Source organism: Rutidosis leptorrhynchoides, chromosome 11 (assembly GCF_046630445.1).
Source record: "Rutidosis leptorrhynchoides isolate AG116_Rl617_1_P2 chromosome 11, CSIRO_AGI_Rlap_v1, whole genome shotgun sequence".
NCBI lineage: Eukaryota > Viridiplantae > Streptophyta > Magnoliopsida > Asterales > Asteraceae > Rutidosis > Rutidosis leptorrhynchoides.
Window position 1 is genome coordinate 403,475,070 of NC_092343.1, and position 72,089 is coordinate 403,547,158.

At 35.5% G+C, this 72,089-nt stretch overlaps 2 protein-coding genes across 2 annotated transcripts; one reads left to right on the plus strand and one right to left on the minus strand.

Moving 5' to 3' along the window:
* Window positions 1–32,240: 32,240 nt before the first annotated feature.
* LOC139876142 (uncharacterized) lies at window positions 32,241–47,592 on the plus strand. Its single transcript, XM_071863445.1, has 10 exons — window positions 32,241–33,758; window positions 35,162–35,221; window positions 41,910–42,890; window positions 43,303–44,193; window positions 44,375–44,527; window positions 44,751–44,857; window positions 45,255–45,621; window positions 45,859–45,933; window positions 46,026–46,141; window positions 47,077–47,592. The coding sequence occupies exons 1-10, from the start codon at window positions 32,241–32,243 to the stop codon at window positions 47,480–47,482; spliced, it is 4,674 nt and encodes a 1,557-aa protein (XP_071719546.1). The 3' UTR covers window positions 47,483–47,592.
* Window positions 47,593–58,351: 10,759 nt separating this feature from the next.
* On the minus strand, window positions 58,352–59,047 carry LOC139876143 (secreted RxLR effector protein 161-like). Its single transcript, XM_071863446.1, has one exon. It carries the CDS (start codon window positions 59,045–59,047, stop codon window positions 58,352–58,354), a length of 696 nt encoding a protein of 231 aa, XP_071719547.1.
* Window positions 59,048–72,089: the final 13,042 nt, after the last annotated feature.

A 72,089-nucleotide genomic window follows, 5' to 3' on the forward strand; every position in this document is an offset into this window, starting at 1 on the left:
CGATATTAACATCTCATATAACTACATATTAACATTATATAGATAGATATATATTTTTATCATGTATAAACCCTAAAATAAATTGTTATATTAGCTATATAAAATATATAAACTAAATATATTAAAAACTATATTACATATGAGATAACCAGTACATTATTAATAATAATATATATAAACTTGTTCAAATACGATTATATAAACTTGAGATTGATATTTACATGATTAAATGTTTCCAACATGTTAAGCAATCAAACTTGTTAAGACTTGATTAATTGAAATATGTTTCATATAGACAATTGACCACTCAAGTTGACCGGCGATTCACGAACGTTAAAACTTGTAAAAACGACATGACGATATATATATGGATATACATATGGTTAACATGAGATTATGATAAGTAAGTATCTCCATAAGTATATTAACAATGAGTTATATACATATAAACAAGACTACTAACTTAAGGATTTCGAAACGAGACATATATGTAACGATTATCATTGTAACGACATTTAAATGTATATATATCATATTAAGATATATTAATATATAATAATATCATGATAATATAATAATTTAACACCTCATTAGATATAATAAACAATGGGTTAACAACATTAATTGATATCGTTAACTTAAAGGTTTCAAAACAACACTTACATGTAACGACTAACGATGACTTAACGACTCAGTTAAAATGTATATACATGTAGTGTATTTAGATGTATTAAAATACTTTTGGAAGACTTCAAGACATATATCAAAACACTCATACTTAACGAAAATGGTTACAGTTACTTTCCCATTCTTTTCTTTCATCAAGAATTCTAGTCGTATTCTTACCCGTATTATACACAGCTTCAAAACGTACTTACTATGGGTATATACCAATAGGAACTAGCATGGGATTCCACTCTTGATTATGTCATGTATGACTAATCAATTTTAACTTCTACCATGAGCTAGTCAACTAACTAGGACTCCTTTTAACCCCACTCACCACTCACCAATTACCACTCATCATTCACTCCATTTCACTTCCAATTCTCTTTCTAATTCTCTCTCAACACACACACACACTATTATGAACGTATTTTTCCAGTATTTAATCATCATCTTCATCAAAAATCACTTCAAGAATCAAGCTATAATCATCATAGGAAGAACACTTCAAGAACACTTCAAAAATCCCTTCAAGTTTACTAATTTACTTCCAAGCTTTCTAATCAATTCCAAGTAATCATCTAAGATCAAGAAACCTTTGTTATATGCAGTAGGTTATCTTTCTTATTCAAGGTAATATTCATATTCAAACTTTGATTCAATTTCTATAACTATAAACTATCTTAATTCGAGTAAAAATCTTACTTGAACTTGTTTTTGTGTCATGATCCTACTTCAAGAACTTTCAAGCCATCCAAGATCCTTTGAAGCTAGATCATTTCTTGTCACTTCCAGTAGGTTTACCTACTAAACTTGAGGTAGTAATGATGTTCATAACATCATTCGATTCATACATATAAAACTATCTTATTCGAAGGTTTAAACTCGTAATCACTAGAACATAGTTTAGTTAATTCTAAACTTGTTCGCAAACAAAAGTTAATCCTTCTAACTTGACTTTTAAAATTAACTAAACACATGTTCTATATCTATATGATATGCTAACTTAATGATTTAAAACCTGGAAACACGAAAAACACCGTAAAACCAGATTTACGCCGTCGTAGTAACACCGCGGGCTGTTTTGGGTTAGTTAATTAAAAACTATGATAAACTTTGATTTAAAAGTTGTTATTATGAGAAAATGATTTTTATTATGAACATGAAACTATATCCAAAAATTATGGTTAAACTCAAAGTGGAAGTATGTTTTCTAAAATGGTCATCTAGACGTCGTTCTTTCGACTGAAATGACTACCTTTACAAAAATGACTTGTAACTCTTTTTTCCGACTATAAACCTATACTTTTTCTGTTTAGATTCATAAAATAGAGTTCAATATGAAACCATAGCAATTTGATTCACTCAAAACGGATTTAAAATGAAGAAGTTATGGGTAAAACAAGATTGGATAATTTTTCTCATTTTAGCTACGTGAAAATTGGTAACAAATCTATTCCAACCATAACTTAATCAACTTGTATTGTATATTATGTAATCTTGAGATACCATAGACACGTATACAACGTTTCGACCTATCATGTCGACACATCTATATATATTTCGGAACAACCATAGACACTCTATACGTGAATGTTGGAGTTAGCTATATAGGGTTGAGGTTGATTCCAAAATATATATAGTTTGAGTTGTGATCAATACTGAGATACGTATACACTGGGTCGTGGATTGATTCAAGATAATATTTATCGATTTATTTCTGTACATCTAACTGTGGACAACTAGTTGTAGGTTACTAACGAGGACAGCTGACTTAATAAACTTAAAACATCAAAATATATTAAAAGTGTTGTAAATATATTTTGAACATACTTTGATATATATGTATATATTGTTATAGGTTCGTGAATCAACCAGTGGCCAAGTCTTACTTCCCGACGAAGTAAAAATCTGTGAAAGTGAGTTATAGTCCCACTTTTAAAATCTAATATTTTTGGGATGAGAATACATGCAGGTTTTATAAATGATTTACAAAATAGATACAAGTACGTGTAACTACATTCTATGGTTGAATTATCGAAATCGAATATGCCCCTTTTTATTAAGTCTGGTAATCTAAGAATTAGGGAACAGACACCCTAATTGACGCGAATCCTAAAGATAGATCTATTGGGCCTAACAAACCCCATCCAAAGTACCGGATGCTTTAGTACTTCGAAATTTATATCATATTCGAAGGGTGTCCCGGAATGATGGGGATATTCTTATATATGCATCTTGTTAATGTCGGTTACCAGGTGTTCACCATATGAATGATTTTTATCTCTATGTATGGGATGTGTATTGAAATATGAAATCTTGTGGTCTATTGTTACTATTTGATATATATAGCTTAAACCTATAACTCACCAACATTTTTGTTGACGTTTAAAGCATGTTTATTCTCAGGTGAATATTAAGAGCTTCCGCTGTTGCATACTAAAATAAGGACAAGATTTGGAGTCCATGTTTGTATGATATTGTGTAAAAACTGCATTCAAGAAAATGATTTCGATGTAACATATTTGTATTGTAAACCATTATGTAATGGTCGTGTGTAAACAGGATATTTTAGGTTATCATTATTTGATAATCTACGTAAAGCTTTTTAAACCTTTATTTATGAAATAAAGGTTATGGTTTGTTTTAAAAATGAATGCAGTCTTTGAAAAACGTCTCATATAGAGGTCAAAACCTCGCAAAGAAATCAATTAATATGGAACGTTTTTAATCAATAAGAACGGGACATTTCAGTTGGTATCCGAGCGTTGGTCTTAGAGAACCAGAATTTTGCATTAGTATGTCTTATCGAGTTTGTTAGGATGCATTCGTGAGTCTGGACTTCGACCGTGTTTACTTGAAAAATGATTGCTTAACAAATTTTGTTGGAAACTATATATTTTTAACATGTGAATATTATGTGATATATTAATCTCTTAACGCGTTTGATATTATGTGATAGATGTCTACCTCTAGAACAAGTCCCATTGACTCACCTAATAATAATGAAGAGTTAAATGTAAATTGGAATGATTCGTGGACTGATTCACAAGTTCCCGAAGAGGAACCGGAAGAAGAGTCGGAACCAGAAGAAGAATCGAAACCGGAAGAAGAATCGGAACCGGATGAAGAAATAGAACCGGTGGGGGAAATAATAAAACGGTTAAGTAAAAGAAAATCCTCAACCAACCGACCAAGGTTAATTATGGTCAATGGTGTTTCCGCTAAGGAAGCAAAATAATGGGAGGATTACCAATTCTCCGATGAATCGGATTCTGACTAGAATTCCGATGATGTTATAGAAATTACCCCAACTGAATTTAAAAAGGCAAAAGAAAATAATAAGGGAAAGGGCATAAAAATAGAGAAATCTAATTCTAACCCCGATAAACTTTATATGTATCGTCAACCCCCGAAGTCCTTAAGTTGTAACAATGACCCGGGAACCTCTAAACCACCAGGTTTTTCTAAACCAATGTGGAAAACGACGTCTCGTATTAGGGGAACATCATATATCCCTAGAAACTTGGCAAAACGAACCAAAACCGAAGAAGAAGAAACAAGCGAGTCGGAATAAGATAGTTGTATTCGTGTGGTGTAATATATGTAATATAGTGTGCTTATGCTTTATGATATATGTAAAAATTGCTTGTATTAATAAGTATTTTTTTATGAATCTAACTCTTGTCTATTTTACAGTATAAAAACACAAAATGGATAGACAACCCAATATTTTAAGAGACCTACCCGGAGACATGATTGATGAAATCTTGTCTAGAGTCGGTCAGAATTCTTCGGCACAACTATTTAAGGCGAGATCAGTTTGTAAGACATTCGAAGAACGTTCCAAGAATGCCTTGGTTTATAAAAGGCTTTCGTTCGAAAGATGGGGGATATCACATTGGGAAATCCATAAGTTACGATGTGTTTACTTTGACGCATATATTGCGGGGAACCCAAATGCTATTTTACGCAATGGGTTAAGAAATTATTTTGACTCAATATATCCGAATATTGGACTTCGTGATTTAGAAAAAGCGGCTAACATGCAACATAAAGAAGCATGTTATGCTTACGGATTAGTAATGTTCGCTTCTCACCAAAGTGAGAACAAGAACATCGGCCTACAACTATTAAACAAAACGTTCCCACAAGTGACGGAGTCGGTAATTGGGGTAAGAAATGAGGTTTTTAGATTGTTACGGGACTGTTGGACATTACGTAACCCTCGTCCCTTTGACGACGTTACAACACGCTGTCTTATCAACGGCCATAACGGTTATGTTCCACAAGACCAAGGATGGGAAGTAGTCCTAGTAAAACCAGAATGCATGACTTGTTTCTGGACGTATGAATTACGTGTCTTTATTACCTTTGCTGAACGACTTGTGTACTAGCTAGAATTATCTTCACAACTATCTTGTATCAAAGTTATTGTGTGCTATATTTCATGCTTTATGTAAAATAAGCGGTATTGTAAGTTTGTAAAATATTGTATAAAAGTTTGAACGCGAAATATTATTATAATCAGTTTTTCATATAGAATTGTAGTAGTTGAATTGTATATTAGCTACTAAGTATGAACTTAACGGGTAGGTACTACCCGAATTTAAACTTATAAAATGCTAATATGAAGAAAAAGCTTTTATAAATGAGTTCATATTATGCTACGAAATACTATTAACTACTCTTAATATTCTGTATGATTAACTTGTTCCATTTGACTATTTTGAAGGAAATGGCACCGACTACTCGACACACCGTGAATATGAATGAAGAGGAATTCCGTACTTTTCTAGCTTCAAACATAGCCGCAGTACAGGCTGCGCTACATACCAAGAATAACCTTGGATCTAGCAGTACAGGAAATCGTGTAGGATGCACCTACAAAGAATTCACTGCCTGCAAACCTTTGGAATTTGATGGAACCGAAGGACCGATCGGATTGAAACGGTGGACCGAGAAGGTCGAATCGGTGTTTGCCATAAGTAAGTGTACTGAAGAGGACAAAGAGAAGTACGCTACGCATACCTTCACAGGTTCTGTGTTAACATGGTGGAATACCTATCTAGAGCAAGTGGGACAAGACGATGCGTACGCACTACCGTGGTCAGCATTCAAGCACTTGATGAACGAGAAGTACCGTCCCAGAACCGAGGTCAATAAGCTCAAGACAGAACTTAGAGGGTTACGAACCCAAGGATTTGATATTACCACGTACGAAAGACGATTCACAGAATTGTGCCTATTGTGTCCGGGAGCATTCGAAGATGAGGAAGAGAAGATCGACGCGTTTGTGAAAGGATTACCGGAAAGAATCCAAGAAGATATAAGTTCACATGAGCCCGCCTCCATACAACAGGCATGTAGAATGGCTCACAAACTAGTGAACCAGATTGAAGAAAGAATTAAAGAACAGACTGCTGAAGAGGCCAATGTGAAGCAAGTCAAAAGAAAGTGGGAGGAAAACGGTGATAAGAATCACCAATACAACAACAACAGCAATTACAACAATAATCGCAACAATTATCCCAGCAATCGCAACATCAATCGCAACTACAACAAACGGCCCAACAACAACAACAACAACAACAACAACAACAGCAACTACAACAATCATCCCAACAACAATAATAACCGCAACAACAACAACAATCAGAAGCAGCTATGCCAAAGGTGTGAAAAGTATCACTCGGGGTTCTGCACCAAATTTTGCAACAAGTGTAAAAGAAATGGTCGTAGCGCGACGAAGTGTGAGGTCTACGGACCAGGGGTTAATAGAACGAAAGGAACAAATGGTGTCGGAACGAGTAATGGCGGAGCAAGTAGTGTCGGAGCAAGTTATGCCAATGTAGTTTGTTATAAATGTGGAAAACCGGACCACATTATTAGAAATTGCCCGAACCAGGAGAACACGAATGGACAAGGCCGCGGAAGAGTTTTCAATATTAATGCGGCAGAGGCACAGGAAGACCCGGAGCTTGTTACGGGTACGTTTCTTATTGACAATAAATCTGCTTACGTTTTATTTGATTCAGGTGCGGATAGAAGCTATATGAGTAGAGATTTTTGTGCTAAATTAAGTTGTCCATTGACGCCTTTGGATAGTAAATTTTTACTCGAATTAGCAAATGGTAAATTAATTTTAGCAGATAATATATGTCGGAATCGAGAAATTAAACTGGTTAGCGAAACATTTAAGATTGACTTGATACCAGTAGAGTTAGGGAGTTTTGATGTGATAATCGGTATGGACTGGTTGAAAGGAGTGAAAGCAGAGATCGTTTGTTACAAAAATGCAATTCGCGTTATACGAGAAAAAGGAAAACCCTTAATGGTGTACGGAGAAAAGGGCAACACGAAGCTACATCTTGTTAGTAATTTGAAGGCACAAAAACTAATAAGAAAAGGTTGCTATGCTGTTCTAGCACACGTCGAGAAAGTACAAACTGAAGAAAAGAGCATCAATGATGTTCCCATTGCAAAAGAATTTCCCGATGTATTTCTGAAAGAATTACCGGGATTACCCCCACATCGATCCATTGAATTTCAAATAGATCTTGTACCAGGAGCTGCACCAATAGCTCGTGCTCCTTACAGACTCGCACCCAGCGAGATGAAAGAACTGCAAAAGCCAATTACAAGAACTTTTAGAGCATGGTTTCATTCAACCAAGCACATCACCGTGGGGAGCTCCTGTTTTGTTTGTCAAGAAGAAATATGGTACATTCAGGTTGTGTATCGACTACCGAGAGTTGAACAAACTTACCATCAAGAACCGCTACCCACTACCGAGAATCGATGACTTATTTGATCAACTACAAGGCTCGTCTGTTTATTCAAAGATTGACTTACGTTCCGGGTATCATCAAATGCGGGTGAAAGAAGATGATATTCCAAAGACTGCTTTCAGAACACGTTACGGTCATTACGAGTTTATGGTCATGCCGTTTGGTTTAACTAATGCACCAGCTGTGTTCATGGACCTCATGAACCGAGTGTGTGGACCATACCTTGACAAGTTTGTCATTGTTTTCATTGATGACATACTTATTTACTCAAAGAATGACCAAGAACACGGTGAACATTTGAGAAAGGTGTTAGAAGTATTTTGGAAGGAAGAATTGTACGCTAAGTTTTCAAAGTGTGCATTTTGGTTGGAAGAAGTTCAATTCCTCGGTCACATAGTGAACAAAGAAGGTATTAAGGTGGATCCGGCAAAGATAGAAACTGCTGAAAAGTGGGAAACCCCGAAAACTCCGAAACACATACGCCAGTTTTTAGGACTAGCTGGTTACTACAGAAGGTTCATCCAAGACTTTTCCAGAATAGCAAAACCATTGACTGCATTAACGCATAAAGGGAAGAAATTTGAATGGAATGATGAACAAGAGAAAGCGTTTCAGTTATTGAAGAAAAAGCTAACTACGGCACCTATATTGTCATTGCCTGAAGGGAATGATGATTTTGTGATTTATTGTGATGCATCAAAGCAAGGTCTCGGTTGTGTATTAATGCAACGAACGAAGGTGATTGCTTATGCATCTAGACAATTGAAGATTCACGAACAAAATTATACGACGCATGATTTGGAATTAGGCGCGGTTGTTTTTGAATTAAAGACTTGGAGGCACTACTTATATGGGGTCAAAAGTATTATATATACCGACCACAAAAGTCTTCAACACATATTTAATCAGAAACAACTGAATATGAGGCAGCGTAGGTGGATTGAATTATTGAATGATTACGACTTTGAGATTCGTTACCACCCGGGGAAGGCAAATGTGGTAGCCGATGCCTTGAGCAGGAAGGACAGAGAACCCATTCGAGTAAAATCTATGAATATAATGATTCATAATAACCTTACTACTCAAATAAAGGAGGCGCAACAAGGAGTTTTAAAAGAAGGAAATTTAAAGGATGAAATACCCAAAGGATCGGAGCAGCATCTTAATATTCGGGAAGACGGAACCCGGTATAGGGCTGAAAGGATTTGGGTACCAAAATTTGGAGATATGAGAGAAATGGTACTTAGAGAAGCTCATAAAACCAGATACTCAATACATCCTGGAACGGGGAAGATGTACAAGGATCTCAAGAAACTTTTTTGGTGGCCGGGTATGAAAGCCGATGTTGCTAAATACGTAGGAGAATGTTTGACGTGTTCTAAGGTCAAAGCTGAGCATCAGAAACCATCAGGTCTACTTCAACAACCCGAAATCCCAGAATGGAAATGGGAAAACATTACCATGGATTTCATCACTAAATTGCCAAGGACTGCAAGTGGTTTTGATACTATTTGGGTAATAGTTGATCGTCTCACCAAATCAGCACACTTCCTGCCAATAAGAGAAGATGACAAGATGGAGAAGTTAGCACGACTGTATTTGAAGGAAGTCGTCTCCAGACATGGAATACCAATCTCTATTATCTCTGATAGGGATGGAAGATTTATTTCAAGATTCTGGCAGACATTACAGCAAGCATTAGGAACTCGTCTAGACATGAGTACTGCCTATCATCCACAAACTGATGGGCAGAGCGAAAGGATGATACAAACGCTTGAAGACATGCTATGAGCATGCGTTATTGATTTCGGAAACAGTTGGGATCGACATCTACCGTTAGCAGAATTTTCCTACAACAACAGCTACCATTCAAGCATTGAGATGGCGCCGTTTGAAGCACTTTATGGTAGAAAGTGCAGGTCTCCGATTTGTTGGAGTGAAGTGGGGGATAGACAGATTACGGGTCCGGAGATTATACAAGAAACTACCGAGAAGATCATCCAAATTCAACAACGGTTGAAAACCGCCCAAAGTCGATAAAAGAGCTACACTGACATTAAAAGAAAAGATATAGAATTTGAAATTGGAGAGATGGTCATGCTTAAAGTTGCACCTTGGAAAGGCGTTGTTCGATTTGGTAAACGAGGGAAATTAAATCCAAGGTATATTGGACCATTCAAGATTATTGATCGTATCGGACCAGTAGCTTACCGACTTGAGTTACCTCCACAACTCGCGGCTGTACATAACACTTTCCACGTCTCGAATTTGAAGAAATGTTTTGCTAAAGAAGATCTCACTATTCCGTTAGATGAAATCCAAATCAACGAAAAACTCCAATTCATCGAAGAACCCGTCGAAATAATGGATCGTGAGGTTAAAAGACTTAAGCAAAACAAGATACCAATTGTTAAGGTTTGATGGAATGCTCGTAGAGGACCTGAGTTCACCTGGGAGCGTGAAGATCATATGAAGAAGAAATACCCGCATCTATTTCCAGAAGATTCGTCAACACCTTCAACAGCTTAAAATTTCGGGACGAAATTTATTTAACGGGTAGGTACTGTAGTGACCCGAACTTTTCCATGTTTATATATATTAATTGAGATTGATATTTACATGATTAAATGTTTCCAACATGTTAAGCAATCAAACTTGTTAAGACTTGATTAATTGAAATATGTTTCATATAGACAATTGACCACCCAAGTTGACCGGCGATTCACGAACGTTAAAACTTGTAAAAATGACATGACGATATATATATGGATATACATATGGTTAACATGAGATTATGATAAGTAAGTATCTCCATAAGTATATTAACAATGAGTTATATACATATAAACAAGACTACTAACTTAAGGATTTCGAAACGAGACATATATGTAACGATTATCGTTGTAACGACATTTAAATGTGTATATATCATATTAAGATATATTAATATATCATAATATCATGATAATATAATAATTTAACACCTCATTAGATATAATAAACAATGGGTTAACAACATTAATTGAGATCGTTAACTTAAAGGTTTCAAAACAACACTTACATGTAACGACTAACGATGACTTAACGACTCAGTTAAAATGTATATACATGTAGTGTATTTAGATGTATTAAAATACTTTTGGAAGACTTCAAGACATATATCAAAACACTCATACTTAACGAAAATGGTTACAGTTACTTTCCCATTCTTTTCTTTCATCAAGAATTCTAGTCGTATTCTTATCCGTATTATACACAGCTTTAAAACGTACTTACTATGGGTATATACCAATAGGAACTAGCATGGGATTCCACTCTTGATTATGTCATGTATGACTAATCAATTTTAACTTCTACCATGAGCTAGTCAACTAACTAGGACTCCTTTTAACCCCACTCACCACTCACCAATTACCACTCATCATTCACTCCATTTCACTTCCAATTCTCTTTCTAATTCTCTCTCAACACACACACACACTATTATGAACGTATTTTTCCAGTATTTAATCATCATCTTCATCAAAAATCACTTCAAGAATCAAGCTATAATCATCATAGGAAGAACACTTCAAGAACACTTCAAAAATCCCTTCAAGTTTACTAATTTACTTCCAAGCTTTCTAATCAATTCCAAGTAATCATCTAAGATCAAGAAACCTTTGTTATATACAGTAGGTTATCTTTCTTATTCAAGGTAATATTCATATTCAAACTTTGATTCAATTTCTATAACTATAAACTATCTTAATTCGAGTAAAAATCTTACTTGAACTTGTTTTTGTGTCATGATCCTACTTCAAGAACTTTCAAGCCATCCAAGATCCTTTGAAGCTAGATCATTTCTTGTCACTTCCAGTAGGTTTACCTACTAAACTTGAGGTAGTAATGATGTTCATAACATCATTCGATTCATACATATAAAACTATCTTATTCGAAGGTTTAAACTCGTAATCACTAGAACATAGTTTAGTTAATTCTAAACTTGTTCGCAAACAAAAGTTAATCCTTCTAACTTGACTTTTAAAATTAACTAAACACATGTTATATATCTATATGATATGCTAACTTAATGATTTAAAACCTGGAAACACGAAAAACACCGTAAAACCAGATTTACGCCGTCGTAGTAACACCGCGGGCTGTTTTGGGTTAGTTAATTAAAAACTATGATAAACTTTGATTTAAAAGTTGTTATTATGAGAAAATTATTTTTATTATGAACATGAAACTATATCCAAAAATTATGGCTAAACTCAAAGTGGAAGTATGTTTTCTAAAATGGTCATCTAGACGTCGTTCTTTCGACTGAAATGACTACCTTTACAAAAATGACTTGTAACTCTTTTTTCCGACTATAAACCTATACTTTTTCTGTTTATATTCATAAAATAGAGTTCAATATGAAACCATAGCAATTTGATTCACTCAAAATGGATTTAAAATGAAGAAGTTATGGGTAAAACAAGATTGGATAATTTTTCTCATTTTAGCTACGTGAAAATTGGTAACAAATCTATTCCAACCATAACTTAATCAACTTGTATTGTATATTATGTAATCTTGAGATACCATAGACACGTATACAATGTTTCGACCTATCATGTCGACACATCTATATATATTTCGGAACAACCATAGACACTCTATATGTGAATGTTGGAGTTAGCTATACAGGGTTGAGGTTGATTCCAAAATATATATAGTTTGAGTTGTGATCAATACTGAGATACGTATACACTGGGTCGTGGATTGATTCAAGATAATATTTATCGATTTATTTCTGTACATCTAACTGTGGACAACTAGTTGTAGGTTACTAACGAGGACAGCTGACTTAATAAACTTAAAACATCAAAATATATTAAAAGTGTTGTAAATATATTTTGAACATACTTTGATATATATGTATATATTGTTATAGGTTCGTGAATCAACCAGTGGCCAAGTCTTACTTCCCGACGAAGTAAAAATCTGTGAAAGTGAGTTATAGTCCCACTTTTAAAATCTAATATTTTTGGGATGAGAATACATGCAGGTTTTATAAATGATTTACAAAATAGACACAAGTACGTGTAACTACATTCTATGGTTGAATTATCGAAATCGAATATGCCCCTTTTTATTAAGTCTGGTAATCTAAGAATTAGGGAACAGACACCCTAATTAACGCGAATCCTAAAGATAGATCTATTGGGCCTAACAAACCCCATCCAAAGTACCGGATGCTTTAGTACTTCGAAATTTATATCATATCCGAAGGGTGTCCCGGAATGATGGGGATATTCTTATATATGCATCTTGTTAATGTCGGTTACCAGGTGTTCACCATATGAATGATTTTTATCTCTATGTATGGGATGTGCATTGAAATATGAAATCTTGTGGTCTATTGTTACTATTTGATATATATAGCTTAAACCTATAACTCACCAACATTTTTGTTGACGTTTAAAGCATGTTTATTCTCAGGTAAATATTAAGAGCTTCCGCTGTTGCATACTAAAATAAGGACAAGATTTGGAGTCCATGTTTGTATGATATTGTGTAAAAACTGCATTCAAGAAACTGATTTCGATGTAACATATTTGTATTGTAAACCATTATGTAATGGTCGTGTGTAAACAGGATATTTTAGGTTATCATTATTTGATAATCTACGTAAAGCTTTTTAAACCTTTATTTATGAAATAAAGGTTATGGTTTGTTTTAAAAATGAATGCAGTCTTTGAAAAACGTCTCATATAGAGGTCAAAACCTCGCAACGAAATCAATTAATATGGAACGTTTTTAATCAATAAGAACGGGACATTTCAGGGTATGGCCCTAATTCACGCGAATCCTAAAGGTAGCTACCGGGTTTAACACCCCCACCCAGAATGTTCACTAGACGGAAGGGCTAGTGGGCGTGGTGTTTAGTACTTCGAAGTTTATATGATTATTATACAGACGAGATGTTCTGTTTTGGGGATATTATTATGCGCATTATATGTTAAGGTCAGTTACCAAGCCAAGCTATGAAAGCAATGAAAAGTGAATGTTATGTATCGAGAGAATGATTTTATACACAGGTTATGTGTATGTTAATTTTTGTGCACGAGATATGTGTACGATTACTAAGATTTATGAAAGATGATTTTGTACACGAAAAAAGTGTACTGTATTTAAAAGATATCGCATGTACATTACAGGTGGGTATACGATTCGGGTCCATTTGTACCATGCAGCATTTAAATCTTGTGGTCTATCAAAATTACAGAATTTTATTGTTTTATGATAAACTTATGAACTCACCAACCTTTTGGTTGACACTTTAAAGCATGTTTATTCTCAGGTATGAAAGAAACCTTCCGCTGTGCATTTGCTCATATTACATGGAGTCATTCAGGGCATATAGAGGTCAGAACCTCGCAATGGAACCAGCTGTTGAAGACTTCGTCCAGATGGATTAGGACGGGTCACTACAAAGATGACCCGTAGAATAAGGCTACAACATGCATGACTAACTATGCTTCATTTAACTTGCATCCTCCCAACCTTCTCTCTTTATATAACAACCCTCCTAGCTTTGTAATTCCGTTTCCATTTGTTACCAACCAAACACCATGTCATACAATACTTACAACTTAACATATTTATTGACATACGATTAAATTGATTTTGCATGTGATAGAAAATCATATATAACAAATGCAAAAGTAACTGTATTACCTGGATGTAAGGTTTTGGTTTTGTCGACACATATTTTGTGACTTTCACCAAATACCTCTTTCGTTTGTGACTTAGTAATTAACTAACTACAAGATTAAGATTTAATTGGTTACGCGTTCGCTCCACACAATTCACCCCTGTTTTGTTTAATCCTTGTTACCCGGTTCACCCCCTTGGTCCAGTAAGCACCCAATTAGTTAAGACAAATCAATTGAAAACTAGTGTACTAAATTGAAACAGGGTTTCTTTTGTTCAAACAAGATCACTAATCAACCTAGTAACAATAATCAACACCCACAAGAATGGTTCTTAATCAAAACTCATAATTATCATGCATTAATCAATAAAACATTAAAGTAACATCCATACAAATACGAATATTCAATCTAGACAAACATTAAAAGCTTAGCCAATCATGGCTAGAACAAAAATCACAAATAAACAATTAAGAGTATTCATAATGATGATAAGAATTAAACCTAATGAAAATTGTGTTCTTGAATGGTAGACGGATCGAGACTTGTTTCTGGAATGATTGATGTGTTAGAATGACCTTGAGAAACCCCAAAAATCACCTAGGTTCGTCAAAAATCTGCTGGAAATCGTCTGGATGCGAAAGTCGTTCATTAGGGTAAATTTCGGGCTTTAAATAGGAAACAAATCTGACCCCGGCTGAAAATGGCGCGGCGCGCCATATACTCGCGCGGCGCGCCAAAATTCACAATGTTTCATTAAGAGAGTCAAGAATTCACAATGACATATAACTCCAGAATGTACAGCGGAATAATCGTATACTAAAAATTAAGATAGTTTCCAAGTCTCAGATTTTGAACTAATTTCCAAATGCTGCACCCAATGATTACCCCAGATCTTTATCAAACCCAATGATACAACTATTACTCCCTGATTCAAGATTTTGAACCAAGAACAAAACAAGGACTACTATCACCAGTCCTCAAAATCCCAAATTCGGGGTTTATACCATAGAAACCCTAAATTAAGTCAATTGAGCCTATTCAGACTAAACAAATATCATCAGTTCCATAATTCGCAACCTGGGTCAGAACCGTAAATTGACGAAACGGTAACAAACCCTAACAGCTAAGAGATTTGGGAACACAGAGAAAATTAAAGGATTTGAAGGCATTTGGGAATTTTGAAAAGGAGGGAACAATAAGCGCCAGTTTTTTCATCCATTCCTACTTTATACAGTATGTAATCAAATACGGAGTAATATGAATCTTATAAATATTAGGAGGACTTATAGACTAAAGATTAGATTATATGAATGAATTAATTAAAATATACGGAGTAGTAAATATACTTATTATGTCATACTTTTATGTACTAGGTTTGCCTTTTTAATTATATACAAAATTTATTTATTATTATTACGGAGTACTAATTATCTATGTATAAATAATTTTAAAATTTTAACCACTTATAATAAACATGGTATTAAATAGGAAGTAATTAACTAATATAGAAATAAATTAATGGCACGTTCTCACCGACTCGGGGTAAGTAGTTGGGGCTTTAAGTTCCTTCAAGGTGGTCTTGAGTACATATGTTGGGGTAGCAAAGGAAGAGTTTGAAACGGTTCTCAACAATCATAGATGTTTAGGATTTACATTTTAAGGTTTAGATTCTACGTAGTACCAAATGGATGTGTTAAACTATATGATTTGGCATATTCTTCAATTAATAACCAAATTCACCTTCGTCATTTTAACGAACATCTTCTGTGCATAAAAGAGACACCATTCGATCAAATAATCAAATTTCATGTTAATCAAATAAAGCACAAAGAGGACCAGGACAGAAAATAAAAAGTTCATATGCATTAAACAACTTATGTCCATTTGTCTAGTTGGAGTTAAAAACCATTGGTGCATATGCATCAAATATTGAAACATATACCTTCATACATTGAACCCTAAATTCACTTAGTCTAAATTGGAACAATTTCAAGTCTACCAAATAACAACAGTTGCACTATGCAGGTGACAAGATCCAGCTTATTGGTGCACTCTTTCCTTGTTAAACGTAAAATCCACTGTAGTATGGGAGAGGTGAGATGTAGACAATCAGTCCTCTACCCTATAATAGGAAAGAAGTGGTTTCTCAGCCCACGAGTTGAGAAAAAAATTCTCCACCCGCAAGAAGAGAAAGTCATCCCCTCTTTGCTCCGGGGTAGAGAGATTGCTTTCGAGAAGACCTCTAGCAAAAAAAAGACGACATGAATATGATAGAATCAAATTTTCATGTGTTTTAAAGTCTGCCTGAATATCAATTTAGGCTCTAAGCTAGCGGCAGTTAAGTCGCCAACATATCGACGATTATTGTTGCCTTAATAGAGCCGCAAGGCATTGAAAATGGAACTGCAGAGGCATGTCTGGTGGAAGTTGTTGTGCAAGCAAAGAGCCAACCACCCGTAAAAACCAAACATCACTCATGCATCTTTACGGTAGACATCCCAAAAACCACACAACCAAAAGAAAACCAACAGAGCTCAAAAGAGCAAAGATGGTCGTCCTCAGCTATAATGACTCTAAGATGTACCGAACGATGCGAGGATGCCCACTATTATAATCTTTAGAATAAAACAATAATAATAATAATAATAATAATAATAATAATAATAATTATTATTATTATTATTATTATTATTATTATTATTATTATTATTATTATTATTATTATTATTATTATTATAATTACTAGTTTAAAACCCGCGAATTCGCGGGACTATAAAAATGAAATTTATGTTATACAACTTAATTATAAAAAGTTTTTTGAGAAAAAGGTTCTGCACCAACATCGGGAGTCAAGATAACATTATCAATCTGTTGAAGAGAAAATGGCCTTCTCGCTCTTATTCACAACTTGCATCTCAATATTAGTCTAAACTTTTATACCAAAAGGGATCAGTGAATTAGAAGTGAAGGCACAATCTCATATCTGTATATAGGTTGTCTCATGATATATGTTTTTGAATGATGGTTGGTCACATATAATGTATATTGAAAGTGTGCTAGTTTAATTTGTGTTGCAGATAATGTATGTATATATAAATATAATAACTACCTGTACATACTTTTGCAATCAAACACATTAACAAAAACAGTAGCAAACAAAAGCACTGTCAATGGGAAGGGGAACACATATACTAATCAGGAACCAATAAGAACGTTTACAAATAATAACCTATGACTATATATCGAATCGACCGAGTTAAAAGAAGTCCTCAGTTTTCTTTTCATCATTTTCATCCATAGATTTTGTTGGTCCAACGAAAATAAATAGCTGTAAATAAATCTTGATCGTGAGTGTCAGACGTGGAGTTGCATGCCTCAAATTTCATATAAATCCTACAATAGTTTTAAGACAAGTTCACAATCCAGTTGAATTACATTAAGAATACAAATCACTATTATCCCACAACTCTAAGACATTCATAAGTCACGATAGACTTACCTGATTGTGGAGCAATAAGCCTTTGATATCCAACTTGGAAATAGGCATGGAGTAAATTTTAGGTTCCATCATAGCACGTGTCTATGCCTTTTGTAGTATCAACAACAAAGACTACATCATTAACGGTCATGCTTGTCTCGGCCATGTATAATTCTAAACACAAACAATGTCGGATTAAGCTTGAATTAACATACACAGTTCTAACAGCGTTAGCACTCTATTAAAACAACAAAGGATAAAAATGAGACGTTAGAAGGAAAACATTTCAAATTTTGGTCTCAGACGGTTAAAAAGTTGGCTTTCTCATATTTAGTTAAGCTTTTAGTTGGTTTTCTATCTAAAGTTCAGTTTCGAGCGCTTCCTATCTCATATATTTACAGGCTGTATCTAGAATGTTCAAATGTAAATAAGAACATAGAGATTGATGATATATCTTTTATCAGCTTAAGAACACACCTAGATTTAATAATTTTGCATTGCCATGTAAATGTGCTCCACCCTAATAAATTTAGACACCACCTCAAACATATAAAAGAAAAAGTTTGAATAAAATAGATATCACATGGAGGGGTATAATGAGAAAAAAAATACAGATACATGTATATACATAAAGATACAAAATAGATACAGGAATATACATGTATATTCCATCAATAGCTGAAGTAAATAGAAAATTCATACCAGAACATGAAGTTCACTTGAAGAATAAAATGCTGTTTGATAAAAATTTGTTCAACTTGCATTTTATTGATGTCAACAAAACGTGCAAATTAGAACACACCAAACACATGATCAAATTTGATATGGGTACCATAGTTTGAACATTTGAAATGCCATGAACAACTTTCGTCGTTAAACAAAGCAAGACACGAGATTTAAGCAATCGTTGAACATTATATCACCATCATATCATACAAATAATAATATGCAAACCAACCAAACTGAAATAATATATATTACATCGAGATAAGAACCTTGGAGCCTTGACCGACATTTAAATGAACACCTAGTCTACATCCAAGACAGGCGCAAATTCACTATTCCTGATTGTCACAAAACACTAAAAATTTCAAACAACTAACTGATACTCTTTATTTCTTTCCGTTAACTAATATAAGAAACGTGAAATCAAATGATTCAAACTCAATAGCTCAAAAAACTAATAACAATGAAATTGAATAGTGAAACTCACTTTTTTTAGCATCAGTTTTGGTGACCATTAACTTTGCTTTGCCTTAGTTTTCACTTCATCTGAATCTGAGTTGCTAGCATTGTAACCTATTAAAATATTAATAAAACCATATTAAGTGATCATAACAGCAGTCACTAAATGGCATATCAATCTATTCAACTTAACTTAATTATTCAACAATAATAGACACGTACACGTGCAATATACCAGTTAAAAACGTAAAATGGAAAAAAGAAACAGCAGCCCTAAAACGATAGTTTTGAAAAATGAAACAGGAACCCTAAAGGTCCTATAAAAAACAACTGAAAATTAAATAACACTGAGTAGTTACTCAGAAAAGTACCTGCAATTGGATGATGAAAAAAGGCTATCAATCCATGATTCGCCGATTCCGTCTTTGATATAAAAAGTACCTGCCGTAATTCAGATTATTAAACGTATCAAAATTGTTGTTCAAAATTGTACCTGCCGTAATCAGATTAGTAAACGTATCAAAATTGTTGTTCAAAATCGTCGATTCCTTCTTTGATATTAAAAGATGAAATCAACGTATCAGAAATCGCTTGAGATACAGCCCTAATGCGTGTGTTTAAACTGAGGATCCAAATAGAAGGATTTTAGGTCCGCGTTCTTTTTTTAAAGGGGTATTAAGGGTATAATCTTAATTAAGAAAGACTTATTGAGTTATAATCAGATCAATGGTTTAGAGGTAAGGGTAGTGATTGTCATTTGTGTGATCTAATGGTTTAGATTAAAAGTTCTTTAAAATGATATCTCAATTAAGCTTTTCTTATAATGTATAGTGTAGAAGTGTATATTTGACCAAAGAAAAGTCAATCATAACCCGATGAAGTTTAACATAAGACTAAGAAAATCATGATGTGTGGCTATCTGTTGTCAATCTACAAAACTCACTTCCACCAAAAGGGTGCTTGTCCCACAATAATTCATTATATTTGATTTGATGCGAAGACCTAAGCTTAAAGTGATTTCTCTACAGTTTGATCAACAAATTTGGTACAGAAATATTTAATTATAACAAATCCCCAAATACAACTAATATGTAATGATTCAAACCAAGCGATTAACCAAGTACTTATATATCAAAAATAAAAACATTTAGTTACCTGAAAGCTTATTTTGAGGCACTAAGGCACCGATTCCACTGCCATGTAGGTTTTGCCATGTATAGCGTGACGATTTTCGTATAGCGTGACGATCTCGATACTGAATTCACAAACACATAAGGAAATTTGCACTTAGAATGAGGTATTGGCATATTTTGTATTGGTTAAGGATCTAACTCTTCATACATACCATCTTCCAATACCAAATTAATAAGAAATTAGGATTTAGTTTCCAAAGTTGACTTTAAATGATTACTTTTTGAAGATGAAAACCTTAACCCTGAAAATAGTGAACACCTTTTGCAACAACATCTTTTTAATGAATGTGTGCTCCATTTGAAATTCAGCTGCATATATTTCAGTGGCATACATCAAAATAATAGCCTAATAAGATTTCACCTTTGCACATTACTATGCAAAACACTTTTCTAAGATCAAAATACAACTTTTATAACTACACAATTCATAATTGAATCCAAATAAGCAATAGGCATCAAGAAATTGTGATAGCAATGTACCTATGGTGTGGTGTCGAAGAATAACTTGGGTTAGAGACTATTGTGTAACTAAATTTTTGACAAAATATAAACCGAATTATAATTCATGCTAAAAAATTACATAAACAGCCTAGAGAAAGATGCTCTTCCATGAAGATGAGTTGAACTAACCCTGAAGTTTCAAATTTCATAGCCTGCAAAATGGTCAAAATCATGTACTTTCAGTAAACCAAATAGTACTATAAATTCTTTTTATCGTATGTCTTAGCTATGACTTACATGACTCGTATACATAAAGAATTTCTGCAAATTAAGTATTATACTAATCAAAAAGTTTAATTAATTACCAATGTGCTGAACATTTTACTATACCTATGCCCATATCTCGCTTTCAAATCGAATTTCCCACTGGTGTGATCATAGTGAGGGCGAGTCTTTAAAACGTAAATCAGATTTCGATTGTTCGTACTCAAGACCTCTACTATCGGTGAAGACTCAGAAGGATCAATCACTCCAACAGTACCAGTATCTAAATCATGCAAAGATATGCAAAACCTATTCATAAGGTTCTTTTAAATGCGGAGTTGCCTTATACATGTCCATGCACAAACCATCTTTCTCACCTGAAACATTAGACAAAAACAAAAACTTTGGTCTGTAAACACTTTAAGTTGTTGTTGTTGCCATGGTGTAATTATTAAATTATTAATAAATAATCAAAAAACCACTTATGAATAGTATTCCTCAGTCTTGTATAGGCATTGACACTCTCCAATATGATCCAAATATGGCATCTGAACCTTTCACTTTTAGTATATACAAGCACTTTGCTGCTATCAGGGCCTATAGAAACACAATCGAAGAGTGTCAGTCGAGTAGCAAAATAAAAACAACAATCATATAGAACCTACATATTCACTCACTAACAATTTCATGTTCTTTTGGCATGTCTGTCACACCCAAACCAGCTTGTTTATCACAACACTAAGAAATAAAATCACTATGGCACTATCTCCCAACAATTATTCTCATAGCAATTTATCATATTGTCATTATTCAATAGAACATAATAACCTTCAAAATTTTTACCAACATCCTCTTAATCTCCTACCTTTCATGAACCAAAAGTCCCATGAATCTTGTTTTCTTTACAGTTTCAATATAATCCACAATTATTAATTTCAATTTAACCAAATTTACTCTCAAATTTACTCACAAACTTATAGCCAAAGCTAAAACAGTCACTTCACTATATCTTGTTGCAAACCTTTTTATCATATCAATTTACCATACAAACAATGAGATTACCACAATCCAAACACATACAACACATAATAATGCAGTAGATTTTAAAGATATACAAATTTATTTGTTCATAAACTGGAACACAATCAAATTGAAAATAAAACAATATCAAATTGATAATAATTCAGTAGATTCTGAAAACATATACAAATAGATAAGAAACCCATATCAATAATCTAAACACGTAGTCTTAATAAAATTGTAGTTAAAAAAATCTAAACTCATACAACACTTTAAAAAAAATATCGTGAATACCCCAAAAGGAAATCAAAATATACCTAATATACATCGGAAGGATTGATTTTCGCAATTCCTGCATTGAGATCAAATCAGGGTTTTTTTTTTTTCAATTGAAATCAGATACGTAAAACCCACTCAAATTAGATATCAGAATCATTAATTCATTACGATATTCACAGATTAATGTTTGATGAAAACGATTTTCGTATTGGGTAAGGGTAGACTCGCATGAAGGTGTTTGATGGTGGAGAGAATTTTAGGTTTTTTTTTTTTTTTGGTATAGAACAAAGTGACCCTTGAAAAGTACTTCGTTAGTTTTTTTTTATTTAAGGGTAAGGGTGTTTTGGTAATCAAACAATTAATGGAGATGATTATGATGTCATTAGGAAGTTCGGGAAAAATAAATGGTTTGAATTAGTTTTGAAATATTAAATGAAGGGCTAGGATTAGTTATTATTAGTTTAGATGACCTATTTTTAATTTTGTTATCATATATAAAAGAGAAAAGAGATAATTATAATTATAATTATAATTATAATCTTTTACCATAGCAAAAACAAAAAATAACCTAGGAAAAAATAGCGCCCACTATTATTTTCGTGTTCCCTCTAAAAATTTCTAAATATTTTTAAATCCCTTAATTTTAGTTACTTTCTAAGATATGTGTGTATCCTACTCACTATTATCTGATCCGTCTCCTTATACCATCAACGAGATCTAATTGAAACGATTACTCCATGGAGTGCCTCTAAAATAACCTACCGCTCATCCACTCCATCTCCTTACCGTCGTCACCATCACCTGCGCATCCACCGTCGTCTTCTCCGCCTACAATTCATTACGTCATAACCACCAACACGTTCGTCATCATCTTCATCGTCATCGGCGCAAGCTACGCGTTTTTTAAGATTTTGTAAATTTAGGGTTTCATAAGCACCGTTATCGTCTTCGCTATTGTCTATGTGATCTTCTTACGATTCTGTACATTTAGGGTTTCAGTTTTCGCTCCCAATTTGATATCCTGCTAACGGTTACGTTGGAGACTAATCTCAATTTCGTTCATCCAATTGGTAACTGACTGCTTCTATTTTAATTTGTATATCGATATCGGTGTCATTATATATAAATATAATTGTATATAAATATAAGGGTAATTATATGTGATTATATATATTGATGCCTATGAAAAGAGAAGGCTTAAATTCAGTTCTCTTTTGGATCCTCATTTGTTTTTGTTACAGGTTTATAGCCAATTCGCTACTTTATAAATTTATTCATTAATCAATTGTTGTTGTTATTATTAAGTTTGTATGTTGCAGAGACCAAGTATAAGGTGTCTGTTAGGACTATGTTGATATATTTGGAGTTGTATTGATTGATAAATGTTGTAATAAATCACTTGCATGACTTTTTTGTATTGTTTAGTTGTTAGTGATCAGCTATTGGACATTGGACGTCGATGATTCACAATAGACGACGTTTTCGTTCTCAACATTTGACTACAGCATGTTTTGCAGTTCATTAGGAAGTTAAACTTATGATAGAATAATGCCACCTACAAAAAGAAGAAAGGTTTAGCTTTGTCACGAGCAACTTGCCTCAATAGCAAAGAAAATTTTATTAGGCAACACGAAAAGCATTGGAAAAACTGCACTAAGGATATAGTATATAAGGATTTTCTTCTTAGTATTGATATGCTCCAGGTCTTAAATATAATCCTCTTATCTGAATAGTGTTTCTTAACTATTTACTATTTGCTTCTACCTGTTTATATTAGCTATGCTTCAAGTTTTCTGAGTATCATTCACTAATTTTTATAAACTGTTGGCCTGCTCTACAAACTATAACCCTATTAAAAAATGGGTACTTTTTGCAATAGTAATGTTTACTATCATCATACCTTCCTACAGAATGAGCCAAATAAAGTATAGAATCCAGAAAACGCTTTCATATGTGCTGACACAAACCCGGACCTTCATCGAGTTAGTTAAAAAGTTACTTTATAACAAATTTATTTAACGCCATAACTAACCAACAACTTACAGTCAGAACAATACACATGTGAAGGGATAATTCAACAACTTGATGATCAACGACCATGGTGCTACAATGCTTGCTAATTGTGCTTTTGGCTGACTGTTAACAAAAGTTTGTGATCAAAGATGCTTTTTAATTTGTTCTGAGTATTCATTTTGTAATTTCCTCTTTAGTGTTCGATTCAATTAAAGACCTTTTTATTTCTTATTCTTGAATGAGGATTTTTAGGTGTATAAGTCAAGAAATGGTAAAAAGAAAAATAAGGCAATGTGTGCATTGATTTGCCTGGAAGGATGTATATATTCATACTAGTCATTTCTGCACTGTGTTAAGATGTCTTTTGAGAACCTGGGACAAACTGGAGTTGATGATGATGATGATGTTAGTGATGAGATCACAGTTCAGGAAAATGAAGATAAAGAAAAGACACCAGTTGAGCAAGACAAACCATGTAAAGGCCATGAAACTACTGTACATTGACCCACATTATTAATTAGAAGTTCTTTATTTCACTTGCTGAAGATGTACGTTTATGATGATTAATCTTTTATAATTGTTAAATGTTTCATGTTTTCATTTGGCAGAAGCTCATGCAAGCTTAATTTTAGACATCATGAACGTACCAGATCTCACTCGTAATCAGGTTGCAAGTCACATACAGGTACGTACTTATACATATTGTTCACATTTATTTTTCTTTTTACAAGTTAATTTTATGTTAGTCAAGTGTGTAATTTCCAAATTAATTATTTTTGTCGACGAATAGCACAGTTAGCCTAAGCGGAAGTGACTAACCGGCTGAATATGGTTTACGCTTAACTAGCTAATTAAGAAAGCAGTTAAAACTATTACAATGAATACACTATCATCATCATCATATTTGTTTTATATGATGCAGTGCATTGTCTTCACTCAAGGTCAGCTTAATTATTTCAGTTTGAAGAGATTGCACATTTATATGTATATAGTTTGAGTTGTTTGAAATAGTTTTGATGAGATATAGCTTGTTTGTTACATTGTTTGCTTATAGTCGAACATATACTTAGGTTAGGAAAGCTTGTGTGTTGTTTAAATCTACTTGTATCTATATGCAACGTATGGGTTTAAAGCACTCGAGCACAGTTTTGGCTCCATGGATGATGGATAGAAATCGTATTAGAAGAGTAATTATTGCAAGTACAAAGTGGTAATAAGATTTTAAAAGTATGTGAGTCTGATGATTTTATGAGATTCATGGTTGATCTCTATAATAATCTTCATCTTCATCTTTCAATTTTCTTCCTGAAATTGAGTTAGAATAAGTATATCTAACCATTGTGTATGTCCTTGTAAACTTGTAATAAATAAGATTGATTTTTATAACGTGCACCTTTATGCTTATACATGGATGGTTTATTTGTAGGTGGTATATGAGGATTGATAAAGATAGATGCGGACACAAGACGGCATGCGTTTGCTTCTTGTTGATTTTACATTTTTGTTAAATGTTATTCGGAGTCTTTATATGTTCTATCGCTTTTTAATTTTTCATGTTTAGTGTTAGTTTGAGTTTTGAGAATACTCTATTGAAATATTGAAGTATAATTATGTTTTAGTTCATATTTGTTTTTTAATATAGTTTAAATTCAAAATATCCTAGTGACGTAAATAAGAACCGGATTCGAGAAAAACAGCTCAAACCGAAAATCTGGATCCGGAAGTCCGGAACCAGATTCGAATATCGGATTCAGAACCAAATATCTGCACCAGATCCGAATATTCGAATCGGATCTGGGAATACTATGACTTGATAGGACGCCCTATTATTATGTCATAATAAACTTGATATAATATCATTATATTAGGACCTTTTTTCATAGTACTAAAGTATCATATCTTTATATATTAGGACCTATTTTTTTGTTTTTAACGTTTCAAATATTTATATTAGAACTTCTTTTAGTGGTCCTATCCTTAAAAATCATTGTATTATGACCTTTTATGTAGTACTAAAGTAACATTTGTGCATATTAGGACTTTTTTTTTTGGTACCAAACTAGTATATCGTTATATTAGGACTCTGTTTATTGGTACTAATGTACTAATTTTGTACAATAGGACTACTTTTTTGGTTCTTACGAATTATAAATTTTTATTAGGACACTTTTGTTGGTACTTATGTCATCTATTTTTACTTATTGGGACGCCTTGTGTATGTCTCAATTTCAAAAAATGTCTGCTGATATGTATTTTAAGGACCTTTCTTTGTGGTTGTTAATTATGGTATATGACCTAATCATTGGTTTCATAATCTTATTACCTTTTAGGACACTTTTTAGTTTCTATACTTTATACGACCGCGTTAGATACAACCCCCATTCGTAGGTCCTATCAAGCGCAAAGGTCCTATAAAGTGACATTATAGGACCAAATTGGGGGTCCTATAGGAGCATTTTTCTTGTAGTGCCGGTTTAGGCCCAGTGTTCGAATCCTTAAGCATAATGGGACAATGATCAGAGTGTTTTCTCTCGAGAGAGCAAGCTGTTAACCCTTCCCAGGTGGCTGCAACTTTTTCAGAAACTAGAAAATGATCTAATTTACTATATTTAATTCCTTCATCGCATATTCTGGTAAATTTCATCCCTCCTAAAGGTATTTCAATTAGTTGCGCCTTGTCGATAAACTCATTAAACATTCTTGCTCTATGTTCCATAAAAATACAATTTTTCCGTTTCGAACTTTTCCTTACTTCGTTAAAGTCTCCATAAAGTATCCATTCTTCAAAATTGGTCTGCATTGTTAGCTCTAGACTTTCCCAGAATTTACGCTTCAGAGTATCACAGTGCGGACCATAAACATTAATAATGATAGTGTCTGATGATTTCCCAACCCAACACCCCTTTATCGCGAGAAAAAAAATCTTTTTCAACCAATTGATTAACCGAAAACTTATTTGGATCCCAAATTAAAATAATGCCTCCTGACTTGCCAACAGCCGATTTAAAAGCAAATTCAAAATTTTGAGATCCCCAAATAAACTCAATGAAACTATCCTTTACATTTTTAAGTTTTGTTTCTTGCAATGCTAAAATATCAGGGTTATTCACAGCGATCAGAGATTTTACCCATCTAATTTTACCTTTGCCCTCTTTTCCGAGACCACGAACATTTAATGAAATTATCTTCATTTAAAAAAACTAATGAAAGAAACACGACTTACAGACGATTATAACTCAGGGCAATCAGAGGTCCACTCAAGGCCAAGTTCAACTCCAAAGTCGTGGAGTTCTTTGCTATCACCGGATAAGGCAGCTTTAAGTTTACGCTCGTTACTTGTAGTCTTCTGAGATCCCAATGAATTACCTTTTCTATCTGGTATGGGATGTTTTTTCTGGAAGATTTAGCTTTTTTCTTTGAAACTTTCTGAAATTGTTCTTTCATCTTTCTATCCTGATCAGAGGAATTAATATCCACACCATCCGATTTTGATTCCAAAGTGTTTTCAATTGTACAATTTGCTGACCTTATATCAGATTCTTTTGTAGGGGCCTCTTGATTTTGATCGTTTGCCTGATGGGGAGGTTCAGAAGATTGAGATTGATTAATCTTTGACCTTTCCTTCGTGTATTGTGGAATTAAAGGAAAACCTGGGGGCACATCTACATCGAATTGCTCTGTGAAGACTGTATTGGGAATGGTGTGTGTATCGGTCACTTGCTTTTTTGCGGATGAAGATGTCACAGGAGTGTTGAGGCTATCATTAACTTTGTTGGGCCTGTATGGTTTATAACCATTACCAGACGAGAAAAGTGGAATTGGAGGTGGCCCATCATCAAGATTTACTGAGCCCAATTTGACATTAGATTTATTATTTTCATATTGGGCTTGGGCTTCCGTATTGTTGCAGTTAGTATCATCATTGTTTATTCCATTGGGATTATCACCAAAAAATCCATTTTTTTGAACTTGTTTGCGTGAGAGCCCATAAAAAAAAAGTTTGACAATTTGCCCTCGCAAGGAGCAAGATGCCTCTTGCTCCCTTGCGCCTTACGTCCTTGCGACCTTAGTCACACTTGAGAGCAAGGAGCAAGGTGCCTCTTGCTCCCTTGCTCCCAGGTGGAAGCAAGGATGCAAGGTGCCTCTTGCTCCCTTGCTTCCACCTGGGAGCAAGGTGCCTCTTGCTCCCTTGCTCCCAGGTGGAAGCAAGGAAGCAAATGCACCTTGCGTCCTTGCTTCCACCTGGGAGCAAGGGAGCAAGAGGCACCTTGCGTCCTTGCTTCCACCTGGGAGCAAGGGAGCAAGATGCACCTTGCTTCCACCTGGGAGCAAGGGAGCAAGAGGCACCTTGCTTCCACCTGGGAGCAAGGGAGCAAGAGGCACCTTGCGTCCTTGCTTCCACCTGGGAGCAAGGGAGCAAGATGCACTTTGCTCCTTGCTCCTTGCTCTCAAGTGTGACTAAGGTCGCAAGGACGCAAGGCGCAAGGGAGCAAGAGGCATCTTGCTCCTTGCGAGGGCAAATTGTCAAACTTTTTTTTTTATGGGCTCTCACGCAAACAAGTTCAAGAAAATGGGCTTTTTGGTGATAATCCCTATTCCATTGTGAACTTGGGCCTTTTTTAACCTCGCAATACCTTCTTGAGTCGCATTGGTATCTGGAACAGAATGCGTAATAGAGCTTCGTGTATCACATCCAACGTTTCTTTCATTATTATTCTTGGGACCAGAAGTTACGCCGTCATCCATTTGTGTTTCCAAACAAACTGAATGTTGGTCATCATTTAATTCATTGTCTGGGAACCAACATTTAGACGATTGGTCTTCCGTCTTAGAATACTGTCGGATGCAATTTCACCTTTCAACAATTATTGTTATACTTCACAGTTTAGCAATGGCTCGTTTAGGCTCGGCTCGAACCGAGTTTTTAACGAGCCGAGCTTGAGCCCAAGTTCGAGCATAATTTAAGGCTCGTTTAATAAACGAGCTCGAGCTCAAGCTTAAGATGTCAAGCTCGTTTAAGCTCGCGAGCCTAAACGAGCTTTCATAATTATATATTATATTATATATTATTTTTATATTTTTATATTGTGGAAACACTACAGGAAAACAGCTTTTCCCGGACGACTCTTCGGGACGATTTTTCGTCCCAGAAAGTCTTCCCGGACGACACATCGTCCGGGATTAGTCGTCCCGAAAAGTTCGTCCCGAAATGTTTTTCCGGACGGCATTTTTTCCTTCCCCGACGGGGGATGGGGCCCACATTGACTTCCAACGCTTGACTTCGTGGACGCTTTGTCGTCTGGGAAGGTCGTGGAGGGAAACGAAAACTGGCCCGCCATTTTTTCGTGGAATTTAGTGGATTTTTTTTTTCCGGACGACATTGGGTCGTCCGGGAAAATGTGGTCAAATCATTCAGGAAAAAACGAACGATAAAGCGGAAAATTTTGTCGAATTGTGTCTTTTTGCGGACGACTTTTGTCGTCCGGAAAGCCCCTGTCCGGAAAAATGATTTTTCTAGTAGTGAAAGTATTATTATCTTATATTGATAATTGATTATACATTATGAAAATTTACGTAGTACTATAGTGATTGACATTTTATTCAGCTTATCGCCCGGAGTAATATTCAAAGTAATATTCAAAGTCTGTTCGATTTCACAAGTGGACATTCACGCCCACTCAATTTCCCAAGAAATCCACTCAAGTTTCAAAAAGACCTATAATTAATATCTATGGAGTATTAATTTTATTCTATTTTCCAAGAAATCTACGCCCCTCTCTTTAGAATTTCAAATTTTCTCGTAAGTTTGTTTTTTTTTTTTTTTTTTTAAACTCTCGAAATCAACAGGTAATCAGAAATAGTCGAGCTAAAACCATTTTAGGAATAATAAACGAGCTTATAACGAGCCGAACTCGAGTTTTAAACATGAGTCACGAGCCGAGCTCGAACTAAAAATCGAAAGCTCGAAACGAGCCGAGCTCGAGTTCGAGCTTTCCAAAAACTAAACGAGCCGAGTTCGAACACTACCAAGCTCAGGCTTGGCTCGGCTCGTTTACACCTCTATTAATTAAACACATATTGATCTAGTTGATCTAACATATTCTTTATTTTATGTAAAATATAAAAATTCATTAATATTATTAGTTGCTGTTTTTAAATTTTTAGAATGAGTGTTCATATTTGTAAATAGACTTAATGAGGGGATCGAAAAATGAAGGTGGCAGTTTCATGATCAAGTTGCTAATATAAAATTAGCAATGGCATTGTATAGGCAACATTATTTTATGTGTTCATACAAACCTAACATGATAAATTAGATGTAATTTCAAATCTCGCATCTTTGAAGATTTCAACAATTGTTAATACTGCCGGATGCAATTTCACATCTTTCAACAATTATTGTTATACTTCACAGTTTATTTACTATTTACTATATAACAAGATGGTTCGCGGCTAAGAATTATCAATCCGCGTTTCATTTCTAATAAATTAATAAATACTAGTAATATAATATTAATATTAATAATCACAATAATAAGGATATATATATATATATATATATATATATATATATATATATATAGGGGCATGATCAATGGGGAAGTAACCAATCAGGGGAAGCAAAAATTTTTTTTTTAGGTTTGTATGATTTAGAGTTTAGAGTTTAGAGTTTAGGGTTTAGTGTTTTGGGTTTAGTGTTTTGGGTTTAGTCCCTAAACCCAAAACCCAAAACCCTAAACTCTAAACCTTATAAACCCTAATATCTAAATCCTAATATCTAAAACCTCAACATACGCTCCAAAAACACTATAATTGTTAAATATTAATTCTTCGAGCATTTTTCCGCCAAAAAAAAAAATTTTTCACAAAGTGTTTTTATTAAATGTTTATATTTTCATCCAATCTATAATGTTCGTGAACAAAGTTTTTTCAAAAAATGAAAAAAAAACAAATTTGCTTTCCCCCGTTTTCTCCCGATTGGTTACTGCCCCCTTGATCCTACCACTATATATATATATATATATATATATATATATATATATATATATATATATATAAGTAACCAATCGGGGGGAAGCAAAATATTTTTTTTTTCGTTTTTTGAAAATACTTTGTTCACGAACATTATAGATTGGATGAAAATATGAATATTTAGAAAAGACACTTCGTGATGAATGTTATTATTTTGGCGGAAAAACGATCGACAAAAATAATATTGAAGATAATATTGTTCGTGAAGAATGTTAACGTTTTGTTTTTTTTTCCATGTTTTGTGAAGTAAAATTTAGCCCGATTTAGAGTTTAGGGTTTAGGGTTTAGGGTTTGGTGTTTTGGGTTTATTCCATAAACCCAAAACACCAAACCCTAAACCCTAAACTCTAAACCGTTTGTGTTAAAAACTCAATCTAAATCCTAAATCTAAACCCTAAATCTAAACCCTAAACCCTAAATTTCTAAGCCCTAATATCTAAACCTTATAAACCCTAATATCTAAACCCTAATATCTAAAACCTCAACATAAGCTCGAAAAACACGATAATTGTTATATATTACTTCTTCGAGCGTTTTTCCGCCAAAATAAAAACATTTATCACAAAGTGTCTTTATTAAATATTCATATTTTCATCCAATCTATAATGTTGGTGAACAAAGGTTTTTCAAAAAACGAAAAAAAAATAAAAATTCGCTTCCCCCCGATTGGTTACTTCCCTCTTGATCCTACCACTATATATATATATATATATATATCATTTATTTTTTCGAGGGATTTTTCCCCAAAATAATAACATTCTTTACACAGTGTCTTTTTTAGATGTTCATATTTTCATGTGATTAAAATGTTAGTAAAAAAAAAATTATTTCCCCCACTCCCTAAAAAAATGCTTCCGTCTTGATAATGACCATATATATATATATATATATATATATATATATATGTGTGTGTGTGTGTGTGTGTGTGTGTGTGTGTGTGTAGTAATATGATGGCTTTTATATTATTATTTTCTTCAAAAAATAAATTACTGATAGTAAAGGCTGTCACGATTTAATAATTGTTGTAAGTCGTCTGATCAATGAATTATTTATTTATTCTTACGCGATTATCTCGTCCATGATTTTAATAAATAATTAACTTAGGACAGACTGATCATCATTTTTATAGACTAGATAACTTCTTATTTAGCTTGTGTTTACACTTGATCATAATTACACACACATATAATGTCCTCGCCCCAAGAGTTTGTTCGTTTTAAAATCCCGCTTAAGGACGTATTAAAGGCCACCAACAATTTTGCCGATGAAAATATCATCGGCCAAGGTGGATTCGGTAAAGTTTATAAAGGAAGCCTCCTTTGGTCCGGGCAGCAGACTGTTATCGCTGCGAGGAGATTGCACTATGAGTATGGCCAAGGAGACCTTGAGTTTTGGCGGGAGATTTTAATGCTTTCTGATCTCAAGCATGAAAATCTCGTTTGTTTCATCGGCTATTGTGATGAAAAAGGTGAGAAGATCATCATAAACAAGCACGAGATCAACGAAAGCCTGGAAAAACATCTAAAAGATTCAAACCTTACATGGATGCAACGATTGCAAATATGTGTTGGCGTTGCACGTGCGATGAGTTACATCCATTTTGATGATGGACGCGATTATAGTGCCATACATCGTAATATTAAGAGCTCGAAAATATTACTAGATGACAACTGGAAACCCAAGTTATCTGGTTTTGAACATGCTCTAAGAAATACAAGTAATCGAAAGCATCGTCTTCTCCTTGCTGATCAAATTATCGGCACAATCGGATACGCAGATCCAACATATGAAAAGACTGGATTTGTGAACCACAAATCAGATGTGTACTCTTTAGGAGTTGTATTGTTTGAAATCCTTTGTGGTAGAAGAGCCTTTATTCCGAATGACCAAGACCGAGCTTCTCCTCAAAAATTGTCCCAACAAAATTCCAAAAATGGAAAGGTTGATGTCATAAATACACAGTTACACAGTTCAACAGATAATAACGAGGCTTTTATGGCGTCATCATCTGATAACAACATAACACCACTTAAACGATCGTCTTCGTTTGATGGCCAGTCGTCTAAGTTAGTTGATATGGGGCAGCCGTCTTCATTCGTTGGTGTGCAGCCATCTTCATTCAATTCATTCAGCCGAAAATTTCCAACATCAAACTCGTCTGGATCACTTTCACCGACGGTAACACGGCGTATACCAGTTTCGTTTCAGCGACCGCCTTCACATGATGGGACGTTAACTTCGCCACCGCCTAGACCGTCGTCTAGATCGTCGTTTGAGCGACCGCGGCCCCATAGACCGTCGAGTGAGCGACCGCAGCGATCAATTTCACCGCCGCCTTCAGTTACCGATGGAAAGTTGGAAAACATAAATTCTGTGAAAAGCAACTACTCATGGAAAGAAGAGTTTTACACTCTACATCCCTTATATACCATGAAAAGATTTGAGAAATACATACATAATAATAATAATGATAATCCAAAAGAGGAATTGTTAGCTCACTCGGCTAAATCAAGGTATGAAGATGAAAGTCTGAAAGATATGATTGATCCAGCTCTACTAGCACAAATTGACCATGAGTCACTGAAAGTATATTCAGAAACAGCATATAGTTGCTTGAAGGAACAAAGAGCACAACGTCCTAACATTGATCAAATTCTTACAAACCTTGAGAGTGCCTTGGAATTTCAAAGGAGACATGAAAATCCGGTAATTAAGATCATCTATCCTTCTAACTTCTATCTCATAAGTCATAATATATATATATATATATATATATATATATATATATATATATATATATATGGGGCAGGATCAATGGGTAAGTAACCAATCGGGGGAAGCGGGGGAAGCAAAATAAAAAATAAAAAAATTCGTTTTTTTTGAAATTTTTTTTTTCCGGCATCAAGATCACACGAAAATATGAACATTTAGAAGAGACACTTCGTGATGAATGTTATTATTTATGCGGGAAAACGATCGACAAAAATAACATTCAAGATAATATTGTTCGTGAAGAATATGAACTTTTTTTTTCTTCATGTTTTGTGAAGTAAAATTTAGCCCGATTTAGAGTTTAGGGTTTAGGGTTTAGTGTTTTGGGTTTAAGTTATCAATTCATCGGATCTCCAAAGTGAATAAAATTTGTATTCACATCATTCAATTTCTCATTTTGTACAATTATAGTTTATCATTATTATGACGCCTTCAATAAACATTACATGCATTCATAAATTTTTCAATATATATATATATATATATATATATATATATATATATATATATATATATAGTGGTAGGATCAAGAGGGAAGTAACCATTCGGGGGGAAGCGGGGGAAGAAAAAACTTTTTTTTTTCATTTTTTGAAAAAACTTTGTTCACGAACATTATAGATGAGATGAAAATATGAACATTTAGTAGAGACACTTTGTGATAAATGTTTTTATTTTGACGGGAAAACGCTCGAAGAAGTAATATATAACAATTATCGTGTTTTTCGAGCGTATTTTGAGGTTTTAGCTATTGGGGTTTAGATATTATGGTTTAGAAATTTAGGGTTTAGGGTTTAGATTTAGGATTTAGATTGAGTTTTTAACACGAACGGTTTAGAGTTTAGGGTTTAGGGTTTAGGGTTACCAAACCCTAAACCCTAAACTCTAAATCGGGCTAAATTTTACTTCACAAAACATGGAAAAAAAACGTTCATATTCTTCGCGAACAATATTATCTTGAATGTTATTTTTGTCGATCGTTTTCCCGCCTAAATAATAACATTCATCACGAAGTGTCTCTTCTAAATGTTCATATTTTCGTGTGATCTTGATGCCGGAAAAAAAAAATTTCAACAAAAACGAAAAAAAAAAAAATTTGTTTCCCCCCGCTTCCCCCCGCTTGGTTACTTCCCCATTGATCCTGCCCCTATATATATATATATATATATATATATATATATATATATATATATATATATATATATATATATATATATATATATATATATATATATATATATATATATATATATATTATATCTAATACGGAGTATATATAATTAATTTAAAAAAACATTTATATTAATATACGTGTGTTTATGTAATTATGATGCAATTAGTTAAAGGAACAGCCAATAATTGCTAATGAAGTCGAAGGAACATGGTCTAACCTTTTGGAGGTAATTTATCTTCTTCTTTTAGTTTTCTTTTCTTTTTGTTTCAAAAAACTTCAAATGAAATAGATATAATCAGAGGTGGAGACATGGGGTATGCGAATGCTTTGACATGCCACTCCAACTTGCCAATTAGACCTATTATAATGTATTAAAAAATTGTAAATTAATGGTTAATATCCTCTAGTTATAAATTCTAACATCTTTTAAGTAAGAATAATATATAATATTTTTTAATTCTTTTCTAGAAATGTCTCCATTATCCGTAAAACCCGATTTCTCCTCTGAATATGATTGATCCAAACATGAGTTAGAATTATATGTGTACATGTAAGGAAAATACATATTTATCATTGAAGTCAACTGTAAACAAAAAATACAACCACCATATGAAATATCCATTCATATGAAATATCCATTCACCATCCATAACATGTATTGAGGCCTGAAAGATTCACCGGAAATGATGCCGCACACAATTGAAGGCGATAGCTTGAGACTTTCAAATGTAGTCCGAACTTGCAAACTTCGACCGGGGACCACCAACACAATCACAACAAGAACCACTAGAAATGATACTGTGAAACCACCCATCGACAAACGTATGAGAACCTGATCCTCCCAAAACTTGTTAGTATTTATACGCTTGCAGAAGCGGTTTTACCAACTAACAAACTTAACTAGTTGATGACTCTAATTAAGTTGATAGTAATATTCTGTTGGAAATTTTGGATAAAATAAATGGTTTATACCAAACTTTGGACACATATTAATATATGATAATGTAATACATATTAGTAACTATTTAGTGGATTTTGTAGTCCTTGACGAGGACTTTAAAACGAGCTAAAGTGTGTCCAAAACGAATAGAATGTGAATGAGATATCGAGTCTCAATGTTGTGTGTTTGATACAAAAATATGGAAATCTAGTAGGATGCATCTTGTCCCACATAGGAGTGGAGATAAACTTATGAGAGGTATATAAGTTCTTATCTCCAAACCTATGTCAAGACCTTATGCCATATTTTACTCTAGCACCTACTCTCGCGGGGGGGGGGGGGGGGGGTGCAAAACTGTGATCCAATGGGCGTGCCCGCACGACCTGCGGACACGAATGCAGCTCCGAAAATTCGGGCCCGTGCGAGGCCGGTTTTTGTACTACGTTTTTGTCACTTGGTTATGGAGTAATTGCAGATACACATGTTTTCCAACTTGGTTTCCACTGTTGACTTTGTGAGTCAGATCCACATGTTTTCCAACTTGGTTTCCACTGTTGACTTTGTGAGTCAGATCCACTTCATACTGATGTGGATACCAGTAGTAAGTTGCAAGTGTGAAATACTGATGTGGATACCAACAGTAAGGCTGCAACTTTGTGCTATAAAATTGGAAACTAGCCTGCAGAAAAAACACACAACAGATGACCTGCAGCACACACAACAGAAACCTGCGATCCGAACCCGTTTTCATCTCAGCTTCACGTTCCGACTTCTTTTCAGGCAAGTGTTCAGTCCGGCAGTACGCTGCTTCGAACCGGTGTACCCTGGGAACAGACGTCGAATCTGTTTAAGGGAATTGTGTCAAACACAAGCCCGGTTCAACCCGTCACCTCGGTTTGATCGTATTTATATTCAGTTTTACGTTTCAGCTTATTGTTAAGTTTATAGTTATATTGCAGTGCATTTATACGTTTACAGTTCCATACAGACATAATTGCTAACATATTCAACCAACACAACAACAAATGGATAAGAGAACAAGCATAAACAAGATAAATAATGAACATGACACAAGGATTTAACGTTGTTCACACTTTGGTTAAAATTTAGTAAACAGATATGGAAACAATTAAAATCGACTTGGTGGCCAAGCTAGGTGTCGCGTCTGGCGACCATGCTGTCGTGATCAACTACCTTCTTCTACCAACTGAAGCTTAATGTCTCGATCACCTCTCTCGCGTTCTGACACCTTTTGTCGTGCCCGGTGACACACCCTCACCAAACGTGAGGGTCCATGTCATCCATGTTTCTTTGTTTAAACTCTTTACACCTCAACAATCTCCTACTTGGAGACTTTGAACAAACCCTACACCGATCACCATTCCATCTTCGTCAAGGAACTCATGTATACCGCCAAAAGCATTTGGGACACACACACACACTCCAACCACGTCGAACTGGCAGACTTTCAATAAAGAGTTCTTCAACACACAGCTAGTCGAAATCAAAAATCAAAACTGTCGTAAACAATGTTTGAACACCCACAGCAACTCTAGATCACCTGATTATAGAACTCCTTTTAAATACCGTCAGATAACCATCCGGGACACATCGCTCTTCCACACCTTGAGAAGGAAGACTTTGAGATTCAAATTGCTGTGTAATAATCTAATCTCGGTTACCATCTTGGGTCATCTCGGTTTCTGCACCACCATCTTCTTACACTAGACACATTGAAACGTGCGAGTCTTCAATCACGGGATTTTAACAGGAAAAAAAACAGCCCCACTGATCGCTCTATACACGTCCAATCTTACCACTGACATGTCAACAATCAATAGTACCGAATTTCCGTCTGTATCTGATTTTCCTTCCTAACAATCAGAAAATTCAACAGGCGCCTTCGTAGACTATTCATCAAGACTTCAGTGAGAACACAATCACAAACAGGCGCCTTCGTAGACTATTCATCAAGACTTCAGTGAGAACGCAATCACAACCTTGAAATTTACACCGTTCAACTTTACGCTTTCATGCTGATACACTGACCAATCCTCATAGCTAACAATTTCATGCACACATCTTCGGATCCTCAAGCACGCTCCTACTTTACGAGTAAGAAAATAAACTGCAGCTACCATAGAAGAATTTGGTTCGTACCACCCAGTCAGTTGCGAATTACTTTGCCAATGGGGAGTAAGACAAATTACTCAAATCTCTAGTTCCCATAATCAACGCACTAATCCTGCAAAAATTGGAGAATCACGTCGCTCAACGATCTGTATAACTCCCATGAGTTATCCAACTCCAACTAGACTGATAGTTTCGTTGGTTACCAAATTTCCACCGAGTTCCCGACACCCTCAAGATTCGTAATTGATCACCTTGAAAAACCGCTTGAGTTGTTTAACCAACCATCAACCAAACCCTGTACCGTTTAAAGCATTCTATCCGGAACCCTTCGACAACCAATTTCCTTAGTGAGAGAAGATCAAACTCGCCCACATATTCCACAAACCCTTGAATATCCAACCAGAAACTTTGGTCATCCCGTTTGAAACCCGCAAGTAACAAACTTCCCCGATAACTTCCATTGTCGACTTCCAAATCGATGTGTCTCGTTACCCTGCCTCCCTAACACGAGAGAAACTACCCTCCTGAGCTTCCGTAACAAACCAACATCCCCAAAAATCCAACTCGTATTGCCTGAAGTTTCACAAGACAAATTGTCTCGCACTCGCGTCATGAAACCCGTAAAGTTCATCCGAAAACTGCACCAAAATCGAAAAAAACATTTCTAAAAATCTGGTCCGATCATCACCAAATTTATACCTTACTTTATGTGTAGCACCTCCAATCAAAATTTCATGTCGATCCAACGGTAGACGAACCGACAATGATCTTTCTCTTACAGTTGAGCAACCAAATCCTAAATATTTTTTCGTAAGTGGTAGCAACTTTGAAATATCATATCTCCCAATGGAACAGTTGGATCACTACCAAATTTTGACCGCATACAGATCTACGTGTCTACCATTTACAATAAAAATATCTTAGCAATCTAACGGTTAACAAATCTATTATGAATTTTCTCTTGCAATAGCTCCTGAACCTCCGAATTTGATAGGTCGATCATTCTTTCGCACGCGTTCGCGAAGAACAAGAACTCAGAACTAGAATCTCTTGAAAATCTCTCCTCCTAAAAATCTTTCCTGCTAAAATTGTCCTATGTTCACTTCACTGATGAATTTCAAGATTACCTCCAAAGACTAACCTAATCATCATACATATCTAAACAATGCTTCAATCCTCTATTGTTCCCGATCTTCAAGACCTCGAAGCTCTTATACCAATTGTTTAGATTTAAACGCTTGCGGAAGTGGTTTCACCAACTAACAAACCTACATGTTGATCACCCTAATTAGATGATAGTAATATTTAACCCACAAAACAACAAACGGATTATGAACAAGCATAAACAAGATAAATAATGAACACAACACAAGAATTCAATGTAGTTATATCCCAACTCCAAACACGAATAAGGTTTACTCCACATATTTTCTTCTATTATTTCGTGTACACCTTAAAGAGGAGGCTAGGGTTACAATTTATAGGAGTAAACAAATATGGAAACAATTAAAATGCACTTGCTGGCCAAAGCTAGGTGTCGCGTCTGGCGGCCATGTTGTCGTGATCCACGACCTTTCTCCACTATCTGAAGCTCAATGTCTCGATCACGTATCTCGCGGCTGGACACCTTCTGTCACGCCTGGTGACACACCCTCGCCAAACATGAGGGTCTATGTCTTTTTTGTTCTTTTGTTTAAACTCTCCAACTGTCAACGACGAAACACCACCCAAACATCTAAACCAACTTAAAATAATATATAGAAACCGGTACCAAAAGACCGTTGAAACACCATACCACAAATTCACCTAAGAAACCGCCTTAGATCACTGTCAAAACTCAAAATATTACGTCGGAGAACCGAAGAACCCCACCCTCAAAATTGGCTACGGGAAACTGAGGAAACTAACACTTGGAAATTGATGATAAAAGAGCGTCAATAACTAGAAACCACATAAATCGTAGTCGGAAACTCGCAACACCACCTGATGGTGCGAGATACATCAACCATATACGAAAACCAGTGAGGTGAGACTAAGGCTAGCAACAATGCCAAACACCTCCACAAAATTGAAAGAGACTGACGACGAGTGCATTGGAACAGAGGGAGCCGAGAAAAGGTAACGACCGGAAGAAAGTAGTATGGGGAGGAGGAAGAGGATGCTGACAGTATATCCAAGGGGAGTAAGACGCACGAAAGGAGAAGAACAAGAGAAGGTCAAGACCACCGGAAACCAAAAGAGAGGTCAAGATCACCGGAAAACAAAAGACAACATTTTCGACTGAAATAGTCACGAGCGCAGCAACCTCTATCACAAAACCATCACAACAAACCATAGAGTACAATGGGTAACCAAATACTCTTCGCTGATGGAAAGGCATGAAAAGGAGAGAGGAGGCAAAAATCACAACCGGACTCACCACTAATGAACCAGTCAAGAAACAATCGTACTACTAATGAACTAACCATCACACTAACCATTAAACTACTTTTGGAACCAACCATACACTAACCATTAAACAGAACTAACCATTAAACTAACATAACCACCACAGAACCGGAAAAAATCATAATTTAGAAAATGATGTCATCAACTCCGCTTCTTGATTTTTAATTTGGGTGAAATTACCTTACGGCTAGATGAGGTTACAAATTTTCTTTGTTAAAAGAAATGCATTTAATTTTGACTTTGCCAACATCTTTTGACTTTTCCAAACTTTCAAAGGGATGGGGTTACTACACCTATACATATCAATATATACTGTTAGATTGTACGATCGTTAATACATGCTGTAATTAATATTGAGAATTAATATTGATTAATTATTAATTATTAATTATATTCAAATTAATATTCATAGACATTAATTAATATTCAAAATAAATGTGGTTGAGACAAGTTTTTTTTTTTTTTTTTTTTTTGAACAGCAAAATAATTTTATTAAATAAACCCCTAGCAAGACGCTAGGGAGAAGAAAATACAAATATTACAAAGGCTTTTGAAGCCAACTATTCCAACTAATACGCTTACGACCTCTATTACAATACCAGTTGAAAGACATATCACGAATAAAGACGAAGAGCCCATTTTTCCGGAGAGGAGAAGGCCCAAAGATAACACTATTACATAGTTTCCATAATGTCCAAAGTGAGGTCGCAAATATCACCAAGATTTTCTTTTTCGAATCCGCATCAAGCCTTAAATCGTCGACCCACGAGTTAAGTTCTTGCCAAGAAACAAAATGTGGAAAGTTTCCGTCCTTGTCAAGCCAAATTTCCCCCTTCTTCCATATATCTGTTGCTACCGGGCATGAAAAAAAACATGTTTTATTGATTCAATACCGTATCGACAAAATGCACACCCAAATGTGGTTGAGACAAGTGAAAATTACACTTGGCTTAATATGTTGTAATTAAGGAGCTAATGCCAAGTCAGCTAGTCCATAATGCCAAGTCAGCTAGTCCAATCTCTCTATTATATATAAGAAATATTAATATTAATATATGGATAGATATTGATTGTAATGATGATATTGTTTGCGGATATATTAGCCCACTATTAATACATTGGGCTCCGACCATTAGAATATATCCGCTAACAATTGCTATGATAAAACAATAATATGTACACCTAAGTTATACCCATTTTATTATGACGTCTTGCATTCGCTTGCTTATGTATTTTACTTCCCAAATCAAGATTTTAATTTGCTGTTCTGTAAGTAGTTGCTATTAATAGTTATGGATCTGCCCTATAAACACTAGAGAATCTGAACGTAAACTCATATACATTAATTAAAAACTTTACACTTACAGTTATTGACCCCTCAACTTTATTGTAGGGGGAAAACTTGAAAGACTTAAGGATTCCACTGATTGACATAGAGTCGGCCACGAAGAATTTTACTCAAAGATATCTTGGGTCTGGAGGATATGCTGATGTGTACGGAGGAGAACTTGAGCTCCCAATGGAAGATTCAAATAAAAGTGAACTTTCAAAAAAGCCCAAAACTGTAGCAATAAAGTGCATTAAAGGTGATAAGAATGCAAAGAAAGGATTTGTTGCAGAAATTGAATTGCTTACTAGTTGCAAGCATCCCAACATAGTCACTCTTCTTGGTTTTTGTGATGAAGATCCTCATATGATACTTGTTTACGAGTATGCTTCTAAGGGAAGCCTTGATGACTATTTGAGAAGCACCACTAAATTAAGTAATTACCTTACTTGGACACAACGTTTAAAGATCTGCATTGATATTGCACGTGGCTTAAACTATCTTCACAACAAGTCGGAGGATGAAGAAAAGATAATACACCGCGACATAAAAAGCGGCAACATTTTGTTAGGGGTGAATTTGGTAGCGAAGATTGCTGACTTTGGTCTCTCAAGATTCTATCATACAAATCATGAAAAAAACACTGTTTATACAAAAACTATTGCAGGCACTGAAGTTTATTTGGATCCAGAATATTCCAAGACAGGTAAGTTGAAAAGAGCAATAGATATATACTCTTTCGGGGTAGTTCTATTTGAGATGTTATCAGGGAAAATGGCCTACGATCCAATATACACTACGGAAAATGAAAAGGGCATTGCACACGTTGCACGAAAACACCGTGATGAAAATAAAATAAATGAAATGATAGATCCTAAATTAATAGATGAGGTAGATGAGCTTAGTTCCACCCTAAATAAAGGGCCCAATCCAGATTCTCTGAAGACATTTATGAAAGTTGCATATCAATGTGTGGAAGAAACTCAAGTCATGCGGCCTACTGCTAAAGAAATCATGGAGGAACTTGAAAAAGCGTTATCATTACAAGTAAGTCGTTCTTTAAATAACATAGTGTATTTGGTCTTCATATTAATTGTTTATCTCGAGTACTTGGTAATGTGTATTGTTTCATTATGGGTTTGTGAGTTTATCTAAGGATAAAGTTCTCATTCGTGAAATTTTACCACATTTCTTTATTGTTTATTCAAAGACTTAAACGTTCGGGTTGGGGTTGGGGTTATATCTAATATTAAAGTGCACAAAAAATGTATGCGTTGATTTTATTGCATGTAACCAATTACCATGACTTATATTAGGTGTAACTAACTTTCAAGTTTCAACCATTATTCTATACGTCTAGCCTCCTATACCAAATGGTTGGCATGAGTTTGGAATTAAGACTATAAATCGTAAAAACCATAATGAATAGTGATACAACTAAGTGATTCACGATTTACAGGAAAACAACAAGGACAATCTTCGAATGACGTTTGAACAAATTAACTCGGCCACGGAGAATTTTAGTCCTGAAAATGTTATTGGACGAGGGGGATTTGGGAAGACATACAAAGGAAATGTTGCACATTCTAATGTATGTGATATCATTGTCGCAAAGCGTTTGGATAGGAGTCTAGGTCAGGGAGATAATCATTTTTTGACAGAGCTTGAAATTCTTTTTGATTATAGACATGAGAATATCATCGGTCTTAAGGGCTATTGTAATGAAATGGAAGAAAAAATCATCATTTATGAGTATGCTTCTGAAAAAAGTCTTGATGAGCATTTAAAACACAAGAGTCTTACATGGATGAAACGACTAAACATATGCATTGATGTTGCTAGCGGATTGTCTTTTCTACATGACGGTGCTCTAACAAAAGAGGTGGTGATACATAGGGACATCAAATGTGCCAACATTCTATTAAATGGTGATTGGAAGGCCAAAATTTCCGATTTTGGGTTATCTGTGATAACTCCAATTAATCAGAAAGTCATCAGCAACGTTGTAGGCACAAAGGGCTACGTTGACCCAGTCTATGAGTTTACAGGTATTTGCACCGAAAAATCGGATATTTACTCATTCGGTGTGGTTTTGTTTGAGATCTTGTATGGGAAATTGTTATCGCCCACAGGGGATTATAACCACGAAAGAGTAACTGGGATCCTCAATCGCATACATGAAGAAGAAATAGTTTATTCAATCGTGTTTAAGGATATAAAAGAAAAGATGGACCCGCGATCGTTGTCTACATTTCAAATGATTGTGCGTGAATGCTTACATGCTGAAAGAGAAAAACGACCAACGGCATTAAAGGTGTTGCAGCAACTTAAGAAGGCGTTAGAATTGCAAGTAAGTTTTCACCTTTATCCAGTTTTAAGGAATGTGGTCTTTATAATCAAAATTTAAGTGGTAATGATCTTTAACTAGTATCAGTCTACTAGATTATAGTATAAACCTTTTTCTAAATAGCTTCTAAATTAATAAATAATCATTGCAAAATCCAAATAAATGACTTGTAAATGATATACAGGAGGATTATGAGATATGGGAGCCTCAATTGCCTAAAGGCTATAAGAAAATTATCAAAAGGTCAAAATCCTCGGGTCTCGATGCTAATCACGAAAGCAAAAAGGATATTTATAACACGTTGATCAAAGGAATCCTCCTTGAAGATGACAAGACGGTAATTTAAGTGCCTCAGTTTTATATCTCATTATTTTATGTGTTCTCCTTACGCTCTGGTCATTATTACTTAATGCTTTACCGTTAACATGTCAACTAGGAATCAAGATTTACATGAATCTTTTATAGTTTATTTTCAACGTATTCTTAGATATAAATATGCAATTAGTCTCCATATTCATAGTTTTATAAGTAGAATCATTTGATTTGTGTTGTTATTGCAGTGGTTTTCACTAGGAGTTAATGGCGGAAAAAATGAAATGATATCAGCCACAAAGTTTTCATACAGAAACCGTAGTCCACATAAATGGCAGACTCTTTCCAATTTAAGGTTCCTCTTCTTTCTCTTGTCATGTTGTATGCACGTGTATACGTAGAAAATGTAGACATTTATATATCTACCACACTTTTAGAATGTTACATTTAGTTAAATCTCAAATATACATATGCTGCTTAGTTATTTGCAGTTGCACAATAAATATGACATGTAATTTCACAGATTTTGTAAAATGAGCTTGTGTAGACATTTCATCGAATACCTTTAGGGCATCTAAGAATCATTCTGACAATTAAGAAACAATGACTAATTCAGTTAAATTTCAAATTGACATATCCTTAGTTATCTATGCATTTCATTGAACACCTGCAGGGCATCTAACAATCATTCGATAATTTCATCTAACAATCAACGTTAAATTTAGGACTTACATATCATTTAACATGCGCAGGTTTAAAAAAGTTGCAGAGATGTTAGATATTTCGAATTTGATGATCAAAGTCAAGACTACATCTCACTTTTTATCTGAAGATGTGCTTTATGGGATTTATCTAGTCTTCAAATTTAGAGATTCATCAAAGAAACATTCAACTAGACCAATGCACGTTAACCTAAAGTACAAAAAGGGGAATGAAAGCTTACATGCACATTTTGCAACATGGAGAGACGAGGAATGGATGATGATTGAATTATATCGTTTTCTAAACGATCAAACGAACAATGTTGTCTTCAAGTTTCTACTAGAGAGCCTTTCACCGTATTACTATGAAGGTCATGCGATCTATGTTGAAGGCATTGAGTTTCGAGCCATTGACAAGGCAAGTTTTAAAATCTATCGGCTTTTCACCCGTTCTAAGATTTTATTATTTATATTTCAAAGTTAAAAAAATGACTTTCATAAAAACCACTAATTTTAAAAATATATAAATCTTATTTATAAATTTAATAATAAAATAAAGTTCTATACAATTTTAGTAGTAGTGTACGGGGTCAAAGGACCCCACTTAGCTCAACTTACATTCGTCACTGTAAAACTGTCAAATTTTGTTTTACAGGGGAAGCTTGAAGCAATCGGAAAGTTAAAAGAAGTCCAACAAATCTTAAAGTCATACTCCGACGAGGGCGAAAAGGTAGATATATTACTTCATACAAAAAGATCTTTTACAAGGGAACTTAAATATTTTTTGTGGTTCCCCAAATAAATTATGTTTGTGATGAACAGTTTTTTTCACTAAAAGAAGTAATTGGAAAGAAACATCTCATGGTTTCGGCAAAAGCGGCTCTCTACAACTCTTCTGATTCGAGGATTTTTAATTCGATTTCATCAGCCGAATCAAGGTTCTCTTCTTAATAAACCTTTACATTAGTTACTACATGTACAATTCACTATGTGCCTGTAAATGAGCCGCGACTCGCGAGCTACTCGTGTTTGACTAGTTAAAAACTCGATTCGAACCGAGCCTAAACGAGTTGGAGCCCGAGTTTGAACATATTTTGAAGCTCGTGTAATAAACGAGCCTAAGCACACGCTTCATATCTCGAGCTCGATCAAGCTCGCGAACCTAAACGAGTTTTTCATACATATACACTAAATATGTTTTTGTAAGAATATAATAAATAATTATAAGTATATAATAATAATTTATATAAATAAGAGTTAAATAATAATATAAATATGATCATAAGTGGATATAAATACCTAACAATAAATATGAAATTAAATTAAATTTTATAGCATAAAAAATAAGTTGATGTAATTAACGAGTCGAGCCGAGCTCAAGTTCAGGTCATTTGATATCTTACAAGCTAAATACGTAGTATTATTTCTGTGATAATATAATATATAAGTATATGGTACTAGTTTATATAAATAAGAGTGAAATAATAATATAAATATGATTATAAGTGATAAAAAATATAGCGTACCTAACAATAAATATTAAATTAAATTTAATAATATAAAAAAAGAAAATGATGTAATTAACGAGTCGACCCGAGCTCGAGTTCCTTGAAATTGAAATGAGCCGAGCTCGAATTCGAGCTCGGGCTCATCTCGCTTACACCCCTATAAAATATAAAGTATATTATTAATTGGAACTTACACCAAAATATTGGAACTTACTCTATCAGTCGTGACATTAAATTTAAAATATGAATAAAATTAAAATTAATATCCTACGTACTACTGTATTCCTTCATAGAAAGCAAGTACATAAAGTTGAAGTCCCATCAAAGAAGTATGTAATCAGTTGATATATCACGTAAATATGCAGATTTCAGGAGGTGATTGAGATTCTACCACAAAAAGTATTTCGTATCAACTATACGATTAAATGCCAAATGTTGTCACAAGATACAGAATATGCTTGCTACATTATTTTCAAGCTCTCTGAAAAATGTGAAGGGTTACATTGTCCTATAGAAGTACGAAATCTACGCCAAGGAGAAAAGAAAGAGTCTGAAATAATTTATTTTGCATCACCGACCGCATGGAATATACATGATGTTACTCGTGTTCCGGAACGAAGGCATGATGGGTGGATGGAGGTTATTGCGTGGAAGTTCAACTCTAATCAAGAATTCAAGAATGATTGTATTCCTGTAAACTTGAATTTGATAAGTTATGAAGGTACCATATATGGCCTTATTGTGTGTGGTCTCGAGTTTAGAACAATATAAAAACATCTATATGAAAACATTACTTTGAGTTATACGTGGCCTTGAGTACGTTTTGGGAGTTTACGTTAAGTGATAGGTTTCATGTAAGTTTTTGTGACACTTAAACTCGAATCAACATATATTCTATTTTCTATTTGATTATATCAAGATCACTATTTTTTCTTGTCATTTGGAAATATCGAGATCACCAGTGTTGGTAATTTAGGGTTTTAAGAAAACGATTTTCTAATTATTTATTATCATGAACCATCATATAATATTAATAACTTTAAGCGGAAGCGTGTTAATTATATTAATAATAAATCACCAAAACGGATCCATATGATTTATACGGTTAAATAAATAAATACAACAAGAGAGTTTTAAAGATTATACCTTTCTTATAGAACCGGATTGATAGAAGAGAAACTAACAATCAAAAGTATGATTGCCGCTAAGGTAGTCCACACTACACTTCGATCAACGTCAAGCGGATGTGCTAGTCCCGCCAAGTAATAATAATAAATAATCTTTAGAATTATTTATTTAGATCGTAAACACTGAAAAAGAAAATTTTGCGTTCCGTTTGATGTACACGTATAACAATAAATGTTTGCTTCGAAAAGCAAAAGAAACTTGTGGGGTTTTTTTGTTTCTCGTCAAAAAACAATGAAAATATATGGGTTCTTTTTCCGTAAAAAACCTTCTAGGAACAATAGATAAATTATGTATATATACGGTTGAAAGTCCAAGTTGGTTTAAGAAACAATTTTAACTCGGTGCATATTAATTCGTATCCACACCAAATATAGATTTAATATCCGAAAGCAAATCCATTTTCTTGGCAAATACGTAACTCTTAGTTAATAATTAATAAATTACTTTATTACTTTATTTATTACTTGAATAATATATATATATATATATATATATATATATATATATATATATATATATATATATATATATATATATATATATATATATTATTAATTGACGTCTAAGTGTATATATGTGTGACCCCGAAGGCTCAAATAAATTCGGCCATATAGTTATGTGTTGTACCTTGCGCATAAATCCTACAGACTCCCACTTGTGCACGGCACAACACCAAGTAACTATACAAACAATGGTTAGCGTCTAGCAACACGCCATTGTCCCCAAATTCACGTGAGGGTAGTTTCTCAGAACTGCTCATAGTAAGTGTTAAATGTCATTTATCCCTTTGTTTCAGATACTTTAGTTAAACTTAAGACATGGATCATCAGTCATTCTCATTTGTTTAACAAATTTTGTTTTCTCGATCTTAGAAATGAATTAGATCACCAAACTAATTAAGTATCATCTCAATTACATTTGGGTGCGGCCACACAAATATCTTATTCATTTATCGAGGAGCTCAAAAGTATCTAACTCCAAACGGGTTGGAGGAACAAATCCTATCTTGCCTACACGTGTCTGTCACGAGCTTCACATTACATGTAAGACCCGAATAATTGTAGTGTACATGTGTGTATATAAGTTACTCAAGTTTTGGGGTTTTGGTTGCACATAATTAAAAAGAGAAAAGATGCTGAACTGGGAGGTCGCGCGCCGCGCGGCTAGGTGGCGTGCCGCGCCATCTGTCTGCGACAGATTCTCCTATTCTTTTAAAATAGATATTTTGAGGGCATTTTGGTCAAAACACATTGGAGCCCGAATTTAATACCTTGGATCAGTTTTGGAGCTTCATTCACTCCATTCCCAACAACCTTATCTTCTCCAATTAAACTCTAGAGAGAGAGTGCAATCCTTGAGAGAGAAAGCTCCATTAAAGGGTGAAAGAGGTTGAATCGGGTCTTGGTGTAAGTTTTAAAGTCGTTCATCTAGTCGATAGCTACGTGGTGATTGTGTTGGTAAGTTATAAACCCAATTTCTTACTTTAATTGCTTTAAGGGTTAGGGTTTGGGCTAGTGATGAACCAAAGACCCATTTTGTTAGTATTTTGGGGATTTTGGGTGAATATGGGTTATGAAGGCTCATTGATGACTAACCTAGGGTTTGAATGTATTAATTGGACTTTTGAGTCTTAAATTTGGTTAGTTAGTTGCTAGAACACTTTAATAGTATGTAAGTGGGTGTTATTGGGTATGGATGACCCAAATGGGTGTGTTGACCTTGAAATGGGTCAAATGAGTCTTTAATGACCTAAGTGGCCTAGCAAGTATGAAAACGAGTTAGCCTTGTGACCTAAATGTGTTTTTAAACCCATCTTGACGAATGATTAGGGTTTTGGTGTGTGTTGAGCCAATTTAGGGTTAAGGGTGCAAATGGGTTGAAATTGCACCTTGGGTCAAAATGGCTTAGAATGGTGAAAAGGGTTTGGTTGACCGACTTGAGTTTGCGTTTGATGATGTGTATTATATGATAGGTACGTTACTTTGAGGTCTTGCAAGCTCGGGTATCTTTTCACAAGACTTTGAGGTGAGTGGAATAATTATATGCGTATGTATATAATGTATCTATTTGTTGTAGCGTGAAATGTGTAGTGTCGAGGTGCTAAGACACCATGTTTCACGTGAAGAGTGTAGCATCGAGGTGTTAAGATGCCACTCGGGTGTAGCATCGAGGTGTTAAGATGCCACCTATGAGTGTAGTGTCGAGGTGTTAAGACGCCACTCCGTAAATTAATGAGTGATGCATCGAGGTGTTAAGATGCCACTCGGGGTGATGTGCCGAGGTGTTAAGGTGCCACCCTAGGGGTTAGTGGTGCGAGGTGTTAAGTGCCCTAACGGATGTTGTGAACACCGATGGCGTTTTCGCGAGCGTCGTTCCCTTGTACTATTGGTTAACCATGGTTATTTGTGTTGTAAGCATATTATATTATTCAAGTTATATTCATATGCGGTTGTTATGCTAGCTTGTGGTATTGGAGATTTATAGCTTGTTATTGTGACGATAAGCTAAATGTGTATGCTAGCGTGTTTGCGGGTTGGTGTGTAAGTGTATGCAAGTAGGTATAATTATATATGTATTCGTATAATTATTGCATTCACTAAGCTTTGCTTACCCTCTCGTTGCTTACCATTTTATAGGTTCGGTTTAGGACAAGGGTAAGGGCATCGTTTTGGACTAGAGATCCCGCTTGATGCTAGGGGACGCTTTTGGCTTTAGTAGCTCTTGGAGTTTGACCGATAGTTGGGTAGTTTAATCCCAAATGCCATGCTCATTGTGTAGTTTGGAACTTAAACTTTTTGGTGGTCGAAACTCTTAACTTGTATTAAACTTGTAATTTGGGTCGTGTGGGCCCCGCTTGTAAAACATTGATTTTATGTTTGAAACAGGTTAGTTTTACATATTTGGATATATGGTAAAAAGCGTTTCGTCTAAAAGTGTCGGGAACTAGTCAATCTTTTTCGCATTTAAAAACTTTCCGGACAGTCCACTTTGGCGCGCCGCGCCCCTACCTGGCGCGCTGCGCGGGTATGCTGCACAGATATTTTTTTTTATTTTGTATTTTTGCGTGATTTGGTCGAGGGTTGGTTTGGGTTGTTACAAGTGGTATCAGAGCATGGTCTAAGGGATTTAGGTGACTTGAGATAGGCGCCTAGACTTAGACTTTTTGTGTGTGCGCTATGCGGGACTTGTAGGACTTTGGGTCGGATCGGGATTGGTTTGTGCATAGGTTTATGTAAACTAATCATGCTCTATTTGTTATGTATGTTTAGCGAGCATCGAGCGAGATGGACGTTGTACTAGCAAGTTAATGCGACGTGCTCGCGTAACAATGATTAGCTACCATTGTTACGGGCGTAAATCGTGTCAAACAAGTAATGTACGACGATTGTTGAGCGAGATGGAGTAGTGTGGCGTGTGGGTATGTATATATATAATTTGTCCTTCCGTTTGGTGGTTTAACCTAATTCGTTTTATAGAATGAAGACGAGAAACGGTCCCGAACATGATAACGGAAGTACAAGCGGGGACGCCGAGTTCTCAACCAAGGTCGAGGCCGTCTTTAAGAAGTTAAAAGCGGATTTTCTTGTGGACGTTCGAAAGGTCTTTCAAGATTCCGTTGATGAGCAAATAACCGATCTAATTAATGAACGAATGAAGGCCACTATCGAAGAGGCCCTTGACGCTAGGAATATCTATCCTCGCGGTGAAGGAGGTGAAGGAAGGCGGGACTTCCACTACAAGAACTTCAAGGATGCTCAACCCCCGATGTTTAATGGGGTGCGGGATCCTTTAAAAAGTACATGTTGGATCTACGATATTGAGGGAGCTTTCCGTACCGCGGAATGTCCTCCCGAAAAGAAGACGAGGTATGGTTCTAGCATGTTACACGAAGAAGCTAAGTTGTGGTGGGACGATAAAATCAACTTGTATGGTGAAGAACAATGTATGGGCTTGACATGGGAGGAGTTCAAGAAAGAATTTTTCAGAGAATACCGAACTTCATCCGATCTCGATAGAATCCGAGACGAGTTGCACCATTTGCAACAAGGGTCAATGGACTTGGTTACACTCAAGTCTACATTCTTGGCAAAGACTCGTTTTTGCCTGGAATATGTGGGTGATGATCATAAGCTCATGAAGGATTTCTACCGTACTTTGAATGATGAGTACAAGGGGAAGATTAGTCGGGGTATGGCTAAGTCTTTTGATGAATTGTTCGAGTTGGCTCGGGGTTTTGAGCCGGAGGTTCCAAGAAAGAGTGATTTCAAGTTTTCCAAAAGAAAATTTGAAGGTTTTAGTTACTCTAACGCCTCAAGCAAGAAAAGCAAGAGCAAGACGGGGGCCGAAAGTGTCAATAGTGCAAAGAAGGACACTACCGGTGGGTTTTATTATACGTGCTACAATTGTGGGCAACCGGGTCATATGGCTCGTGAGTGTCCGAAACCATCTTCCGGAAACAAAGCCACTTGTTTTAATTGCGGCAAAGAGGGGCATAAGAAGCCGGAGTGTCCCGATTTGCGAAATGATAATGTGAAGCGGTTAGAGAAGGCGGCGGGTACGGCTAGGGGTCGCAACTACTTGATGACTAATGATGAAGCCAAACAATCGAACGAAGTTGTCTCAGGTACTTTCATGGTTAATTCTAATCCGGCGAGGATTCTTTTTGATAGCGGTGCAAATTTGTCGTTTGTGTCTCCTAGATTTGTGCCTAAACTTGATAGACCGTTAGCTAAGTTAAGTCGTCCGGTAGAATTCGAAATAGCGAACGGCAAGACGGTGCTAGTGGTCGATGTGTGTGAAAATTGTGATGTTGTTTTTGGTGCCGAAACCTTTAAAATTGATCTCATTCCAATGACCTTAGGCGACTTTGATATTGTTGTTGGTATGGATTGGCTCGATCGTTATAGAGCCGATATTACATGACATGATAAGTTTATTCGTGTGAAGACCCCAAGTGGGGGAGAGTTGGTTATTCATGGTGATAAGCGAAGGAGACCGGTGCCGATATGCACTTTTACACGGGCACGTCATTTTGTTGTTAGTGGTGGCATGGCTTTCCTTGCTCATGTTGTCGATACTCGTAATGAGCCGCCACCCATTCGTGAAATTCCGTTTGTTAGTGATTTTGAAGACGTTTTTCCGGACGAATTACCGGGTGTTCCGGCGGAAAGACAAGTTGAATTTCGCATCGAGTTGGTTCCGGGGGCTACCCCATTGCTAAAACTCCTTATCGTTTAGCACCAACGGAGATGCAAGAGTTGTTAAATCAAATTCAAGAAGGGTTTTATTCGACCGAGTGCTTCACCGTGGGGCGCTCCGGTGTTATTTGTGAAGAAGAAAGATGGTAGTATGCGTATGTGCATTGATTACCGTGAGTTGAATAAAGTGACGATCAAGAATCGTTATCCATTACCTAGGATTGACGATTTATTTGATCAACTTCAAGGTGCAACGTATTTCTCTAAGATCGACCTACGGTCCGGCTATCACCAAATGCGGGTCCGTGAGGAAGACATTGAGAAAACGGCTTTTAGAACGCGGTATGGGCATTTTGAGTTTGTGGTGATGCATTTTGGTCTTACGAATGCGCCGGCGGCATTCATGGATCTTATGAACCGAGTGTGCCAATCTATGTTGGACAAGTCAGTAATAGTGTTCATCGACGACATACTAGTCTATTCGAAAAGTATGAATGAACATGAACGTCATTTGCGTGAAGTATTGAAGACCTTACGAAAGGAGAAGTTGTATGCTAAGTTCTCCAAATGTGAATTTTGGCTAAGGGAAGTCCAATTCCTTGGTCATATTGTGAACAAAGACGGTATTCAAGTAGATCCGGGGAAGATAGAGATGGTGAAGAGTTGGGGACGACCGACTACGCCTACGGAAATCCGAAGTTTCCTCGGATTGGCCGGTTATTATCGTCGGTTTATCCAAGACTTTTCTAAGATCGCTTCTCCATTAACGAAGTTGACGAGAAAGAATGCTAAGTTTAATTGGGAGAACGAGCAAGAAATTGCTTTTCAATTGTTAAAAGGGAAGTTGTGTCAAGCTCCGGTGTTAGTATTACCAGAAGGTGTGGAAGATATGACGGTTTATTGTGATGCTTCGCTAAATGGGCTCGGGTGTGTTCTGATGCAAAGAGGTAAAGTCATCGCTTATGCCTCTCGACAATTAAAGGAACACGAAACGAGATATCCGACTCATGATCTTGAGTTGGCGGCGGTTGTACATGCGTTGAAAATTTGGCGCCATTACTTGTATGGTGTCAAGTGTATGATTTATTCGGATCATAAGAGTTTGAAACATCTCTTTAATCAACGAGATTTGAATTATCGCCAACGTAGGTGGATGGATGTGGTGAAAGACTACGATTGTGAAATACTTTATCATCCGGGTAAGGCGAATGTTGTCGCGGATGCGTTGAGTCGAAAGAGTCAACATCCGGCGATAAAAGTGGGGTCGTTACGTTTGATTATTTCCAACGATTTTCTTGAGAAGCTTGGCGAGATTCAAATAGAGGCTTACGTTCACAATAAGCATGTGGAACGAATCGTGGGCCAATCGGAGTTCATTACTATGGGCCCGCGTGGTTTGTTGTCTTTTCAAGGAAGGGTGTGGGTGCCTAAGATAGGTGATTACCGACGGGTGCTACTTGATGAAGCACATAAGTCAAAATATTCCATTCATCCGGGCGCGACGAAAATGTATCATGACTTGAAGAAAGATTATTGGTGGCCGGGCATGAAACGTGATGTTGTGAAGTATGTTGAGCAATGTGTCATGTGTTTACAAGTAAAAGCCGAACACCAAAAGCCGTATGGTAAGTTGCAACCGTTAGAAATCCCGAAATGGAAATGGGAGCACATTACCATGGATTTCATTACAAAGTTACCTAAAACGGCGAGAACCCAATTCGATTCGATTTGGGTTATAGTTGACCGATTGACAAAAAGCGCTTTGTTTCTTCCCATTAAAGAAGCGATATCGTCGGAGGCCTTGGCTAAGTTGTTTATCAAGGAAGTGGTCTCGTGACATGGAGTTCCTATATCTATTATTTCGGATCGAGATACCCGTTTTACATCTCGGTTTTGGGAAAGGTTTCATGAAGATATGGGTACGCAATTGAAGTTGAGCACGGCGTATCATCCTCAAACGGATGGTCAAACCGAACGTACGAATTAAACTTTGGAAGATATGCTACGGGCGTGCATCATTGACTTCGGTGGTAGTTGGGATGAGCATTTGCCTTTGGTGGAATTCTCGTACAATAATAGTTATCATACTAGTATCGGGATGCCACCTTACGAAATGCTTTATGGGCGTAGGTTTCGAACTCCCGTTTGTTGGGGAGAAGTGGGTCAAAGAGAGATCGGGGGTACCGATTTGGTTTTAGAGACAAATAGCAAGATCGATTTGATTCGGAAACATTTGAAGAAGGCTCAAGATAGGCAAAAGTCGTATGTCGATCGACGTAGGCGATTGATTGAGTTCCAAGAAGGCGATATGGTGATGCTTAAGGTTTCACCATGGAAGGGTATTATTCGATTTCGAAAACGAGGAAAGTTAGCTCCTCGGTTTATTGGGTCGTTCAAGGTTTTAGCTCGTGTCGGTGAAGTTGCATATCGATTGGAATTACCCGAAGAGCTTGCGGGGATCCATAATACATTTCATGTTTTCCACCTCCGTAAGTGTCTTGAGGATGATTCCTCATGGATGCCTTTAGACGAGATCGAGCTAAACAACAAGTTAGAATATGTCGAGGAACCGATTGCTATCCTTAACGAGAAGGTGAAAATGTTGAGGAATAAAGAGGTGAGAACTTTCAAGGTTCAATGGCGGCGAAGTAAAGGTTCCGAGTGCACTTGGGAGCCCGAAGAGTTCGTGTTAGTTTATCTTCCCTCGTGTCATGCGGCTTGGATTGCGAGGACGCAATCCGAATAAGTGGGGGGGAGTTGTAAGACCTGAATAATTGTAGTGTACATGTGTGTATATAAGTTACTCAAGTTTTGGGGTTTTGGTTGCACATAATTAAAAAGAGAAAAGATGCTGAACTGGGAGGTCGCGCGCCGCGCGGCTAGGTGGCGCGCCGCTCCATCTGTCTGCGACAGATTCTCCTCTTCTTTTAAAATAGATATTTTGAGGGCATTTTGATCAAAACACATTGGAGCCCAAATTTAATACCTTGGATCAGTTTTGGAGCTTCATTCACTCCATTTCCAACAACCTTATCTTCTCCAATTAAACTCTAGAGAGAGAGTGCAATCCTTGAGAGAGAAAGCTCCATTAAAGGGTGAAAGAGGTTGAATCGGGTCTTGGTGCAAGTTTTAAATTCGTTCATCTAGTCGATAGCTACGTGGTGATTGTGTTGGTAAGTTATAAACCCAATTTCTTACTTTAATTGCTTTAAGGGTTAGGGTTTGGGCTAGTGATGAACCATAGACCCATTTTGTTAGTATTTTGGGGATTTTGGGTGAATATGGGTTATGAAGGCTCATTGATGACTAACCTAGGGTTTGAATGTATTAATTGGACTTTTGAGTCTTAAATTTGGTTAGTTAGTTGCTAGAACACTTTAATAGTATGTAAGTGGGTGTTATTGGGTATGGATGACCCAAATGGGTGTGTTGACCTTGAAATGGGTCAAATGAGTCTTTAATGACCTAAGTGGCCTAGCAAGTATGAAAACGAGTTAGCCTTGTGACCTAAATGTGTTTTTAAACCCATCTTGACGAATGATTAGGGTTTTGGTATGTGTTGACCCAATTTAGGGTTAAGGGTGCAAATGGGTTGAAATTGCACCTTGGGTCAAAATGGCTTAGAATGGTGAAAAGGGTTTGGTTGACCGACTTGAGTTTGCGTTTGATGATGTGTATTATATGATAGGTATGTTACTTTGAGGTCTTGCAAGCTCGGGTATCTTTTCACAAGACTTTGAGGTGAGTGAAATAATTATATGCGTATGTATATAATGTATCTATTTGTTGTAGTGTGAAATGTGTAGTGTCGAGGTGCTAAGACACCATGTTTCATGTGAAGAGTGTAGCATCGAGGTGTTAAGATGCCACTCGGGTGTAGCATCGAGGTGTTAAGATGCCACCTAGGAGTGTAGTGTCGAGGTGTTAAGACGCCACTCCGTAAATTAATGAGTGATGCATCGAGGTGTTAAGATGCCACTCGGGGTGATGTGCTGAGGTGTTAAGGTGCCACCCTAGGGGTTAGTGGTGCGAGGTGTTAAGTGCCCTAACGGATGTTGTGAACACCGATGGCGTTTTCGCGAGCGTCGTTCCCTTGTACTATTGGTTAACCATGGTTATTTGTGTTGTAAGCATATTATATTATTCGAGTTATATTCATATGCGGTTGTTATGCTAGCTTGTGGTATTGGAGATTTATAGCTTGTTATTGTGACGATAAGCTAAATGTGTATGCTAGCGTGTTTGCGGGTTGGTGTGTAAGTGTATGCAAGTAGGTATAATTATATATGTATTCGTATAATTATTGCATTCACTAAGCTTTGCTTACCCTCTCGTTGTTTACCATTTTATAGGTTCGGTTTTGGACAAGGGTAAGGGCATCGTTTTGGACTAGAGATCCCGCTTGATGCTAGGGGATGCTTTTGGCTTTAGTAGCTCTTGGAGTTTGACCGATAGTTGGGTAGTTTAATCCCAAACGCCATGCTCATTGTGTAGTTTGGAACTTAAACTTTTTGGTGGTCGAAACTCTTAACTTGTATTAAACTTGTAATTTGGGTCGTGTGGGCCCCGCTTGTAAAACATTGATTTTATGTTTGAAACAGGTTAGTTTTACATATTTGGATGTATGGTAAAAAGCGTTTCGTCTAAAAGTGTCGGGAACTAGTCAATCTTTTTCGCATTTAAAAACTTTCCGGACAGTCCACTTTGGCGCGCTGCGCCCCTACCTGGCGAGCCGCGCGGGTATGCTGCACAGATATTTTTTTTTTATTTTGTATTTTCGCGTGGTTTGGTCGAGGGTTGGTTTGGGTTGTTACATTACACCCAATAATGGCTTTTATAACAGCCTTATTCAGGACAGCGTTTAACCATATCAAAGTATAATGATCCACACATCGAAACCGGCGTGCATCTTAAGTCGAAGGAGATTATAACATAACCACTTGCGAGTTTCACTATTGACGCCGATCCATGCAGTGAAAACTCGAAGGTTGGGTCATTCCAATATTCTTCAGATGAATACATGTGAGTTTGATAGTAACACTTTACACCATATCAAACACTCATATTTGTCTTAGTTTGATGTTACTCCCGTATCATCAATTGACAATGGAAAATTTAGAATAAGTCATTATTCACGGATTTAAACATGCAAATATAGAACACAATAATTATGAATAAAAATGATCATAACACATTATATCAACTCATTACAAATAAATACTGCTTTGATGTTCCAATTATCCAAATACTAAAATTACATAAAACTATTAGCTGGTCTAAGCCCAATGTTCCTAGAATGCTCGACATGCTTGGTACAAGACATTGGCTTTATGAACGGGTCAGCTAGATTGTCTTCTGTTGGAACCCTTTGAATACGTACGTCACCTCTCTCTATAACTTCACGAATGTAGTGAAATTTGCGAAGGATGTGTTTGGCACCACGTAGAACTCCTGGTTCATTTGCTATTACTATAGCACCAGTATTGTCGCAATACATGTCCATGGGATTTTCAATGCTGGGAACAACGCCAAGCCCAGATATGAATTTTCTGATCCAAACAACTTCCTGAGCAGCTTCAGATGCAGCAATGTATTCTGATTCTGTTGTAGACATCGCTGTAGTGCTCTGCTTCGAGCTTCTCCAGTCAACTGCACCTCCATTCATAACGAAAATGTTGCCAGATTGTGATCGACTATCATCTCGATCAGTTTCGAAACTAGCATCAGTGTAACACTTTACGCTCAGTTCATTGAAACCTCCGTAAACTAAGAACATATCTTTAGTATTTCGCAAATACTTCAATATATTCTTTACAGTAGTCCAGTGACAATCACCTGGATTCTGTTGGTATCGGCTCGTCATATTGAGAGCGAAAGAAACATCTGGTCTAGTGCACTTCATAGCATACATGATGGATCCAATAGCTGAAGCATATGGGACTCTAATCATTCGCTTCACCTCTTCGGGTGTAGAGGGGGCTTGAGACTTACTCAATACCACATTTGGTTGCAGAGGAAGACTACCTCACTTGGAAGCTTCCATCTTAAATCGCTTTAAGATTTTGTCAACATATGCACTTTGACTTAGACCTATTAACTGCTTAGATCTGTCTCTATAGATCTTGATTCCTAGGATATACGCTGCATCTCCCAGATCTTTCATAGAGAAACATTTTCCAAGCCAAGACTTAACGTCTTGTAGCGTTGGAATATGATTTCCCATGAGTAATATGTCATCAACATATAAGATCAGAAAGACTTTAACGCTCCCACTAGCTCTCATGTACACACAGGGTTGGTCAAGGTTTTGTGAGAAACCAAACTCTTTGATTTTCTCATCAAATTTCTTGTTCCAACTCCTTGATGCTTGCTTCAATCCATAAATAGATTTCTGAAGCTTTCATACTTTATTAGGATACTTAGGATTCACAAACCCTTCAGGTTGCAACATATACGTCCTCGCTAAGGTGACCATTTAGGAATGCGGTTTTGACATCCATTTTCCAAATCTCATAGTCATAGTACGCTGCTATAGCTATGAGTATCCTAATAGCTTTAATGTCCGCCACTGGAGAAAAGGTCTCTTCATAATCAACCCCGTAGGTTTGAGTATAACCTTTTGCTACCAAACGGGCCTTAAAGGTATGTACATTTCCGTCCATGTCGGTCTTCTTCTTGAAGATCCATTTACACCCAACAGGCTTGCAGTTTGGTGGGAGATCAATCAAGCGCCAAACTTGATTATCTTTTATGGACTTCATCTCTACATTCATAGCTTCTTGCCATTTATCAGATTCAGGATCTGACAATGCAGCTTTGTAATTAGCGGGTTCGCCCAGATCCCCTAATTCTAAGTTCCCTGTTGTAACCATAAGGTTTAACCTTTCTGGTGGACGAGAGGTTCTACTAGATCTACGAATGAGACATGCTTCGTCCTGTACCTCGACATTTTCATGTTGCGGCTCAGTACGAATTTCGCTAGTGTCTTCAGAAGGTAATGTATATTGTTCTTGAATTTCTTCAAGATCTACAGTGCTCCCACTTGCTTCTTGTAAGAGGAGACTCTTCTCCAAAAACTCAGCATATCTAGCAGTAAAAACCTTGTTTTTTGATGGATAGTAGAAGTAGTATCCCATCGTTTCCTTTGGGTATCCTACAAAGATACACTTGATAGTTCTGGACTCAAGTTTGTTTGGTGTATCACGCTTCACGTGAGCCTCACAACCCCAAACTTTCAAGTAAGACAGATTTGGGACCTTCCCATGCCATATTTCATATGGAGTCTTGTTTACCTTCTTGGTTGGAACCATGTTGAGAATGCGTGCAGCAGACTCTAGAGCAAATCCCCAAAAGGATGGTGGTAGAGTTGTTAGACTCATCATTGATCGAACCATGTCAAGCAAAGTTTGATTTCTCCTTTCTGACACCCCATTATGCTGAGGTGTGTAAGGAGGAGTAAATTGTGAGACAATCCCACGATCTCTCAGATGATCTAAAAACTCTTGACTCATATATTCGCCTCCATGGTTGGACCGTAGAACCTTAATGGTCTTTTCGAGTTGATTTTCTACTTCATTTTGAAACGCTTTGAACGTTTCAAATACTTCATGCTTATGTTTAATCAAGTAAACATAATCATATCTACTGAAATCATCAGTAAAAGAAACGAAGTAGGTAGCTCCATCTCTAGACATTGTTCTAAATGGGCCACATACATCAGTATGAATGAGTCCAAGTAGATCACCCGCCCTTTCAACCTGGTGGATAAAGGGTTTCTTTGTCATTTTTCCAGATAAACAAGATTCACATATGTCAAACGACTCATTGCCGTTTGACTCAAGAAGCCCATCGTGTTGCAGCTTTGTTATGCGTTTCTTGTTTATATGACCAAGACGACAATGCCATAGATATGTGGAATTCAAATCATACTTGAATTTCTTAGAGCTACAGTTAAATATAGAACTTTCGTTTGGAACAAGATTATGCATGTCAATTTCAAAAATACCATCTCTAGGAATAACATTAAAATAAAAAAATATTATCCTTAGAAACCGAAATACCATAATCTGTGAATACATGATTAAAACCATTATCTTTCAAACGAGAAACTGAAATAACACCTCTAGTAATAGAAGGTGCATAGTGACAATTATCTAAAATAAGAATAAGTCCATTGCCAATGTACAGATCTAAAGCCCCCTTATTCAGCTTTCGAATTTTCCTAAGTCCCTGCATATCATTACAAATATGAGTACCACAACCAGTGTCATACACCCAAGTTTTATTAGGAAAATTATAGAGTTCTATAACGAAGATACCTGAAGTGCTGGTTGAACCAGCCTTTCCCTTCTTCAACTCTTCCAAGTAAAGCACACAGTTTCGTCTCCAATGACCAATCTGGCCGCAATGGTGACAAGCCATGTCCTTTGCGGGATGCTCTTTCTTTGCTGGTGGTGGAATTTTCTTCTTAGGTGTGTAAGCTTTCTTACTCTTTCCTTTTGCCTTTCCACTTCTAGCTTGCAGCTTTCTTTTCTGGATTTTACCTTCCTTTATGGTTAAGACTTCAGGAGTCTTCTTTGGTAGCCGCTTTTCAGCTTGCTTAAGCATTGCATGTAGCTCAGGAATGGTTTTTCCCATGCTATGTGAAATGTCCCGTTCTTATTGATTAAAAACGTTCCATATTAATTGATTTCGTTGCGAGGTTTTGACCTCTATATGAGATGTTTTTCAAAGACTGCATTCATTTTAAAGCAAACCATAACCTTTATTTCATCGATAAAGGTTTAAAAAGCTTTACGTAGATTATCAAATAATGATAATCTAAAATATCCTGTTTACACACGACCATTACATAATAGTTTACAATACAAATATGTTACAACAAAATAAGTTTCTTGAATGCAGTTTTTACACAATATCATACAAGCATGGACTCCAAATCTTGTCCTTATTTAAGTATGCGACAGCGGAAGCTCTTAATAATCACCTGAGAATAAACATGCTTAAAACGTCAACAAAAATGTTGGGGAGTTATAGGTTTAACCTATATATATCAAATCATAATAATAGACTACAAGATTTCATATTTCAATACACATCCCATACATAGAGATAAAAATCATTCATATGGTGAACACCTGGTAACCGACATTAACAAGATGCATATATAAGAATGTCCCCATCATTCCGGGACACCCTTCGGATATGATATAAATTTCGAAGTACTAAAACATCCGGTACTTTGGATGGGGTTTGTTAGGCCCAATAGATCTATCTTTAGGATTCGCGTCAATTAGGGTGTCTGTTCCCTAATTCTTAGATTACCAGACTTAATAAAAAGGGGCATATTCGATTTCGATAATTCAACCATAGAATGTAGTTTCACGTACTTGTGTCTATTTTGTAAATCATTTATAAAACCTGCATGTATTCTCATCCCAAAAATATTAGATTTTAAAATTGGGAATATAACTCACTTTCACAGATTTTTACTTCATCGGGAAGTAAGACTTGGCCACTGGTTGATTCACGAACCTATAACAATATATACATATATATCAAAGTATGTTCAAAATATATTTACAACACTTTTAATATATTTTGATGTTTTAAGTTTATTAAGTCAGCTGTCCTCGTTAGTAACCTACAACTAGTTGTCCACAGTTAGATGTACAGAAATAAATCGATAAATATTATCTTGAATCAATCCACGACCCAGTGTATACGTATCTCAGTATTGATCACAACTCAAACTATATATATTTTGGAATCAACCTCAACCCTGTATAGCTAACTCCAACATTCACATATAGAGTGTCTATGGTTGTTCCGAAATATATATAGATGTGTCGACATGATAGGTCGAAACATTGTATACGTGTCTATGGTATCTCAAGATTACATAATATACAATACAAGTTGATTAAGTTATGGTTGGAATAGATTTGGTACCAATTTTCACGTAGCTAAAATGAGAAAAATTATTCAATCTTGTTTTACCCATAACTTCTTCATTTTAAATCCGTTTTGAGTGAATCAAATTGCTATGGTTTCATATTAAACTCTATTTTATGAATCTAAACAGAAAAAGTATAGGTTTATAGTCGGAAAAATAAGTTACAAGTCGTTTTTGTAAAGGTAGTCATTTCAGTCGAAAGAACGACGTCTAGATGACCATTTTAGAAAACATACTTCCACTTTGAGTTTAACCATAATTTTTGGGTATAGTTTCATGTTCATAATAAAAATCATTTTCTCAGAATAACAACTTTTAAATCAAAGTTTATCATAGTTTTTAATTAACTAACCCAAAACAGCCCGTGGTGTTACTACGACGGCGTAAATCCGGTTTTACGGTGTTTTTCGTGTTTCCAGGTTTTAAATCATTAAGTTAGCATATCATATAGATATAGAACATGTGTTTAGTTGATTTTAAAATTCAAGTTAGAAGGATTAACTTTTGTTTGTGAACAAGTTTAGAATTAACTAAACTATGTTCTAGTGATTACAAGTTTAAACCTTCGAATAAGATAGCTTTATATGTATGAATCGAATGATGTTATGAACATCATTACTACCTTAAGTTCCTTGGATAAACCTACTGGAAAAGAGAAAAATGAATCTAGCTTCAACGGATCCTTGGATGGCTCGAAGTTCTTGAAGCAGAATCATGACACGAAAACAAGTTCAAGTAAGATCATCACTTGAAATAAGATTGTTATAGTTATAGAAATTGAACCAAAGTTTGAATATGATTATTACCTTGTATTAGAATGATAACCTACTGTAAGAAACAAAGATTTCTTGAGGTTAGATGATCACCTTACAAGATTGGAAGTGAGCTAGCAAACTTGAAAGTATTCTTGATTTTATGTAACTAGAACTTGTAGAATTTATGAAGAACACTTAGAATTTGAAGATAGAACTTGAGAGAGATCAATTAGATGAATAAAATTGAAGAATGAAAGTGTTTGTAGGTGTTTTTGGTCGTTGGTGTATGGATTAGATATAAAGGATATGTAATTTTGTTTTCATGTAAATAAGTCATGAATGATTACTCATATTTTTGTAATTTTATGAGATATTTCATGCTAGTTGCCAAATGATGGTTCCCACATGTGTTAGGTGACTCACATGGGCTGCTAAGAGCTGATCATTGGAGTGTATATACCAATAGTACATACATCTAAAAGCTGTGTATTGTACGAGTACGAATACGGGTGCATACGAGTAGAATTGTTGATGAAACTGAACGAGGATGTAATTGTAAGTATTTTTGTTAAGTAGAAGTATTTTGATAAGTGTATTGAAGTCTTTCAAAAGTGTATAAATACATATTAAAACACTACATGTATATACATTTTAACTGAGTCGTTAAGTCATCGTTAGTCGTTACATGTAAGTGTTGTTTTGAAACCTTTAGGTTAACGATCTTGTTAAATGTTGTTAACCCAATGTTTATAATATCAAATGAGATTTTAAATTATTATATTATCATGATATTATCATGTATGAATATCTCTTAATATGATATATATACATTAAATGTCTTTACAACGATAATCGTTACATATATGTCTCGTTTAAAAATCATTAAGTTAGTAGTCTTGTTTTTACATATGTAGTTCATTGTTAATATACTTAATGATATGTTTACTTATCATAGTATCATGTTAACTATATATATATATATATATATATATATATATATATATATATATATATATATATATATATATATATATCCATATATATGTCATCATATAGTTTTTACAAGTTTTAACGTTCGTGAATCACCGGTCAACTTGGGTGGTCAATTGTCTATATGAAACATATTTCAATTAATCAAGTCTTAACAAGTTTGATTGCTTAACATATTGGAAACATTTAATCATGTAAATATCAATATCAATTAATATATACTGTAGTGACCCGAACTTTTCCATGTTTATATATATATATATATATATATATATATATATATATATATATATATATATAAACATGGAAAAGTTCGGGTCACTACAGTACCTACCTGTTAAATAAATTTCATCCCGAAATTTTAAGCTGTTGAAGGTGTTGACGAATCTTCTGGAAATAGATGCGGGTATTTCTTCTTCATCTGATCTTCACGCTCCCAGGTGAACTCGGGTCCTCTACAAGCATTCCATCGAATCTTAACAATTGGTATCTTGTTTTGCTTAAGTCTTTTAACCTCACGATCCATTATTTTGACGGGTTCTTCGATGAATTGGAGTTTTTCATTGATTTGGATTTCATCTAACGGAATAGTGAGATCTTCTTTAGCAAAACATTTCTTCAAATTCGAGACGTGGAAAGTGTTATGTACAGCCGCGAGTAGTTGAGGTAACTCAAGTCGGTAAGCTACTGGTCCGACACGATCAATAATCTTGAATGGTCCAATATACCTTGGATTTAATTTCCCTCTTTTACCAAATCGAACAACGCCTTTCCAAGGTGCAACTTTAAGCATGACCATCTCTCCAATTTCAAATTCTATATCTTTTCTTTTAATGTCAGCGTAGCTCTTTTGTCGACTTTGGGCGGTTTTCAACCATTGTTGAATTTGGATGATCTTCTCGGTAGTTTCTTGTATAATCTCCGGACCCGTAATCTGTCTATCCCCCACTTCACTCCAACAAATCGGAGACCTGCACTTTCTACCATAAAGTGCTTCAAACGGCGCCATCTCAATGCTTGAATGGTAGCTGTTGTTGTAGGAAAATTCTGCTAACGGTAGATGTTGATCCCAACTGTTTCTGAAATCAATAACACATGCTCGTAGCATGTCTTTAAGCGTTTGTATCGTCCTTTCGCTCTGCCCATCAGTTTGTGGATGATAGGCAGTACTCATGTTTAGACGAGTTCCTAATGCTTGCTATAATGTCTGCCAGAATCTTGAAATAAATCTGCCATCCCTATCAGAGATAATAGAGATTGGTATTCCATGTCTGGAGACGACTTCCTTCAAATACAGTCGTGCTAACTTCTCCATCTTGTCATCTTCTCTTATTGGCAGGAAGTGTGCTGATTTGGTGAGACGATCAACTATTACCCAAATAGTATCAAAATCACTTGCAGTCCTTGGCAATTTAGTGATGAAATCCATGATAATGTTTTCCCATTTCCATTCCAGGATTTCGGGTTGTTGAAGTAGACCTGATGGTTTCTGATGCTCAGCTTTGACCTTAGAACACGTCAAACATTCTCCTACGTATTTAGCAACATCGGCTTTCATACCCGGCCACCAAAAATGTTTCTTGAGATCCTTGTACATCTTCCCCGTTTCAGGATGTATTGAGTATCTGGTTTTATGAGCTTCTCTAAGTACCATTTCTCTCATATCTCCAAATTTTGGTACCCAAATCCTTTGAGCCCTATACCGGGTTCGTGAATCAACCAGTGGCCAAGTCTTACTTCCCGACGAAGTAAAAATCTGTGAAAGTGAGTTATAGTCCCACTTTTAAAATCTAATATTTTTGGGATGAGAATACATGCAGGTTTTATAAATGATTTACAAAATAGACACAAGTACGTGTAACTACATTCTATGGTTGAATTATCGAAATCAAATATGCCCCTTTTTATTAAGTCTGGTAATCTAAGAATTAGGGAACAGACACCCTAATTGACGCGAATCCTAAAGATAGATCTATTGGGCCTAACAAACCCCATCCAAAGTACCGGATGCTTTAGTACTTCGAAATTTATATCATATCCGAAGGGTGTCCCAGAATGATGGGGATATTCTTATATATGCATCTTGTTAATGTCGGTTACCAGGTGTTCACCATATGAATGATTTTTATCTCTATGTATGGGATGTGCATTGAAATATGAAATCTTGTGGTCTATTGTTACTATTTGATATATATAGCTTAAACCTATAACTCACCAACATTTTTGTTGACGTTTAAAGCATGTTTATTCTCAGGTGAATATTAAGAGCTTCCGCTGTTGCATACTAAAATAAGGACAAGATTTGGAGTCCATGTTTGTATGATATTGTGTAAAAACTGCATTCAAGAAACTGATTTCGATGTAACATATTTGTATTGTAAACCATTATGTAATGGTCGTGTGTAAACAGGATATTTTAGGTTATCATTATTTGATAATCTACGTAAAGCTTTTTAAACCTTTATTTATGAAATAAAGGTTATGGTTTGTTTTAAAAATGAATGCAGTCTTTGAAAAACGTCTCATATAGAGGTCAAAACCTCACAACGAAATCAATTAATATGGAACGTTTTTAATCAATAAGAACGGGACATTTCAGGGTATGGCCCTAATTCACGCGAATCCTAAAGGTAGCTACCGGGTTTAACACCCCCACCCAGAATGTTCACTAGACGGAAGGGCTAGTGGGCGTGGTGTTTAGTACTTCGAAGTTTATATGATTATTATACAGACGAGATGTTCTGTTTTGGGGATATTATTATGCGCATTATATGTTAAGGTCAGTTACCAAGCCAAGCTATGAAAGCAATGAAAAGTGAATGTTATGTATCGAGAGAATGATTTTATACACAGGTTATGTGTATGTTAATTTTTGTGCACGAGATATGTGTACGATTACTAAGATTTATGAAAGATGATTTTGTACACGAAAAAAGTGTACTGTAATTAAAAGATATCGCATGTACATTACAGGTGGGTATAGGATTCGAGCCCATTTGTACCATGCAGCATTTAAATCTTGTGGTCTATCAAAATTACAGAATTTTATTGTTTTATGATAAACTTATGAACTCACCAACCTTTTGGTTGACACTTTAAAGCATGTTTATTCTCAGGTATGAAAGAAACCTTCCGCTGTGCATTTGCTCATATTACATGGAGTCATTCAGGGCATATAGAGGTCAGAACCTCGCAATGGAACCAGCTGTTGAAGACTTCGTCCAGATGGATTAGGACGGGTCACTACAAAGATGACCCGTAGAATAAGGCTACAACATGCATGACTAACTATGCTTCATTTAACTTGCATCCTCCCAACCTTCTCTCTTTATATAACAACCCTCCTAGCTTTGTAATTCCGTTTCCATTTGTTACCAACCAAACACCATGTCATACAATACTTACAACTTAACATATTTATTGACATACGATTAAACTGATTTTGCATGTGATAGAAAATCATATATAACAAATGCAAAAGTAACTGTATTACCTGGATGTAAGGTTTTGGTTTTGTCGACACATATTTTGTGACTTTCACCAAATACCTCTTTCGTTTGTGACTTAGTAATTAACTAACTACAAGATTAAGATTTAATTGGTTACGCGTTCGCTCCACACAATTCACCCCTGTTTTGTTTAATCCTTGTTACCCGGTTCACCCCCTTGGTCCAGTAAGCACCCAATTGGTTAAGACAAATCAATTGAAAACTAGTGTACTAAATTGAAACAGGGTTTCTTTTGTTCAAACAAGATCACTAATCAACCTAGTAACAATAATCAACACCCACAAGAATGGTTCTTAATCAAAACTCATAATTATCATGCATTAATCAATAAAACATTAAAGTAACATCCATACAAATACGAATATTCAATCTAGACAAACATTAAAAGCTTAGCCAATCATGGCTAGAACAAAAATCACAAATAAACAATTAAGAGTATTCATAATGATGATAAGAATTAAACCTAATGAAAATTGTGTTCTTGAATGGTAGACGGATCGAGACTTGTTTCTGGAATGATTGATGTGTTAGAATGACCTTGAGAAACCCCAAAAATCACCTAGGTTCGTCAAAAATCTGCTGGAAATCGTCTGGATGCGAAAGTCATTCATTAGGGTAAATTTCGGGCTTTAAATAGGAAACAAATCTGACCCCGGCTGAAAATGGCGCGGCGCGCCATATACTCGCGCGGCGCGCCAAAATTCACAATGTTTCATTAAGAGAGTCAAGAATTCACAATGACATATAACTCCAGAATGTACAGCGGAATAATCGTATACTAAAAATTAAGATAGTTTCCAAGTCTCAGATTTTGAACTAATTTCCAAATGCTGCACCCAATGATTACCCCAGATCTTTATCAAACCCAATGATACAACTATTACTCCCTGATTCAAGATTTTGAACCAAGAACAAAACAAGGACTACAATCACCAGTCCTCAAAATCCCAAATTCGGGGTTTATACCATAGAAACCCTAAATTAAGTCAATTGAGCCTATTCAGACTAAACAAATATCATCAGTTCCATAATTCGCAACCTGGGTCAGAACCGTAAATTGACGAAACGGTAACAAACCCTAACAGCTAAGAGATTTGGGAACACAGAGAAAATTAAAGGATTTGAAGGCATTTGGGAATTTTGAAAAGGAGGGAACAATAAGCGCCAGTTTTTTCATCCATTCCTACTTTATACAGTATGTAATCAAATACGGAGTAATATGAATCTTATAAATATTAGGAGGACTTATAGACTAAAGATTAGATTATATGAATGAATTAATTAAAATATACGGAGTAGTAAATATACTTATTATGTCATACTTTTATGTACTAGGTTTGCCTTTTTAATTATATACAAAATTTATTTATTATTATTACGGAGTACTAATTATCTATGTATAAATAATTTTAAAATTTTAACCACTTATAATAAACATGGTATTAAATAGGAAGTAATTAACTAATATAGAAATAAATTAATGGCACGTTCTCACCGACTCGGGGTAAGTAGTTGGGGCTTTAAGTTCCTTCAAGGTGGTCTTGAGTACATATGTTGGGGTAGCAAAGGAAGAGTTTGAAACGGTTCTCAACAATCATAGATGTTTAGGATTTATATTTTAAGGTTTAGATTCTACGTAGTACCAAATGGATGTGTTAAACTATATGATTTGGCATATTCTTCAATTAATAACCAAATTCACCTTCGTCATTTTAACGAACATCTTCTGTGCATAAAAGAGACACCATTCGATCAAATAATCAAATTTCATGTTAATCAAATAAAGCACAAAGAGGACCAGGACAGAAAATAAAAAGTTCATATGCATTAAACAACTTATGTCCATTTGTCTAGTTGGAGTTAAAAACCATTGGTGCATATGCATCAAATATTGAAACATATACCTTCATACATTGAACCCTAAATTCACTTGGTCTAAATTGGAACAATTTCAAGTCTACCAAATAACAACAGTTGCACTATGCAGGTGACAAGATCCAGCTTATTGGTGCACTCTTTCCTTGTTAAACGTAAAATCCACTGTAGTATGGGAGAGGTGAGATGTAAGAGGTGAGATGTAGACAATCAGTCCTCTACCCTATAATAGGAAAGAAGTGGTTTCTCAGCCCACGAGTTGAGAAAAAAATTCTCCACCCGCAAGAAGAGAAAGTCATCCCCTCTTTGCTCCGGGGTAGAGAGATTGCTTTCGAGAAGACCTCTAGCAAAAAAAAGTCGACATGAATATGATAGAATCAAATTTTCATGTGTTTTAAAGTCTGCCTGAATATCAATTTAGGCTCTAAGCTAGCGGCAGTTAAGTCGCCAACATATCGACGATTATTGTTGCCTTAATAGAGCCGCAAGGCATTGAAAATGGAACTGCAGAGGCATGTCTGGTGGAAGTTGTTGTGCAAGCAAAGAGCCAACCACCCGTAAAAACCAAACATCACTCATGCATCTTTACGGTAGACATCCCAAAAACCACACAACCAAAAGAAAACCAACAGAGCTCAAAAGAGCAAAGATGGTCGTCCTCAGCTATAATGACTCTAAGATGTACCGAACGATGCGAGGATGCCCACTATTATAATCTTTAGAATAAAACAATAATAATAATAATAATAACAATAATAGACACGTACACGTGCAATATACCAGTTAAAAACGTAAAATGGAAAAAAGAAACAGCAGCCCTAAAACGATAGTTTTGAAAAATGAAACAGGAACCCTAAAGGTCCTATAAAAAACAACTGAAAATTAAATAACACTGAGTAGTTACTCAGAAAAGTACCTGCAATTGGATGATGAAAAAAGGCTATCAATCCATGATTCGCCGATTCCGTCTTTGATATAAAAAGTACCTGCCGTAATTCAGATTATTAAACGTATCAAAATTGTTGTTCAAAATTGTACCTGCCGTAATCAGATTAGTAAACGTATCAAAATTGTTGTTCAAAATCGTCGATTCCTTCTTTGATATTAAAAGATGAAATCAACGTATCAGAAATCGCTTGAGATACATCCCTAATGCGTGTGTTTAAACTGAGGATCCAAATAGAAGGATTTTAGGTTCGCGTTCTTTTTTTAAAGGGGTATTAAGGGTATAATCTTAATTAAGAAAGACTTATTGAGTTATAATCAGATCAATGGTTTAGAGGTAAGGGTAGTGATTGTCATTTGTGTGATCTAATGGTTTAGATTAAAAGTTCTTTAAAATGATATCTCAATTAAGCTTTTCTTATAATGTATAGTGTAGAAGTGTAGATTTGACCAAAGAAAAGTCAATCATAACCCGATGAAGTTTAACATAAGACTAAGAAAATCATGATGTGTGGCTATCTGTTGTCAATCTACAAAACTCACTTCCACCAAAAGGGTGCTTGTCCCACAATAATTCATTATATTTGATTTGATGCGAAGACCTAAGCTTAAAGTGATTTCTCTACAGTTTGATCAACAAATTTGGTACAGAAGTATTTAATTATAACAAATCCCCAAATACAACTAATATGTAATGATTCAAACCAAGCAATTAACCAAGTACTTATATATCAAAAATAAAAACATTTAGTTACCCGAAAGCTTATTTTGAGGCACTAAGGCACCGATTCCACTGCCATGTAGGTTTTGCCATGTATAGCGTGACGATTTTCGTATAGCGTGACGATCTCGATACTGAATTCACAAACACATAAGGAAATTTGCACTTAGAATGAGGTATTGGCATATTTTGTATTGGTTAAAGATCTAACTCTTCATACATACCATCTTCCAATACCAAAT

Excerpts from the sequence above, each read along its gene's own strand:
- LOC139876142 (XM_071863445.1), top strand. The coding sequence starts at position 32,241 with ATGTCCTCGCCCCAAGAGTTTGTTCGTTTTAAAATCCCGCTTAAGGAC. Across the intron at positions 35,222-41,909 it reads CATGGTCTAACCTTTTGGAG|GGGGAAAACTTGAAAGACTT; the intron begins GTAATTTATCTT and ends ACTTTATTGTAG. Across the intron at positions 44,858-45,254 it reads CAGACTCTTTCCAATTTAAG|GTTTAAAAAAGTTGCAGAGA; the intron begins GTTCCTCTTCTT and ends TAACATGCGCAG.
- LOC139876143 (XM_071863446.1), bottom strand. The coding sequence starts at position 59,047 with ATGATTAGAGTCCCATATGCTTCAGCTATTGGATCCATCATGTATGCT.